Genomic DNA, 72,089 nt, shown 5'->3' with positions numbered 1-72,089 from the left:
CCTTTTTTCTTCCCTAGCTTTTGGGGTCGGAGTCCTTATATAGTGGTGCCCTCGCGGGTTAGGTGGGTGAAAAAGCCTTCAAATGGTAAGACGTCATATCCCGTTAGAACCGGGGTATGGTGATGAACTCCTCGAGGCTGTCAGGCTGGCGCTTGTGCCAGGCGGCCAGGTTGGCGCCTGGGCCAGGTTGTCAGGTCGGCTCCTGTCAGTCGGCGGGTCGGTGTCCGGGCCAGGTTGCTAGGCCGGCGCCTGTGTCTGTCGACGGGTCGGTGTTCGGGCCAGGTTGCCAGGTCAGCGCATGCGTCTGTTGGCGGGTCGGTGTCCGGGCCAGGTTGTCAGGCCGGCGCCTGTGTCCGGGTTAGGTTGTCAGGTCGGCGCTTGTGTCCGGGTCAGGTTGTCAGGTCGGTGCTTGTGTCCGGGCCAGATTGCCAGGTCGGCGCCTGTGTCCGGGCCAGGTTGCCAGGTCGGCGCCTGTGGCAGGCTGATCCGGCCAGGTCGCGCAGGCCGCGCGCAGGTCGCGCCAGGTCGCGTGCAGGCTGCGCTAGGCCGCGCCAGGCCGCGTGCAGGCCGCCCGTGGGCCGCGTGCAGGTCGCGCCAGGCCAGCCAGACCGGTGCCCGGGGGGAAGACCAACTTGGTAAGTTGTTGCCTGGGTGCTTGCCTAGTTGTCACGAGGTGCCATGTGTCGCAATTTCACTGGAGGGCCAAATCTGCCCTCATCAATTGCCCCCCACTCCCCAGTTGAGAGTAACTCAGCGAAGGGAGTAGATTTCTTTTGGCCCGTAAGTCGACGAGCTAGTAAGTTTTGATCCAATTCCTTAGGCTTTGGGAGCTGCCTGTATGTGGCGAGCTGCCAGGTCGCGCAGGCAGGTCGCGCAGGTGGCAGGCTGATCCGGCCAGGTCGCGCAGGTGGCAGGCTGATTTGGCCAGGTCGCGCAGGCCGCATGCAGGTCGCGCGCAGGCCGCGCCAGGTCGTGCGCAGGCCGCATGCAGGTCGCGCGCAGGCCGCGCCAGGTCGTGCGCAGGCCGCGTGCAGGCCGCCCGTGGGCCGTGTGCAGGTCGCGCCAGGCCAGCCAGACTGGTGCCCGGGGGGGAGACCAACTTGGTAAGTTGTTGCCTGGGTGCTTGCCTAGTTGTCACGAGGTGCCACATGTCGCAATTTCACTGGAGGGCCAAATCTGCCCTCATCAATTGCCCCCCACTCCCGAGCTGAGAGTAACTCAGCGAAGGGAGTAGATTTCTTTTGGCCCGTAAGTTGACGAGCTAGTAAGTTTTGATCCAATTCCTTAGGCTTTGGGAGCTGCCTGTATGTGGCGAGCTGCCAGTAAGACGAGGGGGTCTCCGCCAGTTCAGTAGTGTAGCCCTTAGGCTCTGGGGCAACTTATAGTTCACTTTTGCTGATTTTGTTCTTGCTGAGACAGCGATTGGATATTTAGCAATAGTGTGGCCCGCAGGCTTTGGGAGTGACTCATAGTCTACTCTTTTTTGACTTTTGCTCGTGCCGGAGAGGCGACCGGGCCTTAAGCAGTAATGTGGCCCGTAGGCTTTGGGAGTGACTCGTAGTCTACTCTTTTTCGACTTTTGCCCGTGCCGGAGAGGCGACCGGGTCTTAAGCAGTAATGTGGCCCGTAGGCTTTTGGGAGTGACTCGTAGTCTACTCTTTTTTTATTTTTTGCCCATGCCGGAGAGGCGACCGGGCCTTAAGCAGTAATATGGCCCGTAGGCTTTTGGGAGTGACTCGTAGTCTACTCTTTTTTTATTTTTGCCCGTGCCAGAGAGGCGACCGGGTCTTAAGCAGTAATGTGGCCCGTAGGCTTTTGGGAGTGACTCGTAGTCTACTCTTTTTTTATTTTTGCCCGTGCCGGAGAGGCGACCAGGTCTTAAGCAGTAATGTGGCCCATAGGCTTTTGGGAGTGACTCGTAGTCTACTCTTTTTTGACTTTGCCCGTGCCGGAGAGGCGACCGGGTCTTAAGCAGTAATGTGGCCCATAGGCTTTGCCTGTGAGGTGTCGAGCTATGATTGTGCTGCATCAGCTTCGTAATGCCGGTCACCCACTCCTACAAGAAGCTACTAGGAGCTCGACCTTCGGGGGCAGCACTACTAACTTTAGGTTGCCAGCTCACACGGGAGCCTTGGAAGGCTCGACCGGTAAGGGCGCTTATGTAGTCTGTTAGCCGTCAACTCCCGCGGAAGCCACGAAGAGCTCATCTTTGTAGGGGGACCTTGTGGAGAGGACTGATGGGGCATTATCTGAATCGAAAGTAAGGCTGGTAGAGCTACTTAGTCTGTTAGCCCCCTGCATAGTTTTTGAGTTCATAAAAAATGTAAACTATAAAGTGTTATCTTCAAAAAAGTGAGGACTTAGCTTTGGTAGGATGAGAACTTAGCTTTTGTAGGATGAGAACTTAGCTTTTCGTAGCGTTTCCCACAAACGGCGCCAATTGATGTAACCGTTTTTGGTCACGTACCATTTTTTGTGATGTATAAATTTTTGGCTAAGTACCTCGTGTTTGACCTGGTGGTGACGTGCCTTGGTAATGAGCTACTTGGTGGCGAACTCCCTGGGGGAGAACTACTTGGTGACGAACTGCCTGGTGATGCTCCCTGGTGGTGAACTGCCTGGTGGCAAACTGCCTGGTAGTGCTCCCTGGTGGCGAACTGCCTAGGGGCGAATTGCCTGGTGGCGAACTGCTCGGCAGTGCTCCCTGGTGGCGAACTGCCTGGTGGCAAACTGCCTGGTAGTGCTCCCTGGTGGTGAACTGCCTGGTGGCGAGCTACCTGGTGGCGAACTGCCTGGGGGCGAACTCGTCACTTGACTTTCTCCTAGGCGGTCTGCAACTCAGAGGATGGTGGAGCTCCCTGGTGCAGCGCAACCCGACTACCCTCCGCGTGAGGTGATTTTCTCTCCTTTGTAGACGGCGGGAGCTGAGGGACCTGCGGGAACTGAATCAGAGGACCCGGGGGTATTTTCCCGGCGGGGACTCTCCGATGCCTAAGTTAGCATTCTGATTACAGAGAGCTTGGAGAGAAATGAGAGAGCTAGAGAGCGGGGGTTACTATCCTTTTTTCTCCCCTGGCTTTTGGGGTCGGAGTCCTTATATAGTGGTGCCCTCGCGGGTTAGGTGGGTGAAAAAGCCTTCAAATGGTAAGACGTCATATCCCGTCAGAACCGGGGTACGGTGATGAACTCCTCGAGGCTGTTAGGCTGGCGCTTGTGCCAGGCGGCCAGGTCGGCGCCTGGGCCAGGTTGTCAGGTCAGCGCTTGTCAGTCGGCGGGTCGGTGTCCGGGCCAGGTTGCCAGGCCGGCGCCTGTGTCCGGGTCAAGTTGTCAGGTCGGCGCCTGTGTCCGGGTCAGGTTGTCAGGTCGGCGCCTGTGTCCGGGCCAGATTGCCAGGTCGGCGCCTGTGTCCGGGCCAGGTTGCCAGGTCGGCGCCTGTGTCCGAGCCAGGTTGCCAAGTCGGCGCCTGTGGCAGGCTGATCCGGCCAGGCCGCGTGCAGGTCGCGCCAGGCCAGCCAGACCGGTGCCCGGGGGGGAGACCAACTTGGTAAGTTGTTGCCTGGGTGCTTGCCTAGTTGTCACGAGGTGCCACGTGTCGCAATTTCACTGGAGGGCCAAATCTGCCCTCATCATTATTGAATCTATGATATTTTTTGTTTTTTCATATATATTTTAAAGTTATTACATAATTTTATTATAATATTTAAATAATTCTTAATTTTTTTATTTCAAACTTTCTTTAGATAGATATAGTTGAAAAATGGGGGAGAGGATAAATAGGAAATAGAGATAATTTAGGAGATAAATAGAAATTAGAGATAATTTATGAGAAAGTGGGGGATAGTGATGCCACTTGGTTAGATTAAATTAGATTTTGGTAGAGAGAGATTTTAGGAAGGGATATCCAAAGGGATAAACATAGAGGAAAAATGGGTGGGCCAGGCATGATGAGGTGTCATTATGAGAGAGGGAGAAGGGAGTGATGAGGTGGTTTCATGAGGGAGCAAGGAACGCTAAAATGAGAGGGGCTGAGAGTTGTTCGTTGTGGTAACGGAGAAAGCTCAAGCCATGAAGTGGCATCATTCTACTTTAGTATATATATAGATTTGAGAGATAAATAGGAGTTAGAGATAATTTAGGAGATAAATAGGAATTAGAGAGAATTTAGGAGAAAGTGGGGGAAAGTGGTGCCACTTGGATAAACATTAGAAAAGCAAATCCCTCATTCTTTATGGTTGTTAAAATAGTGAAGCCTATGTTATTTCCTTATTGGTTTAATGGATAATTATGTGGAATTAAAAAAATAAAAAATAAAAAAATAGAAAATTAGGACGGGGGATTTGGAGCAAGGAGAGGCATGGTGACGTAGACTATTTTGCTATATAGTCTAGTAAGTGAATATGCACGTGCTTTTCACGTAGCAATTCTAGATGATAATAATGATGCATACCAAAATTTTCTATAAAATTCATGTATTTTTTTTTTGTTTTTCACCATTAATCATATGAAGATTGTAAAATCTAAATCTAATTATGTAAGCACCTCATATTAGGCTACAAAGTTTTGGGTATCATTGACAGGCCTACCTATTTGGCTAGACTCTTCTTTTTGTAATGTTTTATTTTCTTAGTGTATACTTTTTTGTTTATTTGTAAAAAAAAAAATGTATGATTTAAGGAGGGGAATTGAATGAGTTGAAAATTGTAGTTCAAACTACATTTTAAACCTCACAGTTAAATATAAATTAAATTAAAAAAATGGGTATTTTAGTAAAAGAAAGTTCTAAAATTTTATTCATATTTTTAATAGTAGTGCAAATATGGAGCTATAGATGTGTTTAATTTTTTTTTTGTTTCTATGTGTGTAAAAATAATATCGTTATTTACACTTATTGTTTGATTAGTATGTTGAATATATGATATTATACATGTGCCCAAATATTTTTTGTAAAATTTATGTATTTTTTATATTTTATTAATTTTTATTATTTAATTATGATATTAAAGGTTGACATATTTGACCCAAAAGTTGAACTATTGATCTCCTCTAAATAGGAAAATAATTTCATTTTTGGTTAGTTTTAGATTATGTATTTCATTTTCATCATCAATAAAAGTAATTCTTGTTTATTACACTTATTTTTTTAATTCGATTAATAAAAAAATATCATAAATGTGTCTATTTTTTCTACATTTTTGTTATTTTCTATATTTACTTCTATTTAAACATTTTATTATCTAACTATGACTTCATGGGTTGGCCATTTAAAATATATGGTTTATATTCTTAAAAGTATTGGACATAGATCTAATTAGTAGCATTTATTAGTGAAAAGTTAACTTAAATATGTGGTTCAATAAGAGAGAATGGGAGTTAATTCCTTAAATACAAGAATTAATGAGAGGGGCCTAAATAAGGTGAAAAGCATTAATTGAAATTACATTTTCTACTTTAATAATTAGAGATGGACTAAATAACAAATGTGGGCATTTTAGTCAAGAAAAATTTCACACCCTCATTCGTGCTTTTTATAATAGTATAGATATAGATAAATAGATTTTATACTCCCATTTTATTAATTATTTTATTTATTTGAATTTTTCTATCAAAAAAATATAAAATACAATTAATCTACTATATGTTATTAAGTGCCCCTTTGGTAGGGTTTTCCTGCAGCAGCTTCCGTTGTTGCAAGATAGGCCTCACATAGAAAGCCAATAAGTTGTGTTTTAGTGAAAATCTCATAAAACTGAAAAATACTACCATTGAACTGAGAATTTGACTTTCCCATAAAGCTAGTTTTGGTAGTTTCTCGAAAGCCGCTCAGTCATCACATAAGCCCTCCCAAACTGGCTCTAACTACTTTTATGTTAATTTCACTCTTCTTTTTTATTCCTAGTTGAATTTAAATAGTATAGATTCTTTATCGGTAAGGCTCTACTTTGGCTACTTTTTTCCTCTATACTACACTTAAATATCCCCTAAATTTTATAAACTCATAACCCCCAATATCTTTGCCTGATTCATTCTTCTAGTCACTAATTTTGTATTACTAAAATTATTCCTCTAATTAACATTTAACAGTACTCTGCTCCTATTATCTTTAAGCCTGCTACTATTATTCTTGGTTTTCCATATATTTTTTTTCCCTATCGGACTCTATCGAAGTCTTCAAGGTCTTTGAATGCATTATTTTATGGATTTTGAGTAACTATCTAACAAGTAATAATCTCTACTTAGAATTAACAAAATCATGCCTTTTATCCCCAACTAAAGCTCTCAACATGCCTGATGAGGGGTGATTTGGCCCGACCTAATATTTAAGGGATACATGGACTCAGCTTGCCAACCAAATGTTAAATCAGCATATAGTGCCATGTCAGCTGATCGGGGGACCTCGAGTGCTCAGCCACTTTGGACTCGGAGCACCTCAGTACCCACTTGCACAGAGGTGCCATGTAACCAAACCTTGAACCTAGGAGCTCGACAGTCATCTCTGAATTTCTCGGTATCACACCACATAACTGTAGGCCTCATCCTTACCCTGCCCGAATCGGAGGGAAACAGTAAGCCTCATTAATTGATGCGTTACCCCCCTTCCAAAGCGGAACGGATTCCTACGTCACGGGCTGAGGATTCTTGGAGTGTTTTGTAAGACCTACGGCAGCCCAGCTATATAAGGGCATTAACCCCCAAGACTTAGGTATGCACGATTACTTGCTCACTAGCATTCTAGCATTCAAGCTTTCAGCTTGCAACTAGAATACAATACTGACTTAAGCATCGGAGCGACCTCGCTAGGTTAGCCACCCTGGGTTCTTTGATCCTTTGTCTTGCAGCTTGGTCCAGCTCGCTATGCGACCAGTGTCCAGGTAATCTTCCAACTAGGAGCTTCCAAATCGCGCACCATCAATTGGCATCGTCTGTGGGAACAATCAAAAGGTCAACCTCACACCTCACTTTACTCTCTCTCAATGGCATCCTCAAGCAACACCGGCAAGGGTATCCACATGAGCATCACTAGGGGGCAGGACCACCCAGCATCACTGTCTTAAGGCCCTTTAGTGACTATCAGAGTAGGGGTCGTACGAGGCGATCAGCTCAAGCCTCGCAAGTGCTACATGGCTGCACTAAAAGGTAGGGCGAAGTTAGCAGAAGATGTCGAGATAGAGCAACTAGCAGAATGTACCAAAGAGCGAGCTGCCCTGATGGAGGAGACAATCTATATACCGGTTTCCAAAACCGAGCCGACCAAGACACTCCAGATCGGTGCTTTGATAAATGAACCACTCCGAACACAACTACTAAGTTTTTTACTTAATAATTTAGATGCTTTTGCTTGGTTCATGGCAAAATTGCCCGGCATCGACCCTAGTGTGACTACTCACAAGTTAGATGTGGATCCTTTAGTTAGGCTAGTTAGACAAAGAAAACGCAACCTCGCCCCAGAACGGTGGAGGATAGTCGATGAGGAAGTTGGGAAACTCCTCACCGCAAACTTCATCAGGGAGGTCCATTACCTAAGATGGGTGGCCAACCCTGTGTTGGTGAAGAGGGCCAACGGAAAGTGGCGCATGTGCATCGACTACACCGACCTAAACAGAGTTTGCCAGAATGACTGCTTCCCCCTCCCCATAATAGATTGCTTGGTAGACGTGTCCTCGGGGCACGAGTTGCTGAGCTTTATGGATGCCTAGTCTAGCTACAATTAGATCAAGATGGACATATCCGACTAGGACAAGACCGCTTTTGTAACGAAACTTGGGTTGTATTGTTACAAAGTCATGCCCTTTGTCTTAAAAAACGCTGGAGCAATTTTCCAACGACTTGTAAACAAAATTTTTGAACCATTGATCGGTAATAAAATTGAATGTTATGTTGACGACATGGTCATGAAGACCAATAATCAAATTCTTTAATTGATGATTTAAATTCTGTTTTTCAAATTCTGAAAAAATTAAACATGAAGCTCTACCCGAACAAATGTGTCTTCGGGGTCACGTCGGGCAAATTCCTTGGTTACATAGTGAATCAACGTGGCATTGAAGCCAACCCTGATAAAATTAAGGCCATATTAGATATGAGATCACCCCAGAAGATAAAGGAGGTCTAAAGACTGACTGGCCGGGTAGCTACCCTAAACCGGTTTATGTCTAAATCGGTGGGTAGGTGCTTACATTTCTTTAAAGCAATAAAAAAGAACGAAGACTTTGTATGGACCGAAGAATGCCAGTTCGTGTTTGATGAGCAGAAAAAGTACCTAAGCACCATACTAGTTTTTATTCGACTTGAGGAAGGTGACGAATTGAAGTTGTACCTCTCCGCGAGTGACGAGGTGGTCAGCTCGGTATTAATCAAAGAAGTAGACTAGGTCCAATGGCATGTCTACTACATAAGCAAACTTTTGTAGGATGTGAAGACCAGGTATCCCGACATTGAAAAGTTAGCATACGCCCTAGTGGTAGCAGCTCGGAAACTACATCCGTACTTCCAAGCCTATACAATCATTGCCCTCACCAACAAACCTCTAAGGCACATCTTGATTAAGCCTGAGGTATCGGGTAGGTTGACAAAGTGTTCCATCGAGCTGAGTGAATACAACATCCGGTTCGAGCCACGACCAGCGATCGAAGCCCAAGTTTTGGCGGACTTCGTAGCGGAATGTACATTCAGCATGTCAGCCCCTGGGCTGGCTGAGCCCGCTAACATGTCGGATGCATCAAACAGCATGGCACCAGTTCTAGTCGAGGCAGGACCGACTTGGGACGAGGAACCCTGGATCCTCCACGTAAATAGTTCGTCAAACCAACGAGGAAGTGGTGCTGGACTGATACTGTACGGCCCGAGCGGGGTGAAATTGGAATATGCTCTCCGATTCGGATTCGAGGCGTCGAACAATGAAGTGGAGTATGAGGCACTAATTGTCAGGCTGAGTCTAGCGAAGGAAATGGGTGTAAAACACCTCATCGTGTGCAACGACTCTCAACTAGTAGTAAATCAGGTCAACGGCAACTACAAAGCTCGTGATTCAACCATGGTAGCTTACCTCACCAAGGTCAGGGAAATCCTACTATGCTTCCATTCATCGTTCATCAGGAAGATACCGAGATCCGAGAATGCTGAGGCGATGCCCTATCACAATTAGCAAGCACTAGCGACAACACAATGCGAACTGTATACATAGAAGACCTACCTCAGCCCAGCATTCTCGGGGGGAGGGGCAGAAGAGGTCGGTCCCGTGTTGCAAGCAGATCTGAGCTGGGTTGACCCGCTTGTTGATTATCTGCTCCACGGGACCTTACCAGCATAACGCAATGCAGCTCGAAGGGTAGAGCACCAGTCAGCTCGGTACATCCTTATTGATGAACGATTGTATAGGAGGTCCTTTACGCTCCCCTACCTACGTTGCTTGCGACCTTCAGAAACCGAATTAGTACTTCACGACATCCATGAAGGACTATGCGGAGGACACTTGGGGGGTAGAGCACTTGCCCAAAAATCACTTAGACAGGGCTATTATTGGCCCACCATGAAGGCAGACGCACTCGATCTCATCAAGAAATGCGATAAATGTCAGAGGCATGCCAACATCCTCCATCAACCTATCGCTGATCTAAAGTACATAACTAGCTCGTGGCCCCTCGCACAATGGGGGATTGACATCCTCGGACCATTTCCGTTGGCAATCGGGCAGAGGAAATTCTTGGTCGTTGTGGTGGATTACTTCACAAAGTGGGTGGAGGCTGAGCCATTGGTGAATATTATAGCTCGGAACGTGCAAAACTTCTTCTAGAAGAATATTGTGTGTCGTTTCGGACTACCTAAGGTGCTGATCTTGGACAATGGGAAGCAATTCGAAGACATCAAGTTCTAGAGCTAGTGCGCTGAGATGGGGATTCAGCAAAACTTCACTTCAGTGGCACACTCGCAGGCGAATGGACATGCCGAAGTGACGAATAGGGCCATCCTCCGTGGACTGAAAGCTCGCTTAGCGTGATCTAAAGGGTTGTGGGTGGACGAGCTGCCCAGTGTCCTTTGGGCCTATAGGACTACCATCAAGACTGTAACCGGTGAAACTCCCTTCAACCTGACATATGGAATGGAGGCTGTGATTCCGACAGAGATCAAAGTACCAATGTTGTGGCTTAAAGCATATGACGAAGAGGTGAACAACGATGAGCTTCGAACCAACTTGGACCTGATCGAAGAGGTATGCAACCTGGCCTATATCCGGATTGCGGCCTACCAGTAGTGGGTAGCTTGGTACTATAATGCCCGAGTCATAAGACAATAGTTTCGAGTTGGTGAATTGGTGCTTTGCAAGGTAATGGTACCTGAGCCCGGTGTAGGTAAGCTTAGACCGAACTGAGAGGGTCCGTACCAGGTGAGACGAGTGTTCGGAGAAGGCACATATGAGCTCGAGAATATGGAAGGGAAACAAGTACCTTGGGCTTGGAACGTTGACAACTTGAGGAGATGCTATCTATGAGCTCGCGACTCCAATACAACTAAAAAATTTACTATGTCCACAAGACCACTGAGCTGGTCAAAAGGACACCAAGATGGATAGAGGACTATAAGTCACTCCCAGAACCTAAGGGCTATGGTGCCGAGTTGGCAAAAGACCTCGACACAATATAAGTCTCAATCGCCTCTTCGACATGGGCAAGCTAAGACCCAGTCGCCTCTCTGGCATGGGCAACCTAAGACCTAGCCGCTTTGGCATAGGCAACCAAGAATCCAGTCGCTTCGGCATGGGAAAATAAGTAGCTTGTGCTTTGACAAGTCGGGCATATACCCTATAGTGTCTGTTCACTTTGACGTACATTAAGATTGGGTTATTTCTACTTGGGAGTTCGGGAGTAATCCATACTTAGAAAAATTTTGCACAACAAGAATTTTCGAAACTACTACATTGTATTAATGAAAGGAAGTTCAAAGTACAAGCAAAAAAAAAAAGAGTTACATTTACTCAACCGAGCTCGGAGGCTTGGGACATCACATATGTACGGGGGGTCCAATAAAAGAGGCAAATAAAACACCAGTCCGCGTGGGGCTCCTCATCCCCATCAGTAACTACAGTAGGCTAGTCGGTCTCCATATGGTCTTCGGCGGCAGCGTCTTCGTTTCCCTCCTCCGTTGTCTCTTCATCAAGGAGGTCATCGTCACTCTCCTCCTCAGAGTCTGGGTCATTAGTAGCCTCACCGGCCATCTCCTCGGTGACCCTGGATGTGGTGATAGCACTGAGGTTGAGCTTGGGGAACTCACGCCGTGTCAGCTACCTGTTAAGTTTGAAGCCCTTGCGATAGGTCGTTGTGCCGGTCTCAATCAGTAATTTACGTTGCTCCCCCGAAGACTTGTACTCCTCGACGGCCTGAACCTTAGCGTCCTTGATCTTATCGTCGAAGATCTCCGTGCACTCCTTCATAAGCTCCTCGAGATTCTCCTTTTCCCTTTGGAGGGCCTCCCTTTCCTCCTTGAGCTTCTTCTTCTCCTCCCTCAGCAACACGATCAACTCCTTTTGAGCTTGCGCATCCTTCTCCAGTTTATGAATCTCGCCACAAGCTAAGTCCAATTCGCGCTGAATGCTTCGGGAGGTTTCTTCAGCCTAGAGGGCCCACTTCAATTGCACCTCAGATTGGCAAGCAAGGGCATGAATTGCGGAGTTCACCTGCCAAGAAAGAAATAAGATCTAAGTACCAAGAAAGAGCAATAGAGAGTATAGTCCAAAGATCAGGTACGTACCACCATATAGTGAGTCACCGCTCTGGCCCCGAGCTGAGCCACCGGCAGATCGGCCCATTGCACAACCTCCTCGGTAAAGACCACATCCTTACTCTTGAGGAGACCGAACTCCGGGGTCAAAATGCTCCGAGCTTCCTGGGAGGAGTCATCCCTTGAAGGGGTGGCCGTCTGAGTGGACTGGGGCTCAGACACTTAAGTCTCCTCGGGTAGGTGAGGTGGAGAAGCCCTACCTTGGTTTTCCTCGACCAAGTCAATGACGGGAGGATGTTCGGGGACAGCAGTGTCGACGTTGGATGTGGTGGCAGCCTCATGGGAACGGGCCTTCTTGGAGGCCTTCCTTTTCTTCCCCCTCTTCATGCTTCTGAAGAGCTCGGTAGCAGGGATATCAGCCATGGCTCCTACAAAAGGTAATGAACAAATCAATTACAAAATCAAGACAAGCTGCAAAAAATAAAACAAGTGCATGCACCAAGATGGCGACCTACTAGGAGGACTTAACCTGGCTTGTATGAGCTTCTCTTCAAACACGAAGCTTTCGAACTTCAACCCAAGTTTTGCCCAAGATCGGACTTCCTCTTGTGTCTCTTTGTCCAACCTGATGCTGGGGTCCTGAATGGCAGGCCTCCAGTGGGTTGGAAATGGCCACCCCATAGTATTACGAACTACAAAGTAGCGCCTCTTCTAGGCCGGGACTTTGTTGGGGAGGTCATGCAAAATTTTGTAGCCAGGACGGGGAGACATGTAATAACTTTGCCTATGCTCTAGGAGGACACAAGCGAAGTTCTTTTTGATGGAGCAGATCGAAGAAAAAATGTTGAGCGTCAAAGGCCGGTTATAATCGTGAAAAAGGGAAATGGCACCTACAATGTTGCGGATTGAGTTGGGATGGAGCTGGTTTATGGCGATGTCAAAAAATTTGATGACCTCGATGATAAAAGGGTGAAGTGGGAAACGCAACCCAACTACGAGTTGCTCCTTGAACACCATGATCTTGTCATGACTGTGGTCCCAAGGAAACTGTCCCAAAGGGATACTATACATAAGGTTGTCGGGTAGGTTGTACCAAGCTACAAGAGACAGAAGTTTGTTGGTCATCATTATGGAAGGACCGAAGCTGTCTGGTACCCAAGCCCAACGCGAAGTGGAGACCCCTTGCTAGAAGCCTCGTGCTCCTATCGAGGTGAGTCCTCCTCAGACGGGTTGGAGTTCGAACCTTGCACTGAGGCATTCACCTCGGTAGGGTGAGACTCTACAACCTACACCGAGGTGCCCACCTCGGCCTTGGCAGACTCTTCACTCTCGTCAAAAAGACTACCTAAGCTAATGCTAGACATTCTGAACTAAGAGGAAATGGATAATAGGAAATGGAAACAAAGAGGGACGAACTCACCAAGAAGGCCGAAGGAAGCGAAAAGACCTCGGATGCAAGGGCAACTAACATCGACTTGGAAGACTAAAGCGCGACCTCAACAAACTCGAGCACGTAGTATGTGGCGAGAAAAATGGGCCCCTTTGGCCCTTATTTATAGCCATTGCGATCGGGACTCAATGATCGAGATCTACACGATCCAATGGCTCCCATGAAAACCGGATGCACACCTCACGAGATTGAAATTGGTTGAGTGTGCGTCTTAACATCCACAGAGTTTATAAGTGGTGTGGCATCCGTGCGTACCCGGTACGCGATCTGGGTATTCCCTGGTTGAGCCAAATGGGTCATGAAGGTCCGAACAAAGAGTCGTCCTCTGAACCGTCTGGAAGTCGTGCCAAATCCACCTGGGCTCACCATGAACTCCTTGCACTAGATCAGGACCCCTGGCACGGGGAGTGGGGGGCAATTGTTGAGGGGTGATTTGGCTCGACCTAATATGTAAGGGACACGTGGACTCGGCTTGCCAACCAAATGTCAAATCGGCATATAGTGCCATGTCAGCAGACCGAGGGACCTCGGGTGCTCGGCCACTTCGGACCCGGAGCACCTCGGTACCCACTTGCGCCGAGGTGCCATGTAACCGAACCTAGGAGCTCGACAGTCGCCTCCGAACTTCTCGAGATCACGCTGCATAATTGTAGGCCTCGTCCTTACCCCACCCGAATCGCAGGAAACAGTAAGCCTCATTAATTGATATGTTACCCCCCCTTCCAAAGCAGAACGGATACCTACGTCATGGGTCGAGGATTCTGGGAGCGTTTCGCGAGACCTACGACAACCCATCTATATAAGGCCATCAACCCCCAAGACTCAGGTACGTGCGATTACTTACTCACTAGCATTCTAGAATTCAAGCTTTCAGCTTGCAACCAGAATACAATACTGACTTAAGCATCAGAGCGACCTCGTCGTGTTAGCCACCCCGAGTTCTCTGATCCTTTGTCTTGCAGCTTGGCCCAGCTCACTATGCGACCAGTGTCCAGGTAATCTTCTAGCTAGGACAATGGGATTTTGCTTCTCATTGACCAAGAATCCCATGTTCTTTGTTCAGATTTATGTGGGGATCAGGGAAAGTTTATTTTCCTGTGTATCACTAACCTGACCTATCTCCTAGGGCCCCGTTCGCATTTTGATAAGTTACTTACTCGGGTAAATGCAGTTACCTGGGTAAGTTTTTCCTAGGAAACACTTACTTGGGTAAGTGCATTTACCCACATTCTTTTATTTCTCATGTAAATAAGGCAATGACCATTTTAGCCATAAAAATCCATTATTAAAAAGGACATTTTTATCCCATTCAAGTGTTGGCAAATTTCTCTCTAGGTGGGAAAGTTATTTACCCACCTAGGAGATGGGTACCACTTACCCGGGTAAGTGATACCCAAGAAAATAAACTTTCTCTGGTCCCCACATAAATCTGAAAAAAAAAACATGGGATTCTTGGTCAATGGGAACCAAAATCCCATTGACCAACTTTCCCCCCTCTCAAAATATGAAAAAGGAATGCCCCCTAGGTGGGTAAATAACTTTTCCACCTAAGGGGAAGGTTGCCAACACTTGAATGGGACAAAAATGCCCCTTTTAATAATAGATTTTTATGGATAAAATGGTCATTGCCTTATTTACCTAAAAAATAAAAGAACATGGGTAAAGGCAGTTACCCGAGTAAGTATTTCCCAAGAAAAATTTACCTAAAAGTGAACAGAGCCTATGTGTTTAAGTAGGATTGCAAACAGTATCCATTTGTCTAAATTCGAATTCAAATAATATCTATTGTATGAATTCGAATATGGATTCACCCTTATCTAATCTCTGATTGGTTTCAATTTGAATATATATGCTTTATATCTATGTTTTTACTAAATTGTTGTAAGTTTAAGTTTCATGCATGTTTTTTTATTCATTTTATTCATAAAATTAATATCAAAGCCATTTTTGTTCATTTATCAATAATATATGACATTTGATCAGGATTATAAGGTATTCCTATGTGCATAGACTGATGCCTTTCTTCTTTATCTATTTCTTATTCTCTATAATGAGTTTCTTTGTATTGGACAGTTTTGAGAAACGATGTTGAGAATTGTAATATTCGGATTTGAGGCAAGTTAATAAAATCTTAAGGTGACCACCCATGTGGATTAAAATTTGGGGTTAAAAAATAATAATATTTTGATCATTTTATTGTTTAATTTATTGCACTATTCAATATCCAATTGCAACCCAAATTCAATTTGAATCCAATGGATATGATTCAATTTATTGGCTATTTGATTTATTTGAATTTGACTATAAATAAATCAAATTTGGATCTACCTATACTCGATTTGATCATTTACACCTTACGTCTCAGCCACTCTAATAGCCTTGGGCATTAAAGATGAATAGTAGGTGTATTACGCCATTAGGATTTATTCCGATGCATATAAAGAAGCAACACAATTCACTGATTGTGAATCCTTAGGCTGCGTTTGGAAATGATGCAAATGAAGTATAAATCTCGGTTCAGGGTAAATTTATACTTTGGTTCATTTTTGTGTAATACATTGATAAATGATAAAAAATATATTTTTCAATGCATATTTACATTGATAATGAGATGGAAAAGTACATCAATAAAAAGAAGTAAATTTGCATTCAAGTGAGCTTTTGATAAAATAAAGTCATGCTTTATTGGAATTCATGTTTGCATCCATTACAGCTAAAAGCCTATTTGGTAAGAAGGTAAATTTGTCGATGCAAAACTAACCCAACTTTACAATTTATATGAACCATTTTACACTCTACATATTTGCTCTTTCTTCTTCATCTGCCACAGTCATTTGGCACAGGCAATATGTATCTGCCAGAACCAACCTTCTTCCTCTCAACTTAGCTCTTTCTTCAAAACCTCCCTCCTCAAATCCTCTCTTCTTCGAGTCAACATTATTTATCACGGAGCAATAACAAAGCTCATCTTCTTCAAATACCCCCTGCACCATCCATTCAGATTCAGTTGAGCTCTTCTCTTATCAGTCGTGGAATAAAGCCCATCTCATCTCAATCCATCATATCTTCTTCACCTCAATCATGGCCATAGACATCTCTCTATTTTTATCCTAGTTGGTCGTTTTCAAGTGTTCCCCATCCGCTCACTCCTCCTTGCAACTACCTTTCCATGCCCAATCTTCTCAATCCTTCCCCTAGATCTATTACCATCTTACAGCCACTGTCCTATGGAACCTACTTTCTATGATCAACAATGTTGTTATGGTAATTGATGAGGGGCATTTTGGTCAATCTAACTGATGGTGGACATGTGGACGTTGTCAACAACACAGCGTCCCACTCAACAAGACAGCTTGCCAACTCGACACGTGGCAGTCATCATTTGGTACACGGCCGAACTAGGGCGAGCTCAATCCATAGCGTCTGGCATAGCAGAGCAGCTCGCCAAAGTAACACGTGGTAGTCAGTATCTGGTACATGGCCGAGCTAGGGCGATCTCAATCCTTCGATAGCACCAACTCACCTAAAACAGTCCCAAAGGCAACGCTTGTGTAAGCGCTGTAGCCGCAACACAGGGAGTGGTCCACCGAGTTGACTGTCTCAAGACCAGCAAGCGACCTATAACCGCCGCACAAATCTAGCAATCAACTGACCAGTATACCCCAGAATTCGGGAAACTGCTCTGTACAAGGCTTAGAGACGTTACCCAACAACACCTAAACCTCAGGTAACTATAAAAAGACCACATGACCACTCCAAAAGGTAGGCATACATAAGCTCTCACTCTCTCCTAATTTCTTTGATAGAACCACTCATTGACTTAAGCATCGAAGTGTCATCCTAGATAAAATTTACCCAGGAACTCTAACCTCTCTTTCGTTTCTACAGATCTCAGCTCGAACCTTTAACTCGGCTTCACAGCTCGGCTCACCACAGATTGAACCTGGTCCGAGCCACATCATCAGACACAAGGGAGTGAACAAATTATGTGCTTCATCTATTGGTGGGCATATTTTGTGCCTCATCAGTAATCATAGGAACACTAGTGGATACATGGCTACAGGCCAAATGATGGGTCAGTCAAATTACACCAATTAGAGCAATGGTTGGGCACCTCTTCATCTTCCTCCATTTTCTTAATTTTGCAAAGACGAGTACTATTTCTTCATCGGTAGTAGAACTCCAGAAAGTGACCACAATCAAGAACAATTTGAACGTGCATAAGGAGACAATTCAACTTGAAGAAGATGAAGACAACCCAAATCTTAATTTGTTGAGTTTCACCTAGGTTGTCTCCTTATATATCTTAAGGGAAAATTCCATTACCTGTACTTTGGGCTAGTGCCATTTTGGTCCCCGAACTTTAAAACGCGATAATTTAGTACCCGCATTTTCAAATATGCCAATCTAGTACTTGCCATTAACCAGCCCCGTTAACAAGCCGTTAAGTGCCATTTGAAAAGACACAAATACCCTTTGAGTATCATCTAATTCTCTTTGTCAGCTAGCCAAACATTGACAAAAATGAACAGTCCCAAATCCTTGCCTCTTCTGTTCAATAAAGTTGGGGTCACCGGAATGTCCACTGAAACGTAACCCCAACTTTCTTGAATAAAAGCGACAAGGATTTGAGACTGTTCATTTTTATCAATATGTAGATGATTTAGATGATATTCAAAGGATATAATGTCTTTTCAAGATTGATTATCGAAAGAGGATTGACACATTTTAAAAGTTCGGATGGTGAATTTTCACATTTTAAAGTTTGAAGACCAAAGTGGCACTAGGCCCAAATTAAAAGTTACTAATCGCAAATTTTCCCCATATTAAAAAGGTATTAATCGAAAAATTTCCCTATATCTTATTCTGAACCGTATCGTGTCAACATTCAAAGACATCAAGTTTTGACTTGGCTGAGTAAATGTCCACTAATACTGGACCACCAGGCCAAGCCCAGACCGAGGATGATTTGTTCAAATCAATCCACCGTGGCGTCTGACGTGTCTATATGCATGCTTGAAGCGATCAATCGTATCACTTCTGTCTGAGTCAGGAACCTTCTGCAGCTGCCAGCTACAGTGAAATTACGCAAACGTGTTATTGGATTCGGATGCCATCCTGATCCTATCCAGCTATCCCTTGCGTTGTTGGTTGGTTTATTCTAACATACAACTTACAGATTTTTCGGTAGAAAAAGAAAAGAAAATGCTTTTTTAAGAAAAAGAAGGTTCGATTCTTCTTACAATGGTACAATGTCTACCTTGCACCGTTGAATTGAAAACTTCTTTTCAGTCTATTCTCTTCATCTTCACGCCGACGCACGGAATCTTATTCTTCCTTTCCTTCTTACTTATTAATTTATGACTTTAATAAATTTTCCTAGATGGGACGTACGACTGTACAGGCGGGGCCCACCGGCCCAGCTGTTATAAAGATTCCAATCCAACCTTAGACCAGAAATATGTGGGTCCCTTTGTGATTAAAACCTCCATCCATGTTCCATGAGCATTTTATTTTGATTTTTAACTTCACCTGCAACTAGAAAACAAGTAGTTGGAATTAGAATTTTAGAAATGGATTCAGTCTTCATCCCAGATTGGCCAGTACAAATGTCAATAGTCAAAACTTGGTCTTGGCAAGGACTGCCGACTCTAATTGCAGACCATCTAATCCGATACTGGTGATCTTGATGATGCTAATCATGCATTGTCAGATTTGCGAGATCTCTTAAGAGATAGTTAGGTGGGTCCAAGAAAAAAATGATGGCACATGTATCAATCAAATCATGTATGATAAAAGAGAGATGGGGAGTTTGGGTCTGGAGTGTGGGTGGTGATGGTCAGCTTTACTGCACAACGATTGTGAAAAAAAAAAGTTTTTTTGATTCTTCGGTTCATACTTCAGACTCGTATTTTCGTCTACTCCCCTCGTATATTTATTTTTCATCTTCATTACCTCTTCTCTTCTCTTCCCCTCTTTTCTCTCTCTTTACAGACTCCAGACCCCAAAACATGGGGCTGTCATGGAGCGCTAGAAGAAGGTACAACTATCAACCTCCTTCACAACTCATCTCTTCTTCTTCTTCTACTTCTGTTGCTGCTGCTGCTTCAGAACCTAATACTTCTTCAAACCCTCCTATACTTTCTCCTCCTCCTCCTCCTACTCCTCCACCACCACCGCCGCCGCCACCACCTAACTATGTTTTCGCTGCGAACGCCCCTTATCCTGCACACTCATATCCACCCCAGAATCCTTATCATACACTCCCACCACCACCACCACCACCACCTCCTCATTTGTCATTCTATCATTATTGTGGATATAACCCCGGCGGATACAGTGGGCCGTCTAATTATACCCCTTATTACGATAACCATGTTAATGGGTGGCATGGAATTCGGCCCCCCGGAGCTCCAATGCCGCCCCCGCCTCCTCCTCCTTATGTTGACCATCAGAGTGCCAAAAAGATTAGGAACGATGTAAATGTACACAAGGATACGATAAAAGTTGAGGTCGATCAGATGAACCCAGATTGCCATTTGGTTTCTTTTACTTTTGACTCTTTGGTCGACGGAAGGTAAGAGTCCTTTTCGAAACCTTAGTTCATGAGCTATTTTGTTTCTAAATTATTCAGTTTTGTTTTCCTTTCCTGTAATGGGCGTAATTGGAATCTGGGTGTTGATTGTTTAATTTGTTTATGTGATTTGATTTGTGTTGGCTATGGAGGGGAAACCTACTATGGGTTTTAAGTTTATTCAACTTTTCATTGTGGTTAGGGTTTTGAAGAGTCCATTTCAAGAAAACTTGCATATTCACATTTGAAATCAATTAGACTGGTGAAAAAAAATAACTAACACAGATCAAAATAAAACAAACTGTCAGTGCAAAATATACTCTTTTGCTTACCCATCAGCACACACACACACACACACACACATTTTGCTGAACAAAGAAAAATTTATAAGGAGAAAGGTGGTGCTTGGTGGTGGACATTTCGTTTATGTTTCTGAATGTGGTTGATATCTGGATTTTATATCGGTTAGTTATTGGTTGAGTTGCAATCTTCTTATAGTTTTGAAATGTTACATTGATATAATTGACCATTTCAGTAATCACCGTTAAGTGCACATGGAATGGATGCATCATGTACAAAGCAGCTGAATAGTTGATCACCCATTGTTTCATTTTTATTTTGTTTGATTTAGAAGCAGTTTGTTTATTCCATGAAAGATGGAACTGATCAGGTTCTTCATGTTGGGGATACAAGCGGTGTATTTTGTTGCATTATTCTTATCACCATTTACTGGGGCCTTGGGAAAGGAAGACAATAAACAATCTTTGATGATTAACCACAGTTGGTATAGATCATTCCCCATATGCTGCTTGTGAAGCAGGCATGGTTATTGATTCTTTCATTTTAAAGTGTGAACATTGTAGGGGGGCACTATTTAAAGTAGTTGAAGTAACTAAAGTAGCTTATGTACTGGTGATGGATTAAGTTGAATTTTGATAAAAGCTTCTTGGGAATCCCTGTCCTGAGTTAGGTATTTTGAAAATTTAATGATGATATACAAAAAATTAATATTACAAGAATAATTTTTATCAATAATTAATATATGGGAATATGCAAATCTAAATTCTGAAAGAAATTTATCATTTTAAAAAGCCAATTAGCTAGATTGATCAGAGTATTATGTTTATTTTAGATAAGCATTTAGAGTATTACATTTTTGACATTAAGGTTGTAGTCTTCTATGTTTAGGTCCTGCATGGGCTAAACTGTTTGAACTCTAAGCGTCATGGGTACAGCCTACAATATGGTAAAAGATGTATTCAACATTAAATTAAAGTTAATTCATAAAAAATATTAATAAGCCAGGTGAGGTGCACCTGGATTTGGGTGTGGCAACCACACAAAAATGAGCCTTGACCATGAGACTAGGTGTGTATTAGGCACATCTTTTAAAACACTGGTTAAGTGGAACCTTTTATGGAAAAATAAACTGAGATTTTGAAGATAGTGACATCTTACAAAAAAAAAAAAAAAAAAGAGGTGGAGTGGATAGATAGAAGTTTCAATTATCACTGTATAATCTTATGGCTTACAAATTAGTTTGCTCTCTGTTGTAAGGCAGTTATTTAGATTACTAAAATGTGTAACCTTCAATCAGCTTCTGAAGGCTAAGTTCCTCATCCTTCTTCAATCAGCTTAGAGCCTCAGAACAGTCTTTGATCCTTCCCACTGAATGAAAACGGAAATGTGAACAGTAAACCCCATATAGTTATGACCTTTTTTTTTATAAGTAAAAAGAAAAAACAATTGCAACCTAGGACGGTGTTGAGAGAACACCACCATAAGAGCAAATAAACAACAGACATCCAAATCCCAAACAAAAAGGCCCCCAAACGACTAACATCCCAGCCAGCACAAAAGAAAACCACAAAAACCAGCAACCAATACAAAAAACAACCTCTAGAACAAACCAGCTGAGTCCGGGAACCAAAACAGAGCAGCCACGAACCTCCAAGCCTCAAACTCTCACCTATAACTTACAAGGGTGTTGCGGTTGTACATGGAAGGTCTATAAAAAGTTTGTAGATCCTTACAAAACAAACCACACAAATCAAATCTTAATTAACACTAAAGAAACTATAATTCATGAAGGTCTAGAAAAATTTTCTAGATCCTCACCAGAAACCACTTAAGTGGAATCATTAGTTAATTAGAAAAGGCCCATTTCATTGCATGAAGTTCTATGAAAATTTTTAGACCTAATAAATATGACATTCATTAAATATAACTGAATGACGAAACAGGATTCATGTAGCTGATCCCATATAGTTGGGATAAGGGCCATTTAAATGTAATATTTAAGATAAAAAACAAGAAAAATTAAACAAGATATATAATTTTATGTATTTATATTAGTAACAAATAAGTTACTAAAATATTCATAATGATCTCTAGTTTAAATTTCACATTCAAAATGTGAATAAACAATAAGAAATATTTAATAAATAAAATTAGAAAAATGTAATATGAGAAATCAGAATTAAAATTAGAAAAATCTATATGTTGAACCAGAAAGGATTAGCTGAACGCAATGGCTGTTCTGCAGGCTGTGGAACCAATGATAACTCTCCACACCAGTTTATACGGGCCCCACTACTCTCACAGTGGGAACTATGAATTTACTACTGGTTGTGGAGTGTTATCTTTGGTTCCACTCCTACTGAGCATCCATCATGTTCAGCTAATCTGAATTAATATTAAACATGTTTATAAATATTATATTATTAACAAATAAATTATAAAATGGTCACCCCTTAAGGAGTTCAGTGGGTCCTCTTATCAGCATTTTTGTAATCAGTGGGGGTCAAATTATTGGCCATGACCCTGTCTGACTTTTTCTGGTTGATCATTTTTTGTATATGCTATGTATAGCTTATACTGGAAACCCTTTCTCTTTGATGGGGCCATCTCCGTAATCTCCAGGGGTTCTCCCCTTTCTTCAGTTTACTTTCCTTTCAGAAAAAAACAAATAAATTACAAAAATAGCTATTAGTTAATTTACATTCAATATTTAATATAAATTAGACAAATATATAAGAGTAAACTAACTACAAATTAGAATAAAAAAATATGCATGCATAGAATATTCTTTCATAGTAATCATCATCATCAATGCCCTGTCCTAACTATATGGGGTCCACAACATGAGTCCTGTTTTGCCATTCCTTTCCGTTCAGTTCCATATCCTGATACCCATTTTCAAATTACTACTTCCACCCAAATCCCTTTTGGTCTGCCCCTGGCTCTTCTAGCCACTTTAACTTGTAACAGATCACTTCTTCTAATGGGTGCTGTAGATGGTCTTCTATGCATGTGGACAAACCACCTCAGTTTACTTTCTCTTGTTTTATTTAAATATAATATTTCAGATACAAATAAACAACAAGAATAATTAAGCAACATATATAATATAATATAATATAATATGATATGTACTTATTATTAGTAACAAATAAGTATTAAAATAATCATAGCTACATTAATTTAAGTTTCATGTTGAAACTATCAATAAACAATAAGAAATATTAAGAAGGAAAATTGCTTGTACTTGCTCTATTATGCAGTTTTAACTTGAATTTTAAAGTCTACACTTGACAGGATAATTTCACTGCATATTACTGTCTATTAACTTTAGTTGGTTTAAGACAAGATAATAATCTAAAGGGATGTATTTATGCTTCTTTATCAATTTATAAAATACCATTGCATATTTCCACATATCTCACAATGTTTCCCCCATGTCTATGATTTTTACAATATTTCCATCTAACATTTCCAACATATTTCCTTGGCTTTAGTTGAGTGTTTTTTTTTTTTTTTTCCTTAGAGGGAAGGCTGTATTGTTCCTTGTTGTCTTAATCCATATAATCCGAATTCTAGGTTTGATCCATTGGTTGAGAAGTGTAACTTTTTATTTTATTTTTTTTGAATTATTTATCCTATCAAGCCCAAGATTTTACTTGAAAGCTATCATTCTGTTTATACTTAATAGTGAATCCGTCAACCTACTTTCTTGTGTATTTTTGCCTTTTGTGGTTACTTAAAATTTACAATGGTAGAAAACACAGATTTTATTTGTTAAATATACATAAATGCATCATAAAGAATATGAAAAAAAGTCTGGCATCTATTCATATCTCAAGTCAAGTGCTTTTTCTAATTGGTAGTTTTCATGGTAGCATTTTTTTCTCCCCTCCTATAGTATAATCATCTCACTTCACAACTGAAATTGCATTCATTGCTTGCATCTGGAACAATATAATATGAGAACACAAATGGATTTATTGACTAACAATATCCATAAGAAAATAGGAAATAGAAAATATTTTGTATGGTGCAGCATAGATGGTCCCTTTGCTTTGAACTGGGAAACTTTTCTGTAATCCCAATTGGTGACAATTTTATGCATTCTCTGACCTTGAACAAAGATACTCTGAACTCTGAATAAGAGGATGCTGACTTTCTCAGTTGATAAAGCCTGGGGGGAAGTGAATCCCAGACAAATCAAATTCCATGCCCACTGTTATTAACTGCTAATCAATAATCAAACCCCCTATCCTATCTTGAAAAAAGGTACTATAAAAAAAAGGATGACAGAAACTAGTGTAGTATAAATAGCAATAAGGACCATTTGGTTATGGTAATTTACAGCATTGATTGATGCAACTAACAAGAGTCTTGGTAAAAGATGAAGATGAAGATCAAAGAATCTTGGTAAAAGATATGAAATCAAACAAAGATGGAAAAGCTATTTTCAAAAATTATTAAATGAAAAACAAGGAGAAGGTGCTAATGGAGGAGAATCTAGCAATACTAGTAGTGTTAAAAATAATATGTACCTTTGTAGAGTTAGATCTACTGAAGTAAAAGAGGCACTAAATAAGATGTAGGGAAAGACGCTAGGACCTAATGGGATTCTAATAGAAGTATGGAAAGGTATGGGAGAGGTAGGCTTGTTATGACTAACCAAGCTATTCAATAAGATAGTGAAAGAAAAGAAGGTGCTTGATGATTGGAGAAACAACGGTATGGTGCCTACATTTAAGAACAAAGGTGATATACAAAGTTGTAATAACTATCGGGGGATTAAACTTATGAACTACGCTATAACACATTAGGAGAGAATAATTGAAAAAAGATTACAACTTGAAACAAGTATATTAGAGAATCAATTTGGCTTTGTTCCAGGGAGACCAACCATGGAAGCTATATTTCTTTGGAGACCATTGATAGAAAAGTTTAGAGAGAAGAAAGATGTTCATATGGTGTGCATTGATCCAAAAAAGGCATATGATGAAGTTCCTAGAGAGATGGAAGGGATATAGATTTTATAAGAAGCTACAAAAGCTAAAAGCCAGGATCGAAGCTTGGAACAAAGAAGAGTTTGGTAGAATTGAAGACAGAAAGGAAGCTTTTAGTAAAAAGATTCAAAAACTTGATGTTGCTAAGGAAGAGAGAGGATTGAGGCGTGAAGAAAGGGAAAAGAGATGGAAGTTGAAACAAGATTTGGAGGAAATTCTTAGAAAAGAAGAGATAAGCTGGAGACAAAAATCAAGATGCAAGTGGTTGAAGGAAGGAGATGGTAATACAAGATTTTTCCATAGCTTGGCAAGTGGAAAAAAGAGGAAGAACAAAGTGGAAAGTTTGGAATGGAATGGGGCAATGTTGACAAGAGAGGAAGAGATTGCAAAAGCTTTTGTAGAGCATTTTAAATCCATTTATGATAGCCCCGGTAGAGTAAGAGAGCTTCTAACCGACTTTGAGTGGCATGTTGGAGAAAGGGAATTGTTGGAACCCCTGGAAAGACCGTTTGAGGTTCAAGAAATAAAAGAGGCAATTTTCTCTATGGAAAGATCAAAAGCCCTGGGCTCGGATGGATTCACTATGGATTTTTATCAAGACTGTTGGGACATCTTAGGTGATGACCTTGTGGAGGTTTTCTTGGAATTCTTTGAAAGAGGAAAAATAAATGCTGGTGCAAATGCTACTTTCATAGCTTTGATCCCTAAGAAGGTGCCTGCAGTTCAACCCAAGGACTTTAGACTGATCAGTCTGATTGGGAGTCTTATAAGATCATTTCTAAAGTTCTTGCACTAAGACTCAAGAAAGTCATTCCTTCCTTAATCTCACCGAACCAAGGGGCCTTTGTGAAAGGGAGACAAATTATTGATCAAATTTTAATAGCTAATGGATGTGTGGATTACAAAAAAAAGGAAAGGAGAAAAGGGTCTGATCTGTAAACTTGACTTAGAAAAGGCTTATGATCTGATGGATTGGGACTTCTTGCTAGAAGTGATGAAGAATAGAGGCTTTGAGGAGAGGTGATGTAAGTGGATGAAGGGTTGTATTACCTATTGTCACTTCTCAATCTTAGTGAATGGAGTCACTAGGTACTTCTTTCCTGCAAAGAGGGGCCTCAGACAAGGAGACCCTTTGTCACCTTTCCTCTTTACCTTAGTAGTGGATGTCCTAAGTGTCTTCATTTCTAGGGCTGATTCAAGAAATCTACTAAAAGGATGGAGAGTTGGGATTCAACAAGTGATTGTTACTCACCTACAATTTGCGGATGATATCATTCTCTTTTGTGAAGGGGAAATTGAGGTGATGGATAATTTGAGATTGGTAGTGATGCATTTTGAGAGAGTCTCCAATCTGAAAGTCAATTGGAACAAGAGTTGTGTAGCGGGGGTGAATTTACGGGATGATGAAGTGCAATCGGTGGCTAGGGCTTTAGGTTGTGAGGTAAGGGGTTGGCCTCTAGTATATTTAGGTTTGCCCCTGGGGGGAAATCCTAGAACAGAAAACTTTTGGTACCCAGTTTTAGAAAGATTCACTAAGAAGCTAGGAGGGTGAAAGAGAAATTATATCTCACTAGGGGGTAGAATCACTTTAATAAAGTCTACTCTGGCCAACCTTCCGGTGTATTTTCTGTCGACCTTTAAGCTTCCTGTCAAGGTTGCCAATAAGTTAGAAAAGCTCATGAGAGATTTTCTATGGGAATCGGGTGACTCAAAAAAGGACCATTTAGTGAAGTGGGAAGTAGTTTCTAGGAAAAAGGAAGTGGGGGGTCTAGGCATTGGCAATATCAAATTAAGAAATGTAGCTTTGTTAGGAAAATGGTTGTGGAGATTTCCTTTGGAGCAGGACAGTTTGTGGCACTTGGTGGTGGAAAGTATTCATGGGATGGCAACTAATGGATGGGATGCTGGCGTCGACTCTAGGGCTTCTCATTTCTCCCCTTGAAAAGCAATTGCTGGAGTCTTGTCTTCCTTTCAGCCTTTCATCAGATTTGATGTGTGCTTAGGTAATAAAATTCTGTTTTGGGGAGGACCTTTGGCTTGGGAACACCCCCCTTAAGGATAGATTCCCGATAATGTATTCTCTTTCCCTAAATAAATTCAAAACCATCTCCTCACTTCATGTGTCTGAGGGGACTTAGGATTTGGGTTTGAGAAGAGGGTTGAGGGATTCAGAATTGGCTTCTGCAGATGAGTTATTCACTGTGTTGAATTTAGTTTTCCTAGATCTTTCCTGCCTAGATAGTAGAATTTGGAAAGAGTCCTCTTTAGGGACTTTCTCTTATTCATCTTTTTTCAACGCTTTAGTTCAGTCTTCTTTTGTGTCTCTCTTTTCTTGCTAAAGAAATTTGGTATTCTCTTGTGCCGCCAAAGGTTAGGGCTTTTTGCTGGGAAGTGGCTCTTGAAAAAATCAATACTATGGATGTACTTCAAAGAAAAAGGCCAGACTGGAGCCTTTCCCCACATGTCTGTTACCTTTGCTTAAGAAATGGTGAGACAGTGACTCATCTTTTGATTTCTTGTCCTTTTGCTTATTATTTGTGGAATTGGTTCTCTTCTTTGTTTGGTTACAGATGGAACCCCCCCTTGGGTGTGCTGAACCTTTTTGACTCTAGCTTTTTTTGACAACCAAGGAAAAGGGGCAAGGTAATGTGGAGAATAACAAGAGAAACCATCCTATGGTCAATTTGGGAAGAGAGAAACAATAGGATCTTCCTAGGGTAAGAAAAATCCAAGGAAGCACTTGTGGAAGTTGCCACCATCAAGGTTATGCACTGGCTGAAAGTACATCATCTCTTCAAGGACTTCTCCTCATCTAACTTAATTAGAAATTGGAGTGCTATAGCTATATCCTCGCCTTCCTCCCCTGTGATACAAGATTGTTGGGTACCACCGCCTCAGTTCAGGGTGAAGCTAAACTTTGATGGAAGCTCCTTGGGTAATCCAGGTCAGTCGGGAGTTGGGGGTGTGTACAGAAACGAGTAAGGAAAAGTCTTGGCCCTTTACTCGAGTCCAATTGGGGTGGGAGATTCATTAAGGGCAGAAGTAATGGCCTTACTTCAAGGTTTGAAACTGGCAAAACAATGGGAAATGCAACAATTAGAAGTGGAAGGAGACTCCAAGTTGGTAATAGGGTGGATGCAAGCTGGAAACCTGGGAGTGTGGTCTCCTAGACAGCCTCTAAGAGAGATTATTAGCTTAGCAAGGGAGATTGGGGTGCATCTTAAATGGGTAAGAAGGTCAGAAAATGGAATCATTGACACTTTAGCTTAGCAAGGTGTTATTAGGGAGGCTTTGTTTTGGGCCTGTTTGTAAGTTTTTGATTTTCTTTTTCCATCCATTTTGTGGGTGGTAAGCCTGTAATCTTTTCAATTCTCTAATGAAAGTTACTGTTTCCTATAAAACAAAAATAATATGGTGGCTCTTGGAAAAGAAAGGGGCTCAAAATGGATGTATAGACTTAAATAAGGATATGTATGAGGGGCAACAACCAATGTTAGAACATCAATGGGAATACTTTTAATTTTGTGGAGAAATTAAAAGTAAATGGAGAAACTTTAGTTGATTAAGAAGAGATTGCTAATTGTTTGTGGCTCATTTCAAATCAGTTTTTAAAAGACAAGAGGATGTGGGTGCTACTTTGGAAGGACAGGATTGGTCAAGATTGAGTCTGATTGTGGCAAGAATGTTGGAAAGGGATTTCGATTTGGAGGAGATAAGGGGGGTTGTGTTTTCAATGGATAGATCTAAAGCTTCAGAATCGTATGGTTTTACTAGGGCCTTTTATTAGGATTGTTAGGAGATAATTAAAGCAGACCTTTGGGCAATCTCTGAGGAGTTTGCTAAGGAATACTTTATTAGTCCGGGAATAAATTCAACTTTCCTAGCCTTAATCCCTAAGAAGGGAGGTGCCAATCAATTGAGAGATTTCAAAACAATTAGCTTGGTAACAAGCATCTATAAAATCTTGGCCAAAGTGATGTCTTTAAGATTAAAGCAAGTCCTTCTTGGTTTGATAAGCCACTCCCAAGGGGCGTTCATTCAAGGTAGATAGATCACAAATCAAATTTTGATAGCTAATGAATGCATAGAGGATTTAAAAAAAAAAGGAAAAGAAAGGGTTTGTGTGTAAATTGGACTTGGAGAAAGCTTTGATATGGTTGATTGGTCATTCCTCTTGGACACTTTGAAAAAACTTGGGTTTGGGGAGAGATGGTGTGGATGGATTGAAGGATGTTTGAAGACATGCCATTATTCGGTCCTAGTTAATGGAGTGGTCAGAGACTTTTTCCCAACAACTAGAGATTTGAGGTAGGGGTGAGCATTTGGTTAAAAATCGAAATAAATCAAAATTTTAAAAACCGAACTGAAAAAAAATAAAAACCAAAACCAAAACTGAATTTTAGAAAAATCGAAACAACCGAAACCGAAATTTTCGGTTTGTTTTTTTGTTATTTTGGTTAAAACCGAATTTTAATAATATATTCTATATTATATATTATAACATACAATATATATTATATATTATAAAACATATATAATATATTAATATATTAAAATATAAATATATAATATATTATATATTATATGTTGCATATTATATATTATATCTTACATATTATATATTATATATTACATATTATATACTAAAGTTCGGTTTATTCAGTTAACTGAATTTGTAATTCTAAAAACCAAAACCGAAACCGAAATTCAGTTTGGTTTTTCGGTTTTAACCGAATAATGCTCACCTCTAATTTGAGGCAAGGGGATCCCCTTTCTCCTTTCCTATTTACCTTGGTAGCAGAGGTGTTCAGTAGTCATATCGTAAGAGCTGACAGGTTGGGATTATTTAAAGGTTGGAGGGTTGGGAGAGAGAGCACAGTTGTTACACATTTGCAGTTCGTTGATGATACAATTATCTTTTGTGAAAGTGTTGATGCTCAAAAAGCAAGCAATTTGAAGCAGGTGACCAAATTGTTTGAATTTGTCTCTAAGTTGAAGATCAACTTTGGAAAGAGTTGCATAGTGGGATTGCAAGTAGAGAAGATCATGAGGGACTTCTTGTGGGAGACTGGTGAAGGAAGGAAAGATCACTTGGTGAGATGGGATCTAGTTTGTAGAAGTAAGGAGCAAGGGGGTTTAGGGTTAGGCAATATAGGGAAGAAGAATGAAGCTTTGTTGGGTAAATGGCTTTGGAGATGGCCATTAGATAGAGAGGGAGGGAGGAAGAGAGTCTTTGGCATAAGGTGGTGGGAAGTATTCATGGTTATGCAGAAAATGGTTGGGATGCTGGAGTGTTTCGGCGGGCTACTCTAAACTCTCCGTGAAGGTCGTTCATTGTATCCTTCCCCAATTCCTCAACCTTATTAGGTATGATGTGTGTACTGGTGATAGGATTCTCTTTTGGGAAGACACCTGGATTGGTAATTCCACCCTTAAGGACCTTTATCCATATTTTTATGACCTCTTCCTTTATAAAAGTGAACTCATTCAACGATTTGTTTTTCTCCCAGTCCTATGGATTTAGTTGGAATTTGGGTTTTAGAAAAGATCGAAGAGACTCTGAACTTGATCAAGCTGCTTTGTTAACCAAATCCCTAGACACTGTTTGTTTGGACTTTTCTAAACCTGATGCTAGAATCTGGACTCCCAACTCTCTGGGTCTTTTTTCTCACAGTTGTGTTGTGCTCAGTCCCTAACCCTCAGCCTTTCTTTTGGAAGGAAGTCTGGTCTAAGCCAACTCCCCCTAAAGTTGGAGCCCTTTGTTGGGAAGCCTCTCTTGGGAAATTAAACAGATTGGATACCCTACAAAAGAAAAGACCTAACCTCTGCATCTCCCCAAGCTGGTGTTTCCTTTGCAAAGCAAATGGAGAGAGCTATTACCATCTTCTAATTTCTTGCCCTTTTGTTGTGTATCTTTGGGAGAAATTTTTGGTATTTTTGGGGGTAGGTGGATGATGCCTCAGCAAATCAGGGGCTTTTCGACCCTACAACTTTTAGGGGGCCTAAGGGAAGAGGTAGAATTTTATGGAGATGTGTTAGGGCTTTAGTATGGACAGTTAGGGAGGAAAGAAATAACAGAATTTTTAATGATTAAGAAAGGGATGTAGATACTGTTTGGGAATGTCTGCTAATAAGGGCTATTAGCTGGGCCAAACTTTGAATTTATTCTCACTTTTCTCCTTTGATGACATACGGAGAAACTGGGAATCTGTTGCAAATTCTTCTTCCGTTAAGGACAAACCTGTTGTAGACTGGAAGCCCCCAGAATAAGGCTTCATAAAGCTCTACTTTAATGGCAGCAGCTTTGGCAATCCTGGACCTTCTGGTATTGGGGGTGTATTTAGGAATGAAGAGGGAGAGATTGTTGCCTTATTCTCGGGCCCATGTTTATGCATATAATATTGTACTTTAAATAATATAAAATATTATAAATCTTTAAATTTTATAATTTAATTTAATTAATGGAGTAGGCCCATAGCCTGCCTGGCCCAGCCCATGATCACCCCTAGATAGGATTTGTGCAGCCAACCCAGGATGTTTGGGTCAACAGTTAGTCTGTTTAATTAGTATAGGATGAAGAACACCATGGAGATTATGGTAAATGAGCAGTATCTTGGTACATGATAAAACTTTTGTTGAAAATTGAAAGACCATTAGGCCTATAATCTAGGCAAGTCAAAGACACTGGTTGCTAGTTATTTCCACTTATGGTAAGCACTTGAAAAAAATATGGTTCCAAGAGTATGATGGTTTGGTTTATTGCTTGAAGTCACAATCCTTGCACCATGATTTGTTTTCCTGAGTTTGATTTTGCTCCAATATGCATGCAATCTGGTAAATTTTGAAACTGGTGTTTCCTCTTTCTAGTTTTTAGCCATCATCTTTTTGAAGCCCCAAACAAAATTTACTTGTTTGTATGTTACTTGGAATCTGGATCTCGAAGATGAAAATTGAAAGCACAATAAGCACTAGGTGTATGAAACAAACTCCGGTTTTTTCCTGTTAATTTGGGTGGTCATTGTATGTACATCTTTTGTAATTAGTTTTTTTTTTTTTTTGATAAATATCTTTTGTAATTAGTTCTTTACACACTTAATACAAATTTATTGAATTCATATCTGATCTGATGGCTCTCTTTGTTTTATATTTTCAATGACAGTATCACCATATTTTACTTTGCCAAGGAAGGGGCAAACTGCAGTTTTAGTGCATTATATCCTGAGGCTCATATGCATGTAAGAGTGCCGTTTCAGAAGGGACTGGGACAGAAATTCCGTCAACCTCCAGGAACTGGCATAGACCTTGGCTTTTTTGAGTTAGATGATCTTGCAAAACCATCACCAAATGAAGACACATTCCCACTTGTTATCTCTGCTGAAGCATGCTTGCCACATCAGGATACAGATGAACATCTTACTCAACCTTTGCCATTGATAACATCACCTCATGCACAGATTACTCAAGCTGTCCTAGAGAAAAACAATAGGGGCTGTTTCCAAGTGAGAGTGATTAGGCAGATATTGTGGGTTGATGGGGTTCGCTATGAGTTGCGTGAGCTTTATGGAATTGGCAACTCAGCACAAGCGGGCTTTGATGACAATGATCCAGGAAAAGAGTGCGTTATTTGCATGACTGAGCCAAAGGATACAGCCATTTTACCTTGTCGACATATGGTGAGAAATCATCCTTCTCACTTCTAAGAATCTAATCCATTTATCTACTGGTGCATTTGCCATATGTGGGGAGGGATGTAATCCCCATTTTAAGAGTCACCTAGGACTTTTCCATGACCTAAAGGTGATCTAACTGCATTGTCTGAACCATTTTCTGGCTCATATTTGGGGGAAAAGGTTCATAAACCACTAAACCAGTGGTAATTGCTGAATTCTTGAGAACCCTCTTATGGAGTACACATTCAGAACCATACTAGGAATCTAATCCATTTATGTATTGATGAATTTTCCATGTGGGGAGGTATGTAATCCCCATTTTAAGAGTCGCCCAGAAATTTTCAATGACCTAAAAGTGATCTAACTGCATTATCTGAACCATTTTCTGTTTGATGTTTGGGAAAAAAGGTTCATAGGTCAGTGGTAATGCTGAATTCTTGAGAACCCTCTTATTGAGTACATTTTCAGAATCCTACCATATCCAAGTTTTGGACAATAAAAGAAACAAAGAATTGTAAACTTTTCTTCTTCAAGTCAATGAATGAATGATAAACATGGTAGTGTTCTCATCTCTAACTCAATGGGAGTGTTCTCATCTTATCTTCACTCATTGGCTGGTTTGGTGACTTGAGTGGTACTTCTTATATGCTTCTATTTTTTATTATCCTTTATTTTTTGTTTTGAACTGATTAAAAGTTTGTAGTGCAAATTTGAGTTCTTTAAAAATCAATCCAGGGAACACTAGTAAGTAAAGGCAAGGAAGGAAATGGGAATGCCTTTAAATTCAGAGAAATATGTTACTCCCAAATTAAAACACTTGCAGTTTTGATCAATAGGTTTGATTATTATCAGTTAAAACATTCAGTTTGTTTTGAAGAAAAAAAGTTCCTTCACAGCCTTGTTGATAAATTTATTTTTTCCCATCATGGTTCCATTTGTTCATCATAGAAGGTGAAGAAAAGTTTTCACTCTGAAATATGTCAGCTATATTTTTGCCCCTTTTACAGGCAAACTTTGCTTTGTACCCATTTTGCACAGAAATAAATGCCTAAAGGGAAACTTGTTAATGAGATATTGTAACTTTTTGTCTAACAGATTATCAGACCTAGAGGTTAGGAGGCTATTATTCTTGGGATTTATTTTATTTTTTTCCTACTGTTATTTTCCAAATTTAAAATTACCAAATTTGTAATGTATTGGAGACATTGTTAATGGAACATATGGAAGCCACTAGCACAGCATAAAACTGTCCTCTACCACTGGTTCTGCTTTCTCTTTCTCCTTTTACTGTTCATAATGTCTTCTGCATTTGTGCTGAGCAATGGTGTTTGCATTTCCAGTGTATGTGCAGTGAATGTGCAAAAGCATTGAGGCTCCAATCCAACAAGTGTCCAATATGTCGCCAGCCTATTGAGGAACTCATAGAGATCAAGGTTAATAAAGACGAACAGTGACAGGCTCTTCTCATTAAAAATTTCTGCTTGTATGGTATTCCTGTTTATTATTTATTTTTTTTGACTGTTTTTTTTGTCTTGTTCCTAAGCAATCATCTTCCAGTTTTTTTGGGAGGTGGGGGGTCTCTCCCACTGTAAGAATAACTACATCTCATTTTTGAATTTCTTCTGAACTGTAACTCTGTATATATTCCAAAGTGAGGGAATTTCCTACCAAGTATGACTATTTCCTTGTCTTGAAAATAGATAGTTGCTTCTCTAGCTTGTTTATTGGACTTTCTTTACACTGTATGGCTATCACTAAAAGGATGAAATGTACAACTCTGGAAATATAACCCATGCCTTTGTCCTTGTCTCCTTGAGATGGCAACTGCTGCTTCTTGGTGTGGTTTTGAAAGTTCAGGGAGGCAGATTTGATGTTAATATATCCGAGTCTTTCAAAATTCCAGCCTCTGTGTGTGTGTGTGTGTGAGAGAGAGAGAGAGAGGGGGGGGGGGGGTGGGAGTAAGCTAGAAGAAACATGGGCACATGAATAAATTTCATTAAGCTCTTCCTATTCAAGGTTTTTGGCAGTATTAAATACTTTGGGCTTTAGTTCATTGAAGAAGACAGCAGTAGTTAACTGCCCCATCTTAGTCCTTTCAGCAAACCATGAAACCATGTTTTAATGCTCGATATTGGTGAGCTGTATGATATTGTGGAACAGGGGCTTAATAATCGGCCAAGTTCTGGCGTTGTTGAAATAAAATACCTTTTTATTTATTTAATAAGTTTTGGCTAGCCTTGGTAAAGTGTAAAGCAGCAATGTGTTGTAAAAGGCCCTGAGGGACATAAAGTTGCAGGCAGACCTAATTTGTAGTTATTAGAGAGTGATATGGTTAATTGGGTAGGGCCAAGAATAGTGGACTCACTCACATGGGCCGAAAAGACAACTATTGGAAGAACAGCCATGTATTCTGTAGCCTTTCACAGGTTAACACGTGTGCTAGGCCACACGGACCACATCGGAATATATAAAGTCAGTGCTTTAAAAACTGACCCGGAGGTTGGAACTGTTTTTGCCTCCGGATCACAAGTCACCGGTTCGATTGTCTAGGTTGAACAGGTCAGACCATGCCACATCAGCATCTATATATTTAAATATATATATATATATATATATATATATATATATATATAGATGTATATACACATATATTTTATCAATAAATAATGTATAATTATGTTTTAGATATGATATATATTTTCTATTTAATTTATGTTTTTAATTTTTTTTTTGTTTATAAAAATATTAATAATTTTGATTTGAGGTAAAAAAAAGGAGTTTTTAATGAAAATAGGGGGGTAAGGCTTGGAATGCATAGATCTTGAAAAGTAATCCAAAAAAAAGATCACTCCAATCAAACATTGAAGTGCAAAGTTATGACCTCCAAAAGTTTGTATGCATTGAGTGTGCAACCTGTGACCCGATGACTGGGTTGAACGGATCAACAGTTGAACCGCCTGGGTTGAGCGGTTTTCTACCAAGTCAATAATTTTGACTGAATAACGAGTTTTAATAGAATCAGATCCAGAATCTTGATCAGGTGATGGTTTGAACGGTTCAATTAACCGGATCAATAACGGGTTAAAACACTGTATAAAGGCCTAGGAAGATCCCTCCTCCACCTCATACAGCATATGAAGAGAGCCCAGCAGAATTGGATCTGAATTAATTGTCCCCTCAACTAAAAGATCCTTTACAAGTAAGCCCTAGTGCTAGTCCTTCACAGCCCTATATATATTGTATTATTAGATTTCATAACTACATTACATGTAGTCCTATCTTCTCTTGTCACAAGTCACAATGATAAAAGAAGATTCGATATTATTGACACCATTTCAAACCCCTACCCTACTTGCTTTCTTTCACGCTACCAAAGCACACATCTTTTCCTTTTCATAACTTTATTACTTCTTCTTGCTCATCGAGGACTTTCACATTTTGTACCAAACATAGCAATCCGATCTTCTAATCAAAAGGGAGAGCTTGTTTTTAACTAAGGTTTACTTTCTGAAATTTCATCTTTCTAAAGATACCCATTAGCCCGTTTTAAGCGGGGAATAAAAAGAAGGAAAAAGCAAAAGGGAGATTGAGATTTTTTTCATACAACCTAGCTAGCAGAAACCAAACATTGGAGAGTAAGAAGAGGAAAATTTTAACATTGTAAACAAATATTACTTGTAGAGAGAAGGGACATGTTCAATGAATGCCGATTTTCATCAATTAGTGTAAAGCCAAGGGGTTGTTAACGCCGTTTCATCGGTCATGGTTGGCATCGTCCTCTTGGCCATTTACGAAAGAGACAGGCATACTAGGCTAGGCAGCCATTAATACGTAGGAGAAAGGAGACAAACACAGTGCTGGTCATTGGTCATTGGTCATGGGTCATGGTCATGGTGACCTCTTCCTTTGGAGCCCTTGCTACATTGTCGCCATGTATGTGAGGTTGTACCCATTTAATTATTACTTTGTTTTCTTCTCAAACTGGACCCTACACTCTAGAGTCTGGAGGGGGGTGGGGGTGGGGGTGTGGAGATTTCAGTTAATTTGCAACTAACCTCCCTCTTCATCACTCCTCCTTGGGCTTAGTTTTGACATAAGATGAAGGGTGAGCAATTGTCGGCAAAAACTTGGGCCCGGGCCAATAACCCAAAAAAAATCAGTCGGAGGCCTCCATAATGTGTCGTGAAATCAAAGGATCATGGGCCCTGAAGATGCTCTTGAAAAAAATAGGGAATGTGATTTTACTGCATAGATGTGGATTACAGGGGAAGAATAGAAAGGTGAGATCAGTATGAAAAGGGGAATGGGGTATTTGGGCTGGGCCCGGCCTCTCCATCCATTGGGCGACGGCTGTAAATTGGAATACTAATTGTGGGCCCTGGCCTTTTGGTGTTCGCTTTAGACCCAAGACAGTAGTACTTTGTTAGTGTGTAGCGGAATTTGAGTGTGATCTATGGATGTGGTATATTTTGTCCCATTTGACATCTAAGGTGGGACCCCCTCGGCCTCGATCATATGCATACGTATGGGGGAGTAACCGAGTAAGGGGGTTGGTGTTTATTTAAGCGTGTACACATGAGGTTGCACACATGCTACTGCATTATTCATAATACTATCATCATTTTTAGTTTGGAATTCACTAATGCTATTTAATATTAAACTCGAGAATCCAATATAAATCTGATAGACAGAATTCAATTACTGTGAGCGGTTAAGCATGTTATGTACTTAAGCTAGCTCTATGGTCCATGCCATTTACGTCTGTTTGAGAGTGTATTACCATTTCTGTAAAAAGATGAAATCTATCTCTATTTTGTATTAACCTGGAATTGCAACGAAAGGGATATGTCTTCATTCAAAACATGTATAATTAATTGATAGAGCATCAGTTCTCATAACTCCAAGTTACAGTTAGTCATCTGGCATCTGGCCAAAGGCGCTAGCTGTTTTTCTATTTATGCCTCCTGTTAGTTGTAGTGCATGAATTTGAATTCTTCCCTACTTACCAGCATTGAAGGGTTCTGGGGATTTGTGAAAGGGCTATACCCTATTCGCTTTAGCCAAAAAAAAAAAAAAAAGTTAAGCTATATATCTGACCAATAAATGGAATGACAAAACAAAGATAAGGAATAGCAAAAATGTACATTAATTTGTTAAATCCGTGGTACTTTTTTAATAAAGGGTGACTGAAATTAGCAATGATAGGATTAGACATGAAATGGTACAATGAACATAATAATAATAGCTCTAATAGGAGATAAAATGAGAGAAAGTAAATTAAGGGGTGCATTTGGTTCATAGTCAGAATTAGAATCAATATCCATCAAAACTAGAACTGAAATGGTCTATTTCATTTACCCGTTCGGTTCAGATTGGAATCAGAATTTAACTAAAATGGAATTCCCATTCCCAAGAGAGGGTGAGGAAATGGCCATGGAAATTGGATTCCGATTCAGTCCAATCAAATGGTTGCAGTCTGATTTTAATTTCAGACTCCTATTCTTGCGAATCAAATGGACCTCAAGATGGTTTGATCACATTCATGGAAGACCATCTATAACACCCGTTACTTGTGAGAAAAAAAAAAGATCTACTATTAAGTTCAAACTTCAAATGACTAAAAGAGTTGGGGGTAAAATGAAAAGGTCTCCGGTGAAAGTAACGAGAAATGACTTAAGCACCCATGCAGTGAACAGATTAGGAGGGCAAAACAGGATTCATGTAGGCGATGCTATAGTTGAGAAATGTTAGATGATAATGAGTCATTGTCAACGATATATAAGACAAAAATACTAAGAACCAGGGGTGTTTCTGTGACCCAATATTTGTGCTATTTGCCATACATTGTACTACGGGATAGAATTCAATGGCTATATCAATTTAGACCCAAAATTGTAACATCCACAAAGCACTTTGATCAATAGAGGTATATGCTATGTCTCTGAAGAAGGCATTCCCTTACAGTGACTGTTGAAGAAAAATATGTATAAGACAAAAATACCCTTCCATAATGATTTTAATTAGGGGTATTATTGTTTGTCTTCAGTACAATACAATCAAACAAAATGTACTAACATTGTGGTCGTGGAATCAGCAAACACCCAAAAATCAAGCTGGGAGAGATTAACTGGTTATCGATCAATATTTGAAGTTTGGAACCACCTAGGGCCAGTCAACTCTGTTTTTTTTTTCATCAAAAAGATTCCATTAAGATAAAAGCAGAAGCATTACATGTAGTTGGGAATTGTTCATTCTTCTGATAATACTAATGCTGGCCATCACTCATCAAGTCATCAGGTATTTACACTTTATACAATAGTTGGGCTGGGCCGTATTTGTTTTGTGACCAAATTTACCTTATTGGTAACAATATGTAGAGGTGCCAATTGGACTAAATTTGTTCCAATCCGATCTGATCCAATGAATTCATCACATATGGACCAGGTCTAATGCTATCCAATCAATAGTGTGGATCATTTTGGATCATTGATTTTAACCCATTAATACCTATAGTATTATCTTATACCAATGGATTGGATATTAGTTCAATCCGATCAAATCCAATATATAAATTCATTACGGTTGATTCTAATCCAGTAAATACTTTGAACCAATTAAGTCTGTATTATTCCAATTCAATATGTCTTATTAATCCATCCAAATTAAATTTGATTTGGATGGGATCCAATCCAAAACTGGTCCATTAACACCCTTAGCAATATTGATGTAGTTTAGGTTGATAGATGAAGTGGGAGCTGCTCTAATTTCAGGTGGACGTCGATGTATGTGTCTATCTATGATCGAAATCATGACATTGATGCAATATAGCTGCCATGTGACAAATGAGACATAAATGGCAAAACGCAGTGGCACAAGGCATTCCATTGGATGAAGGAGCACATGGAACCACCCCCATACAAAATATCAACGCATGCCATATTTGGGGCTCTTGATCGAATCTGGTGTATGATGTTTGATATCCACTTTGATACAATTTCATCAACACATCTAATATGTTTGTGTGTTGAATGTGAAAAAGCATGAAAACAAGCTCTATATGGAGTTGCCAAGAGGTTTTTATTTTCTTGGGTGGGGCGTGGGGTACTTTGTCAGTTTCAACTCACCACCACTTAGCATGTCTCTTTACATAGGCAATGTGATATCTCTTCAAAGGGAAAGAGAAGAAAAGATGATGAAAAGGACGATATTTCCTTCACGTGTTAGGCCAGGCCTGTAAGTGCCAGAACAATAATTTTGGTTACAAAAGAAAGTGCCCTAACTTAAGAAAAAAAAAAAAAAGATAATTATAATAACCTCGGCCTACAATTTTTTAATATATTTAACCGAAACTTTCTTATATACTGTCTACTTTTTTTAGAGAAATTGTAATAAAAATTACATTATTAACCGTACAACCGATTTCGTGCGATAATGGACTTAAGTTCCTATCAATCTAACATTTTTCATCCAAAGAAAAGTTCATCATCATGTTAAATGGTGCCCTCCAGATGGAAAACAACTAAAGAAAAACGACTTTTGACGCATCAACCCATCGGGACGGGATGACCACAACAGTATGGGTAGCAATTAGCAGCCAAATATGTTATTAGAATGGATTTGGACTTCGAACACAATGATATCATCGTGGGAAGTGATTCTAAAATAATTGTTGAAGCCTTGAGCTACAGACGACATACCACATGGAGTATTGAGATGATTATCCAAGACGCAAGGGACTAATTGGAAGAGGTGGCAACACCATTAGAATTAATCATGTTCTTCGCCAAGTTAATTGTTTGGCTGATTTCATTACAAGTGGTGGATCGTAGATCCACTAGTAGCAATGGTATCAAGCAGCGAGAGAGAGAATCAAGCTTTTGGATCTGTGGAGCAACTCTACCCCTCGCCTCTCCACCCGATTAACTAGGTATTTGAAATTGGTATTAGGAATATTGCACTGGTTTTTTATGAAAAACGGTGTTGGGTATGTGGAATTGTAAGAATTGTTTTTTGAGAAAATTGTGTTTATTTTTTGTTTGGAACCAGTGCTGCTATATAAGTTATTTTTTGAGAAAACAGTATTGGTTTTATTTGGTATCAGTGTTAATAGTAACATTTTTAATATGGTCTATATTATTCAACCTTTAAGATGATGCCACATCATTGCACCGCTGGCAGCAATACACCATTTTTCCCAAAATACATTAAATTTAGCATACTCCAAACTATACTTTCTCGATTTATAAGACATGGTCTGGGGTAATATTTTTTCTAAAAAAATGATACCAAACAAGAAAACCTTATTTGAGGCACCACTTTCTCTGATCTATACTACATAGCACCATTTTATCAAAAAATAGTATTGATGCCAAACACCCACTAAAAAATTAAAATAAAACCACAAAATCAAAATAAACATAGTCGATTCCATCGAATTAGTTCTATTGGATGGACCCAATCCATAACGATTTCTTACCAAAAATTCCAATCAGAGAGCTTAAACATAGACCCGCAAATGGGTAGTGATAGTGCACAATCTGGCCGGTCTTAGCTGTCAATGATCTTGCCTCTGAACTGAGTAACAGGGACCTGAAACGGAAGGAGAAGAGAAGCTCCGGGGAGAACCCGGCGTAAGGGCTCCGAAGCTCAAGTTAGAATCCTTCAAAGGCAAGATAAACCAGATAGCGCGAAAGTTAGCATACCTCGTTCCTGGGGGGTAGGAGCCTTTTATAACCACCTCGCGCACTCGCTTCCAGGCTTCCATCAGATCGGGCATGATTACTTCTGAACTCCTGCCAGTTCGGATGTCATTTCCTCTGGCCAGACAGAACCGCCACTGTTCCTTTTGTCGGAGCCGTCTCTGCAGCTAGTGACGACGGTTGCAGGTGGCGGTAGCAGGAAGCCGTTTGAAATGCGGCTGTCAGGCGTCAGATCCCAAATCAGTCAGGTGCGTCGCCCTTGGATACGGACGTCCTTGGTGTCGGGTACGTTTGGTCAGCCTGGTGTTTCGGAAGCGAAGTGTTGGAGTGGCGAGCGAGGTGTCTTGAGTTCGGTTTGGAGAGTTCCGAGCTGCCATGGGTCAGCTCGGGTCAGCTTTGTGAGGCTTGGGGCCCAGTATAGTTCGTGCTCCTTGCAGGGAGCTCGGGTTCTCAGTAAGGAGCTTGCTCTTAATAGGGAGCTCGGACTTTAGGGAGCTCGGGTTCTTAGGGAGCTCGGACCGTTAACAGGGAGCTCGCTCTTAACAGGGAGCTCGGGCTCCTAGTAGGGAGCTCGGACTTAGGGAGCTCGGACCGTTAACAGGGAGCTCGCTCTTAACAGGGAGCTTGGGCTCCTAGTAGCGAGCTTGGACATTGCTCTCGGTACTTGCTTTGGGCGCTCTACGTCCCGAGTTGCTTGTTTCTGCCACGTGTCGGGTAACTGCAAGGTCGGGCCAAATTCCCCTTCATCAATTGCCCCCCACTCCCTGCGACAAGGGTCCCGTCTTGGCGCGGGGAGTCTGCAAGGTAGCAGGAGGGTTTTGGTTCGTGCTGAGCGCGCTTCCTCTAATTTGATTTTCAAAAAAGGGCGCGCGTCTGGGAGTCGTGACGGCAGTTGTTCGGGAGTTGCGCTGCAGATGCTTTTATTGCGAGGAGACGTGCGCCGACACCCCGTCGGTTTCGGGAAGACGCGTGCCGACACCTGTCCTCTGACAAGACGTGCGCGACGCCTCGTTGGTTTCGGAGAGACGTGCGTTGATTGGTTTTGGAAGATGTGCGGTTTACCGCGGCTATGGGCCGTTGGATTGGCTTCGATCTGGGCCGTCGCTTTCTGGCCGCTGTGGATATAAATAGCGCGCGGGGGGGGGGGGGGGGGGGCCCGTCCTTGCTACTGTTGTACATCTTGAGCTCGCGCCTAAGTTTCAGCTCGCGTCCCAGGTTCCTTGCTTGTTCGAGCTTTCGTGGTCTGCTTGTCTTCTTCCCGGGTGAGTGCTTTTGGAATCCCATTCCGTTTCCCAATGTCTAGTTTGGAGGGTTCAGACTGTTCAAGCGGGTCTGATGTAGGTTCTACGAACCAGTATGCGTCCCCCAGTAGTTCGAGTGAGCCCAGTGTAGGTCCTGAGGAAGGGGTCGGGCCTACAGCCCGAGGTGCTTCGGGTAGGTCGGCGTCCACCTCCCGTCGTGGCCGGGTTGTAGATCAGTTCGGCCCTTCGACTATGACGCCTGAGGAACTTCAATCCCTCGTAGACTACTACGACTTGCCCGGGGAGCACGGTTACTTCATCCCTACGGGCAGTTTCCCTTGGGAACACGGTCCTAATGAGATCGTGATTTTCCAGGAACAGCTCGCCGCGGGGCTGCGACTGCCCTTTCACCCTCTTCTTGTCGAGGTCCTAAACCACTTCGGTGTGACGGTCGGCCAGCTTCACCCGAACTCTATTAGGAACTTAGTGGGGACGATCTCCTTATTTTGTGATGAGAACTTTCCTTTGGATCTGGAGATTTTCTCCTCTATTTTAATGCTGAAAAAACTAGCGGGTCCCCTTCCTGGGCGTAGGCGGGCATACTACCTGTCTCCTCGCCCGGGCTTCAAGCTCTTACACGGACTCCCCAATAAGGTCCCGGCGTGGAAGCGAGACTATTTCGGGGTGCGAAGTGCGCTGGGGTGGCCGTTTCAGACCGGCTGGGGGATGGCCGCTCTCGATTCCGGCATCACACTTGATAAGGAAACGGCGAAGGGCCTCCGGCAATGGGCGCGGCTTGGGCTGGATTGTCAATGGTATCTGACGGAGGCCAAGCTTATTGCTGCGGGCCTGAGTTCGGGTAGGTTCTTTCCCTAGTGATCCTGTCTTGCTCTTCTTTTACGTGTCTCACTGATGCCGAACTCCTTTTCGCAGGTACGATGGACTTTCGAGGGACCCGAGGTGGGCACCTGTTCTAGGGCATGAAGAGGAGAAAGCAGGTGGCTAAGCGAGCTCGCGCCGAGCCATCCCAGGGTGCGGAGCCCGAGGTGCCGGATTATCCGGCAGAGGAGCCCGAGATGGTTCCTCCTATGTAGGAGCCGACGGGGGCTCCTTATGCCGAAACCACACACACGGGGGCTCCCGCCTATTCCGAGTCTGCCCATATGCGAGCTGGGCCATTGGGCTCGGAGGCCCCGGGGGACTTCAGGAGCGTGCTGTCACCTGTTCATGCTCTTCAACGGAGTAAGGAGGCAATGTTTCCCGAGGAAGTTGCGGCGTGGACCGAGCTCCCTCTGCACCAAGTGGCCTGCTGTGTTGTTACTCATGCCATGGTGGTAAGTGTTTCCTTCTTTAGAGTTCGGCTTTTATTCTTTTATTCGTTTCTTTGAACCCGTTTTCCTTTGATAGGTGAACTCTTCCATTCACGCCTTGGCGAACCAGGTGGAGAGATGCTCGAGGCAGGCGCGAGCTGCCGAGGAGAATGCTCGTGCTGCTGAGGCTGTTGCTCGCCTTGCGCGGTCTAGGCAAGCGAGGTCTCAGAGGGATGCCGAGGCCATGGGAGTGGTGGTGAAGCATATGGCGGAAATAAAGCTGGACCTGGAGCACCAGGTCGAGTATCTTCAGGAGGATATCAGGGAGAGGACTCAGATCTTCTCTCAAGGCATCGAAGATGCGAAGAAGAAGGTTGTCAGCGATTACATTGCTTCACCGGATTTCGATGATCTGATGGTAGACTCCTACAGGAGCGGTTTCAAGCTAAGCCGGTGGATGATCCGGAATACGTACCCCGAGCTCGACACTAGCGCCATATCCACTTCGCGCATTACACAAGAAATGGCTAATGCTGCGGATGCCGAGCCGGACTCCGAGGGGGAGGCAGGTCCTTCGGGTGTTGTTGAAGTGGCTTCTGATAACGATGAAGTAGCCCCTGGCTTGTGAAATGAAATGTACACATTTTTTTTTTCGAATGTACACATCTATTCTGAAATGAAATGGCTTTTTGTTCATGTACTAGTTGTCCTATCATCGAGCTATATTTTTTGCCGAACTGACCATTTTGGCCCTTCAGTTCGTTTTCTGACATAAAATGGCTTTGGGGTACTTGGTGGCCTATAGGTAGTACCTTCTTAAGTTGACAACGTTCCATGCTCGGGGTACTTGTTTTCCTTCTAGGGTTCCGAGCTCGTATGCTCCCCCACTGAGTGCTTTCTTTACTCTGTAGGGACCTTCCCAGTTCGGTCCAAGTTTCCCTACGCCGGGTTCAGGCACCATGACCTTACGGAGAACCAGGTCGCCGACGCGGAAGTTCCTCTTTTTTACTCGCGCGTTATAATACCGAGCTACCTTTTGTTGGTAGGCCGCAGTTCGGATGTGTGCGAGGTCTCTCACTTCGTCCAGTAGGTCGAGGTTGGTGCGTAACTCGCCCTCGTTTGTTTGTTCGTCGTACGCTTCTAGTCGCAACGTAGGTACTTCGATTTCCGCCGGCATTACTGCCTCGGTGCCGTATGTGAGGTTAAAGGGGGTCTCACCTGTGGCGGTTTTTTCCGTGGTTCGGTGTTCCCACAGACGGCGCCAATTGATAGTGCACAATCTGGCCGGTCTTAGCTGTCAATGATCTTGCCTCTGAACCGAGTAACAGGGACCTGAAACGGAAGGAGAAGAGAAGCTCCAGGGAGAACTCGGCGTAAGGGCTCCGAAGCTCAAGTTAGAATCCTTCAAAGGCAAGATAAACCAGATAGCGCAAAAGTTAGCATACCTCGTTCCTGGGGGGTAGGAGCCTTTTATAACCACCTCGCGCACTCGCTTCCAGGCTTTCGTCAGATCGGGCATGATTACTTCTGAACTCCTGCCAGTTCGGATGTCATTTCCTCTGGCCAAACAGAACCGCCACTGTTCCTTTTGTCGGAGCCGTCTCTGCGGCTAGTGACGATGGTTGTAGGTGGCGGTTGCAGGTGGCGGTAGCAGGAAGCCGTTTGAAATGCGGCTGTCAGGCGTCAGATCCCAAATCAATCAGGTGCGTCGCCCTTGGATACGGACGTCCTTGGTGTTGGGTACGTTTGGTCAGCCTGGTGTTTCGGAAGCGAAGTGTTGGAGTGGCGAGCGAGGTGTCTTGAGTTCGGTTTGGAGAGTTCCGAGCTGCCATGGGTCAGCTCGGGTCAGCTTTGTGAGGCTTGGGGCCCAGTATAGTTCGTGCTCCTTGCAGGGAGCTCGGGTTCTCAGTAGGGAGCTTGCTCTTAATAGGGAGCTCGGACTTTAGAGAGCTCGGGTTCTTAGGGAGCTCAGACCGTTAACAGGGAGCTCGCTCTTAACAGGGAGCTCGGGCTCCTAGTAGGGAGCTCGGACTTAGGGAGCTCGGACCGTTAACAGGAAGCTCGCTCTTAACAGGGAGCTCGGGCTCCTAATAGCGAGCTTGGACTTTGCTCTCGGTACTTGCTTTGGGCGCTCTACTGTTCCGAGTTGCTTGTTTCTACCACGTGTCAAGTAACTGTAAGGTCGGGCCAAATTCCCCTAGTATAAACTGAAGCTGAGGCTGTTTTCGAACACCCTTTACAGTCTTTATTGAAAATATTTCTTCAATACTTATATACTTTATTTCATGTGGAGATATTTTCAATGCAAAATTGGAAGAGGCTGTTTTCGGACGGTGTAATTTGCAATCGTTGAAGCCGACGTCTGTAAACTGAATATTTAAAAAGAAAATTACTTTTGATTTAGTTAAGAGGTAAGACAGGGTGAATGTAAAATGATTTCTTCGTCTAAAAATATTAAAAAAGAGTATAGGTCGCGTGGATTCATTAATCGCTATTTATTGAATGACACGTGCAAGAGAAGAGAGAGATTAATTGGGTGCAGAGAGATAAAAAAGTGAAATAAATGGAGTGAAATTTGTGGGAGGATGCCTAGACGTGAAGCCATAAAAAATGGCATCGGCGTTTCTTATTTAAATGGTAAAGATATTTATTGTACAGTGCAATTAGAGTGAGGAACTGAGGATGCCTGACAGGTTCATCGAACTTCAACACCTTCAATTATTAATAAACTAAGCCAATCCACGGCCCACGCCATTTTGTGATGCCGACTTAAGCCGAACCAAAATCAACCTGGCTCATTTAAGACGGAGAATAATAAATGATTATTATATATATATAGGTAAAAGATAAAATTGAAGAAAAAGTTAAAAATTAAACAATCAATAAATACAAGGCAAAAGAGAGTGGGAAAGCTTGAGCTCACTCTTCCGAGTCTTCTCTTCTCTTCTCTCAGAGCCCAAACCTAGCCCTGAAATAGAGGAAGGCAGCAGGGGCGAAAAGCAGTTTAATGTTTACCCACCTCCTCTGAACTCTCTCTCTCTCTCTCTAGCCCCATCAATGACTTAACTTTTGTTGATTTTCTTCTCCTGTTTTCAAAAACCATTTGTTTTCTCTTGTTCTCTCTGTTTTGTTTGAAAACCACACCACAAAGGGTAGCAGAGAAACCCATTATGGGCTTTCTGTAATTCATCTTCTCTGTTGCAGTTGCTTTGTTACTCAGATCTATCAGCTTTCCTTCTCTTCCGATTGTCTAGAATTCTCTGGTTATTCTTCTTGAGTGGAAGGGATGAGTAAAGAAGAGTTCTTGAAGATCCAGGTACGCTATTTTATTTTTCCTTTTTTCTTTTTGATGGGCAGTGCTTGTTCTGAACTCAAGCTCTTTGTGTTCTTTCTTTCTGTTGCTTTATCTCTTGGCATAATCTTCTTCTATTTGCAAGTGAAAATTAAAACTGCTCCTGTTCACCAGCTTTATTTTCCCTTGATTTTCTTTTTGTTTACTCCATTCTTCTTTTCTGTCACTTGTCCTTGCAGACTTGTGTTCTTAAGGTAAACATTCACTGTGATGGATGTAAGCGGAAGGTGAAGAAACTGATGCAGAAAATTGATGGTATATTTTCCTTTCAATAACTCTCTTTAGCTAAAAATTAAACACGTAATGCTTATAGGTTGGAAGTATATAGAGGAAAAAAAATCGTTTTCCCGCTGATTTCTCTAGTCGGTTGTTCGGATTTTGTTTGCTATCTTTAAAGTATTTTTTGTTGATTTCTTTTTTTTTTTTTTTCTAATCTTGTTCTTTCGTCTTCATCTTCAGGGGTGTATACTACCACAATAGACGCAGAACAGGGGAAGGTAACAGTCTCAGGAAATGTTGACCCAGCAACACTCATAAAAAAGCTTGCGAAATCAGGGAAACATGCAGAGCTCTGGGGTGCGCCAAAGGCTTCAAATAATAACCAGAACCAGCTCAACAATCAATTCAAGAACATGCAAATTGAGAATGGCAAAGGCGGCAAGGACAACAAGAATCAAAAGGGTGGAAAGGACCAGCAAAAGGGTGGTCAGCAACCACAGCAACAGCAGCAGCAGCTTCTACAACAACTGCAACAGATGAAAGGACTGAAGGATCTGAAGCTCCCCCAACAATTCAAAGACCTGAAGATACCTTTCAAGGACCCGAAATCTGTGAAGTTCGATCTGCCTGAGGATGACGATTTCAGTGATGACGATGGTTTTGATGATTTTGATGACGATGATTTTGATGATGACGAGTTCGATGATTATTTTGATGATCCAAATATTCCTCTGAACAAGTTGAAACCCATGATGGGTAATGGCCTCGGGCCACATGGACTTAATGGGATGATGAATGGCAATCTACAATTCATGAATGCCCAGGCCATGAATGGTAAGAAGGGTGTTGGTGGCGGCGGCGGCGGCGTCGGCGTCGGCGTCGGCGGTAATGGCAACAAAGGCAGTGGTGGAGACGTTAATGTGCAAGTGAAGGGAGTGGGTGGAAACAATGACGGCAAGAATGGCAATGGAGGGAAGAAGGGAGGAGGCGGTGGAAATAACAGTAACGGAGGCAATCAAAATCAAGGTGGTGGATCTGTTAAAAATGGAGGTAAAAGTGGTGGTGGGCCGCCACAAGATGCTAAAAATGGTAATAGTGGTGGTGGGGGAAATAACAAGGCCGGCCATAACGGCAATGGTGGTGGTGGTGGGAATAATGCCAACGGAGGCAAGAAAGGAGGGGGGAAGAACGAGGGGGTTCAAGTAATGAATAACATGCATCATGGGTTTCATAACATCAATTTCAATCGTGTTGGTGGGAATATGGGTCAGATGGGTCAGATGCCCATGGCTCAGATGGGCAATATTCCGGCAGTTCAAGGGCTACCGGCGGCAGCAATGAATGCCGGTGGTGGAGGATACTTCCAAGGGGCAGGGCCCGAGATGCTAGCCGGAAACCCATACCAACAACAGTACTTAGCGGCCATGATGATGAATCAGCAACATGCGAATGGGAACGAGAGATTTCATCCCATGATGTATGCAAGACCTCCACCGGCGGTTACTTACTGGCCGCAGCCACCGATGGCTGACCCCTACACTCACTTCTTCAGTGATGAGAACACGAGCAGTTGCAATATCATGTGAATTGTAGTTCTGTTTTGTTTTGTTTTGTCTGTTGAGGCTGCTGGGGCGGTGGAGGTGGTGGGTGGTTGCTTCTCATCTTCATCAGCTACCTACCTATACATGGACAAGAGAAGAGAAGAGAAGAGAAGATGATCTGGTGCATGATACACATCCAAAAAAAAGTGTCAATTTCAGTTTCATTTTTCTTTTTCAATCTTCATCTTCCATCTTAGGTTGAAATTAGGTTTTCTATTGTCATCATAATATATAAGTCTATATATAATTATATATGTTAAAGATGAGGGAGAGTTGAAGCTATTTGAAGATGGGGGAGTTGTTAATTGACTCTATAAAAAATGATGGGAGAAGAACGAGGGCTGTAGCTTTCTTGTGAGATGTGTTTATATATGTTTATAGGTTGGAAAAGAATAAGAAAAATGATAATGGGCAGAAAAGCCTATTCCCATTCCAATGCTATTCCTCAATATTTCCAGTTTACTTGTTTTTTTTTTTGTACAATAATTAATAAATTGGCAATTTTGGTTGAATTTTCATTGAAGAGTTGATTGATCCTTGATGTTATTTGTCAAAACTTATAAGCGCGTGTCTTGTGTTCTCCATGATGTAATGGTGGTGGCGGTGGTGGAAAACTGCTGTTGATCATGGTGGTGGGGGTTCGGCTCGGCTCAGCTCAGCTCAGCTCATCTCAGCTCAGGTCCATCCATCAAAGAGCAAGAGCAGAGCACCACCAATACTATTTGCCTAATTGGTGGTTCCATCATTTTCATTCCGTAATGTGTGATAGGTTAGGCCCTCCACCGATCCCAAGTCCCAACTCTCTCCAGTGTCCATTTAAAGTGTATTATTTTTTGGTAATGGGTGATTGGCCCACAAGTAGTTAAATAAGTCAATCTTAAATTGATGGGCTCGTGGGGACAATAGATGGAGTTTTGTGGTGACTGGTGACCCCCTGTATGTAAGCTGTAATATTATTATTATATCATTAAGCGTAATAAAAGTGGGTTGTTTGCTAAATCGAGACATTTCAATTTTCAATTCAATTGCGGAGGAGGAGCCCGCCACTGCCCCCACTGGGATTCTCTTTCGCTATCAAAATTCAAAGCGGAAACAAAGAGGGAGATGGGACTTTGGAGGGGAATCCCAGGATTTGTCGACGAGGACAACCTAACTACTACATCAAGAAAATCTAACGGCTTGACATTTGACACGAAATTGGCGGGTTCTGGTCTAAAGAATTTAAACGATTATTATTATTATTATTATTATTATTATTTTGTGTAAACTTATTACAAAGACCCCATATAATATTGGGTGAGTTACAAATACCCTGTAAACTTCTTCATTGTAATTGTGACAGACCTTAACTTATTAGTGTTCCATAATTAACAAAGGTTTTTATTTGACTGTGTAAAGCTTTTTAAATTCTTGAAATTATCCTTTTATTATTTGCTTTGATGGTTTTACCTTTTTCACTTTAATATATAATTTAATAATTTTTTTAAATATTTATTTTCATATTATTAAAATACTTGGCATGACATACGTGTACATAGGATATTATTCTTTGGCGACGGTGTATAATATGTAAATGATTTTTTTTTTTTTATATTGTCAAATATTTTTAATAGCAAAACATACACAACTCTTCGCCCATGAGATAGTGATAATGACAACTTACAGCAAAGAGCAATATAAGGTCCTCGTCAAATGGTTTCGATGACTGACGACGACATAAGGGTTTAGGAAATGAGAAAAGAATAGACAAAAAGGAGAAATGGATTTGCACATTTTTATCATTTTGAAAATTTCGTTTCATCTCGCTTGAATTAGGGTATTTGACTATTTGCCAATGACTAGGGGTATTTGACTATTTTCATACGCAATTCGCACACAGCCAGTAATAAGCGATTCGGATATTCTTTAAATTTCCCACACGATCGATGTGAACGTGATATGGTCATCAAAATTCAAAACCATGTATCTAATGAATGGGACTCGCCGGGACCCAGTAGTTTTCAAAATGCAAAAGCGCCTGAGGCCTAACTATAACATGTTAGGCTGCCAAAGTCACGTGCGTCGAAAGGTTCTGATTAGATTATTATATCTATCATTAGAGAAGGAGTAATATTTAATAATGGCGGATAACTAATAACTTCGATGTGTAGCTGAGCTTTTTACTTTTTTTTTTTTTTTGTTTGATAGATGTATGTAGTAGACTACTACTAATAGTAGTGACTAGTTGAGCTTGAGCGAGCATCTGAAGGAGCATACACGGTGCGTCATACGTGTACACATTAATCCCTATTTGGAATTGGAAAGTGGTGGTCCGTCCACACTCCACACATGCGAGATGCGACACTAGGGCGGACCAGATATTATCCCAGAGGACAGTTTTACCCTTGAATGAACATGAAAGTTATTGAGTATTGATGGACCTCTCTGCCTCTGGGGAGTGGGGACACCAACGCGGATGAGGATCTGCCGATCTGGATTCTGGACAGAAACAGGGGACAAGGGACAGGCGACAGCCCAACTAAGCTTTTTTTAAATTAGCTAAAATGCAGTTGGAAATAATGCTGCCCTGCTGGAACCAGTGTGAATGTGAATGTGAATGCATGGCTCCGGCGGGAGGAGAGAGGGATGCCGTCTGGCAACATCTGCTGCAACTGAATGCAATGCACAATCAGACAAAATGCAGCAAAAGTGCAAAAGCAAAATAATTCCGGTTGAGCAGCCGGCCAGGGTTACCGCTGGTCGTCGCCTGCCTCTCTACCAAAAATTTAAAATTGTTCATACACTTACGACTTACCCAATAAATTGCCATTGCCGACACATTTACTTAATACTACTACTAATCGGGTGCAATAACATAACAAGCAACAAGTTGAAATGAAGAGTGATGGGAGCCCTTGGTTTTTTGCTAAGGTGTAATTAATAAGTGATAAATGCACCCCAGCTTTCTGTATTATCAACTGGTCCCACATCTTATTTAACACTTTACAGGTTCAGTAATGACTAATGAGAAACGTTACCCTTTTCCGGCATTTCTCACTTTCTCAGGATTAGGGAACCTCGTCTTACACTGCAAGCAAAAGGTTTTGGAATCAAACATCTGACGGCTGGGATCATGTAATCATCATTTTGTCTATTAACAGGCAGCAGAGAGCAGAAGCCCCCATGATCTGGTTTGCATAAAGGATCCGCACAAAGATCCAAACGTGTGCAGAGGCCGAGAGAACGTAGGTCCCACCAGTTTCTTTGTTTGGTCTTCTCCCCTGACTGTTGCATCACGCATGTGACGCGGCCCCACCACTTCAAGTCGCAACGTAAAAGCGCAAGGCGGCACCACCGGAACCGGAACGGAGGGGACAATTGACAAACATCTATCTCTTATCTGTAACGCTGTAACAACCAAATAGAAAACACAGAGAGAGAGAGAGAGAGAGAGAGAGTTTGGGTCGAGGATACCATAGTCCATAGCATATCGGATATGATATTAGCAACGTGGGAAGTGGGAAGTGGACTGGATTGTAAGTTGAAAGTTGAAACCCAACAAATTTAAAACAAATCACCCACCATCTCTAGAAGCGCGCGAAAGCTAAAAATCTCTCTCAAACCCCTCCCGTAGACCCCGTACTCGTCTGGTATTTCCTACTAACCATTAACCCACCCCAGTCCCCCGTGTATTTCACCGGTAAGCGGTAATCCTCCTAAATGACCATATTACCCTTTTTTGTCAATGGATGATGGGTGTTCCACACTTCCACCTCGACCTCACTATCTGTGCCAGTGGACAGTGGTGTCTCTTCCTCTCTTTTTCTCTCGCTCGTCCCAACTGTTTGTGCCCGTTGAAATGTTTGACTATAGGCACAGTAGCTGTCACTAGAGAGAAAAACGGGGGTGATGAAATTAATGGGGAATGTGACTTGAGTCCTAACCTCTAAGTCTATAAGTCGTGCAAATATTTCTCTTCTTGGGTATGGGCCTTGGGATTCGATCATCAAGTCCGCTAGATCTCTCTATCTCTCACGGTCAATAAATGCACCACAGTATCACCCAATACAATACAACCGTAGTACTTGTGTGTCGAATATCATGGTGGTGCTGCACCTGCACTTGATAACCATTTGATCTTGAAGCACACCACAGTGGAAGTGTGGAGTCTGGACAATCATTGCATCATTTGAGGTTTAAAAGGATAACATGGGGTTGGGGAATTGGGGCCCACATTTTATTAAAAAGAAATGGGGTATGGATGGATGCAATAAGAGAAGGGGGGCCCCACTTTAATCACTCTGGACATGCAGTAGTGCTGTACAAGCGAACCCGATATCAGGAACAGGATCTTCTTCAACCTTGAATCTGTTAGCTGGATTTGACAGAACCAGAATCCAGAATAGGACTATTTTCCTTTTCTTTAGTCGAGTGACTTGACATTTGGTGCACGTCTCTGGCTCTTCATCAGGCCGTAGCTTACCACTTACCAGTTACCAGCTTTGATATTTTTGATATTTTCAGTAGTACTGATAAAATGATCCAAGGTGGGGGAAAGGTCGAGAGGGGAATATGACATAACAGCCTGTTCATCCGTGAAGCAATTATATATTCTATATTGAATTCATCATTCCTGTGTGAGTTGTGACCCATTTATTAAATTGTCAAACGCTTGAATGCTTCTCATGATCTCATCTTCCCCACGGGAGCAGCATCTATATATGTAATTATATTTTAAGAGAAAAGGCCTGAAGGGTGTTTACATAACTAAGCACAAGTAGCAGATGGTGAGAGCAGATCTCCAAATTCATTCCATTCCTTGTTTGAACCTAAAAAAAGTATTTAGCTCTTTGAGAGGTCAAACAAATTAAATGAGTGGGCGCATTGGGCCACTGGTTTGGTGTCAAGTGCACTTCAATTGACCATGTGACAGAAATTTGTAATAAAAATCCCTAAGCTAGCTAAGGGATACTTACATTGGCCATGTGACAGAAAATTGTAAGTTAGCATATACTGTGTCTGTATTATTTATGTACTAGTATAATTAAACAGTAACAGATTTGCTAGTTTGGTCAGTAACAAATAGACCCAGACAGCCCAAATCTCTTGGTTGTGAGTTTGTGACAGATGGCTTCATAATTCCTCCAAATCACCTACTATTCATGAGGCAAGCACATTCAGATATTTCAGCCCATTGCATGATGATGAAACAAAATCCCCCATTGTACTATATGTAAGGGCTATAAATTACTGTAAATAAAGGGGGACATGGGTTTGGGTCCAATAATACATAATAATATGAACAGAGCAAATGGTTTGGAGAACTAGATAAAATTACTTTGATACCGACTACAAAAAATGTTTTACTTGAGATCCGAACCCTGTTGTATTTTAATAGAAAACGTATTAAGTACTTGATCAATCTTTAATTGTTTGACCGTAAATTTTCATTTTTTTGGGATAATCCTAGATGCGATGTATATGAATATGCTGACATTTATATGGAATTTGAGTCAAATTATTAGCCATGCAAATGCAATGCATCAATTTCAACCTCCTTTACTGGTTTTTAAAGCAATTCAGTAGTGCAATTGGTGGTGACTGATGGGGGGGATTGGGTCCCGATTCAAGCTGGTCTGCCTTTGACGATTTAATTTTCAAAAGATAGATAGATGCGTAGAAACTATAGAAAGAAAGTTGATCTCTACTCACTAGCTTAGGAGGGCCTGGTGCTAATTACTAAATAGTTAATATAGCTAGACTGAGTTCAAAGCAGGGTTGGCGAAAAGCATCATCAATAATTGCTCACACCACCACCAAATCCATGGCCATTTGCTAATCGATTTGATCAGAGTGCCAACGCAGAGCGAGACAAAAGCTTGGGTGGGTTTGGCAGGTTTCCCTGTTTCTTTTATTATAAAAAAGAAATGGGGGCAACTCTAGCTAGCTAGTTGCTACCTGCAGGTTTACAAATATTTTCTGTGAAGTCTGTAGACTGTTACTTTTTGTCGTTCAAAACCTTTACCATGTAGTTTTGTTTTTACGCTGTTTCAGAGCATCGGAAGGGTTAAAGGTTGAAAGAAAAAGAAGGACGAATAGAGCAGGTTTCAGCCGTTGTAAGACAGAGATGATAGGGAGGAGCGAATGACCCACCCACCCAGAAACAGCACAATGGAAACGGATAGAATTGTACAAATCGATAAAAACTATCTTCAACTTTTGAGAGGTGTTTAGAAGTTGTCTCGAAGATATTATTGGGCATGTAAACAAAAGCTGTTTATAAGCTGCTGTTCACTTTTTTTTTTTCTTTTCTCCTTCTTGGCTTGCGTTGTTTCTTCTGGTATATGTCTTAGGCTGTTAACTAGCACCTAGCTGCTAGCAGTGTTCTTTCACGTGTCAGTGGATTAATATTTTCATTTTTGTGCTCTCTCTCTCTCTCTATTGGATTCCAAGAACCCATTATTTATTACTGTACTGTGGAAATTAAAGGAAAAAAAATGTTGAAAGAGAGTACACATTCACTTGAGCAAGCACGGAATCATCATTAGTCAGCAATTACAACTGTTTCTTCTTCATTTTATTCACTTTTATTTATATAAAGAAATTAACTTTAGCATTAATCTAAATAATCATTACTAATTACTAATGCAACTCATGATCTTTACACACAGAGATCGGGTGGTTCTTCATGGATCGGGTTAGTGCACCTATAACCATATCCGGGCAATGTACCTGCTCTTTGTCAATAATCCTACCAACATTGTATATGTTTTTGAACATATAGAGAGGATATCTGGATATGCAATTATTATATTTTTTCTTTAGTTTTTCTTGTATGCCCCTGCGAAATATATACAGTTCCAATTTTCAAAATTTACAAATTAATTAATCTTCTACTTTTAATGGTCAATTCTCTTTTGATTTGTTTTGACGATGGTCCTTAACTTTCATGTATCCAAATGGTCCCATTTACCTGATTGATCTGTTCGAAAAAAAAACCCTTTGGCAGTTGCAACTTCTGGGCCAGATTCAGCTGACCCGTGCAAGTTATTTATATGGGCCCGATTCGTTGACAAGCAAGAGATAGGTCCATTTTCATTAGTAAATTGACATAAATACCTTTTTTTTTTCCAAGAGGGATTCTAGTAGACAACCATCAAAACCCACCGTATGGAATGGATGAAATGAGAAAGTTGAGGGGTTCCTCAAAGATTCGCTGAACAAAAGGAAAAAAAAAGAACTAAAGTTCATATCAAATCAATTTATTAATTATTTGTCTATATTAATTATGATATATTAAGATAAGAATCAAGATGGTTCAAAATAACAATGATGATTAAGAATAATGTTGAACCATGTATGAATGAACCTTTTTTAGATTATCCTAACATACATTGCACTTATGGTGGGGTCCATAGAGACAGAGTTTAGTCTGGAAGGGTAGAGGCCGACATGATGGAGGCCCAATATAAAATGGAAGAGAGTGAAGAGTCCAAGACAACTGCCCTCTTTTTCGGTACAATAGTGAGTTGAGGAGGAGATAAAGAAGTAGTGGTTCTAGTGGCCAACCCATATCCTTTCCAAGTCTAACATATGGCCCATGTGATGTGAAGCATGAACATATAACAAGGAAGAGATAATATAAATGTGAGAATATAAACATGGATGGTCCTGCAAACGACAAAGACAGCAAGTTGAAGTGTGGACGTTTGAGTTTAAACCCGTGATCAACTTCAACTTATTGTCGTCACATCCTCACATGATTAAAAAACATGACCACAATGTGAAGAAGATCAGGGAAATGGAGTTAAAGTTTAAATAATAAAAATCGAACTCCATCGATGTTGTGCTCTTTATATATATATATAAAGAGAGAGAGAACAATTTTGAAATACCAGAGGAGGGTAGAACAGAAGGGATGCATGGAGTATATATCGGAGAATAATTGCAGTAGTAGTTCAGTAAACGAAAATAAATAAATAAAAGAAGGAAGTACATGGGGTGGAATCTTGATATTCAAAGCACTGCAGGAGTGCAGGATCCATGATGTGAGATGTTTCATTCGTTGTTCATTTCAGACGAATTTGAAATTGACCTCGATCGGGGGTGCTCTCTATGTTGGATTTGACTATAGCTCTTTCCTTTTCACTTTTTTTTTTTTTTTTGCTTTTATCCTTGGATTTTGAGTTGCTTTCACATGATTTCACTTTGCGTCGCTTATACTTTGCTTACATTTCGAAATGATTGGCCTTGATTAATAATTAAACTTGATTATGTTGCAGTCTTTTTTTCAACTTTAGAGTTCAGCTTATGAACCAGGGCCAGGGGGGACCTTAATCCTTCAGGGATACTCCAATTCCTCCAGCTCAAATCAGCGACTACACACTCTCTCTTTCTCTCTCTGTGTATAGCTCTGTGGGTCATAGATCCTATATTTGGCAGACAAGATCCATATAGTATGTTAGAACTGAAGATTCGTAGGCAGAAGGTCAGAAGAAGCAGCAGGGTAGCAGATCCTGTTTCACACAGCATTGCAAGCATTGGCCATGTGGACTGACATTCTTACAGAATCTGATGGTCTGATCCCACGTAAACCTAAGCATTTCCTTGGGATTGAGACGGGGTTAGTGAAATTAATTAACAAGTTAAGAATTAATCAAGATTATTATGTCTAAATTTCAGAAATTTCAAAAACCAAGTAAATCCAAAGTGCATGCTGCTGATGGCTGTTGGCTGTTGCTGGTGCGTAATCCTCAAGACTCTCAACATGTTTGTTTTGTTTGAGCTACGTACGTACAACACCCAATATATATAGACATATATAATTAATCTATTGTTGGCCCGTGATAGAATCTACAAGTTGTGTTTGATACCTTCCAAATTTCCAATTCCATTTATGATTTACCCGTCTAGCTGCTCACTTTAATTACGAAGTTATACTTGATGATGTATCTAATTAATTGTGGATTAGCAGATACATACACAACATACATGGTTTGTTGTTACTAGTAACATACGATAAAATCCATAATGTTTCAGGAATCCCAACATAGTTGATCCCAAGTTCGGACTGATTTGAGGTATCTACCCTGTGCATGCTTGACAAACTAACACAAAGACAAGATGGAAATAATTAATAAAAGAAACTAGGGTGCTTTTCCCTTGAAAATGTAAGAATAAAATACAAAGTTTATCTAACTAAGAATTATAGAGCGATTGATCAATTAATATAATATATATAAATAGGAAGTGTCAACAAAGAAAGAATATTAATTTTGACCTACCCATATTCTCTGTCGTTATCGGATTACAACATAAGTTTGTTGACAAGCCTCGACTCGATTGATTATTACTTACTAAGAATTAATGACTTGAACGCATGGATTGTGTTTCGGTAATATAAAATTTTAGTTATTGCTACTATTATAGTTAATAACCGAATGCATATGGATGGATAAATATTATAATATTGGAAAATAAATTTATTAATTCGTGTAATTTTGTTAGTGAATTACTTAATAAAAATAAATATTTAATAACAATTTAAAATAATTTTCAATAAATCTCCATAATTATACAAATGCAATAATTTTTTTTTAAATTTTTCATAAAACTACATTTTTATAAAATAACATTTTGGAAATTAAATAATTATTGGAATATTTTGGAAATTTTAGGAAATTTTATTACATTTGATAGATTTTGGAAAACTATTGAAAAATTATATAATTTTCATTGTAAATTATTAAAATTTATTACAGATAAATGAGTATGGGAAAAACGAAAAACTATAAATTGAACCAATATTACACAAATTATTATAATATTGAAAAAGAAAATTACTGGTTGGCTTATATTAGAAAATATAAGATAAATTAGTGTAATAAGTAAACCATTTAAAAATAAAATAAATTATTTAATAACAATTTAAAAATAAATTTTCAAAATTACACAAATGTAATAAATTTTCCAAAATTTTCATAAAATTACATTTTTGATAATTAAAGACAATTTGTGTATTTTTAGGAATTTACCATGTGTTTGATCAGTGTATCCATTTGATCATTTTTGTCATCAAATTGAATATTGGGTTGATGAAGAGTGGGTGCCTTGCCTTGAACTCGCCCGACATTGGGGACAAGGTGGAGAAAAATGTTGGATTCCCCATCCTTGATGAGGAGTGAGTGTCTTGCCCTAAACTTGCCCGACATTGAGGACGAGGTGGGGAAATTCAAGGATTCCCCATCATTAACAAGGAGTGGGTGCCTTGCCTTGAACCCACCTAACACTAGGGAAGGGACGGGGATGGGGTAGAGTGTCTTGACTCTAGGGCAAAGGTGCGGTGCCCTTACTCGAACCCGCCACATCGTCGTTCCTATATAATTGTTAATTATTAGTGAAATTAATAAAAATGTTACCTTCTTTAATTAGTTTTATTTATTTAAAGTCAATCAAAATTTCATTTAAAAATAACGAAAATAATAACAGTTATTAAAATTACTACAAATGATTAATAAAATTAAACTTATTAAAAAACATTTTTTCATATTAAATTAACAATAATTATTTTCCTTAAATCAACATTAAATGAAAAATACAATTATTAAAATTTTAAATATTAACAATAACTTTGAATACTTTTAGTTAATTAATAGCAAATTTTGATTACTAATTTATCAATTAATTAATAATACATAAAATTATTCAATCTTTCAGATTTTCCTGTGCATTGCACGGGTCCCAACTAATATATATATATATATATATATATATATATATATTTTATATATGTATGCCTCTCCTTGCTCCATAACCCCACCTTGCATTCTCCTTAACTCTCTCTCCTATCCCCTTCCCATCACTCCAATTAAGCTATGCCACCATTCCCAACCCAACTACTTGAAAAAATTCCTACACCATTCCCAACCCCATTCCCCAATCAATTCCAAAAATCTCTCTCCCACAATCTATATCCACTCTCTCTCATTTAAAATATACATATTAATTAATAAATAGTTAAATAAGATTAATATTTAATCTAACCCATATTCAATGAGTATTAAATAGTGTTATTACCAAAAGTTAATAAATACCGTTAGTAAATTACTAAAATTTAAAAAATATTTTTATTAATTAACTTATCATGACTTTTTAAAGTATTTTGGGTAAATACTACTATATTCATGTTAACTAACAACATTTTATAGAAATTGACAACACTTTAACTAATTACTACAAAATTGATAATTATATTTAAAAATTATCAAAAAGTATAAAATTTTAGTTATTGCTATTATTATAGTTAATAACTGAATGCAGATGGGGAATACAATATTATAATGTTGGAAAATGAAATTATTAATTAATTTATATGGGAAAATAAAATATAAATTTGTGTAGTTTTGTTAGTAGACTGCCTAATAAAAATAAATATTTAATAACACTTTTAAGTAATTCTTAATAATCTCAATAATTACATAAATGTAATAATTTTTTCAAAAATTTTCATAAACTACATTTTTTTTTTGTAAAATAACATTTTAGAAATTAAAAGATAAAAATTTTTTGAAAGTTTATTTAAAATGTATTAAATAATTATTGAAAATTATTAGAATATTTTGGAAATTTTAGGAAAATTAATTACATATGATAAATTTTGGAAAACTATTGAAAAATTATGTAATTTTCATTTTAAATTATTGAAAATTATTAAAGATAAATGAGTATGGTAAGGGGAAAACTGTAATTTGAATTAATAATTATACAAAGTATTGGAAAAAGGAAATTACTGATGAGTTTATTTTAGAAAATAAAAGATAAGTTAGTGTAATTCTATAAGTAAATCATTTAAAAAGAAAATAAATTATTTAATAAAAAATTAAAAAAAATTGAATAAACATTCAAAATTACACATTGCAATAAATTTTCCAAAATTTTCATAAAATTACATTTTTGAAAATTAAAGACAATTTAGTGTACTTTTAGAAATTTACCATGTGGTGTGGCTGATACTCTGTATATCCTTTCGATCATCTTTGTCATCAAAATTGAATATTGGGTTGATAGGGGAGTGGGTGCCTTGCCTTGAACCCGCCCGACATTGGGGACAGGGTAGGGAAAATTCGAGGATTCCCCATCCTTTATGAGGAGTTGTGCCTTGCCTTGAACTCGCCCGACACTAAGGACAAGGTGGAGAAATTCGAGGATTGCCCGTCCTTAATGGGGAGTGGAGACCTTGCCTTGAACCCCCCTAACACTGGGGATGGGGTAGAGTGTCTTGACTACAGGGTGGGAATAGGGATGGGGTGCCCCGCCCCATTAACATTCCTATATAATTGTTAATTATTAATGAAATCGATAAAAATGTTAGCTTTTGTAATTATTTTTATTTAGTTAAAGTCAACCAAAATTTCACTTAAAAAATGAAAATAATAACAATTATTAAAATTATAACAAATGGTTAATAAAATTAAATTTATTAAAAAAAATTAATCATATTAAATTAAGAAAAATTATTTTCTTTAAATCAACATTAAATAAAAATACAATTATTAAGATTTTAAATATTAAAAATAACTTTGAATACTTTTGGTTAATTAACAACTTTTGATTATATATATATTTTAAAACAAGGAAGTATAGAAATTTTCTCCTTTTTCAGAATTTTTTATTTTTATAATTCCATGTCATTTTTGAAACAACCAATGAGATGCACTTTCCCAATAACCTAAATAATCTCTTCTCCTAAAAGTTCTCCTAAACTACCTCCACCACTATATATCCCCCACTTCCTCCTAAATTATCTATAATTCCTATTTATCCCCTCCCCAACTTTATATATATATATATATATATATCCAAAGAAAGTTTGGATTAAAAAATTTAAGAATTATGTAAATATTCTAACAAAATTATTTAATATCTTTAAAATATTTATTAAAAACACAAAAAATTAATTTCATATTTTTACAAAATAGATCACGAAATTATGTACTAAAAATTTAAATTGTGATTTTTTGGATTATCAACTTAAATGTTGATGGTGCGCGACCTAGTCACTCCTAGCTGGCAGCGGCTACGCTCGTGCCGAGCTACCTTGTACCGAGCTACCCTGTGTCGAGCTACCTTGTGCCGAGCTACTTCTACCCAAGGTGGCCTACTTGAGTTTGGTCGGGCGAGTTTATCCTTAGGAGGCTGCCGAGCTCAACCCGAAGTGCCTTGAGCTCGGGAGATTCCTGTCTTGGGAGAATCTTAGTTCGGGGCGCTTCCTTGGAAGAATCTTAGCTCGGGGTAATCGGAGTGTCATCTGGTACCGAGCTGCCACGCTGGATCTTGGCGGACTGGTCGCGCTGAATTGTCACTTATGTTGAGTCACGTCCATGTGTCCCCTTATGATGGAGTCGGGCCAAATCACCCTCCATCAATTGCCCCCCACTCCCCGAGCCAGGGGTCTTGTCCTGGTGTGGGGAGTTCACGACGTGACGAGTGGATTTGGCTCGAAGTCTAGGCCGCCTTGTCAGATAGTTCGTCGGTCGGACCAGTTCGCTGCTCGGCTCAATCAAGGATAACCCGGGTTGCGTACAATTCACGCGCGGACGTCACGCGATCTATACTCTGTGGATGTCAAAAAATGCGCTAAACTGATTTCACCTCGGGGGTCGCACAACCGATTTTCTTGAGAGCCGTTAGATCGTCTTGATCTCAACCATTGAATCTCGGACATATCGGCTATAAATAGGGGGGACCTCAGCCATTCTCTCCGCCATAAGTTCACCATCGTTCGTCTTGAGGTCACGGCTAAGTTCCTCAGCTTGGGTTTTCCAGTTCGTCAGTTTTCCTAGTTCGGTCGTTTTCCTTGGTGAGTCCCCTTATTCTCTCCTTTCCAGTTCGTAGTTCGCTTCTCCTTTTTATTCATTTTCAGCTCGTAGCTATGTCAAACCATAGCTTCGACAGTCTCTTAGATGAGCCTGAGGTGGGTGCCCCGGCTCAAGTAGGTGCCTCCGAGGCATAGTCAGTCTACAAGGTGCGAGAGACCTCAGATAACCCGGCGTCCTCCTCTCATCGAGGTCGGATACCGGACAAGTTCGGCCCTTCTACTATGACCGTAGACAGACTTAGGGCCCTAATAGTTCAGTATAACCTTCTTGGGGAGTATACCTACCACCTTCTTGCGGGCGACTTCCCTTGGGAACACGGTCGCGACGAGATCGTGATTTTCGGGGAACAACTCGCGGCCGGACTCCGCCTTCCACTGCACCCCCTAATTATTGAAGCGTTAAATAACTTTGACGTCACCATAGATCAACTCCACCCGAACTCTATCCGGAACGTGGTCAGTACCATTTCCCTCTGTTTTGACTACGCTCTTCCTCTTGACCTCGATATTTTCTCCTCCATCCTCTCCATAAAGAAGAATGCCTCTAGCGTTCTCCCCGAGCACAGGCTGACCTACTACCTGTCCCCTTGCCCGGGCTTCAAGTTGTTACACGAGCTTCCCAACAAAATCCCGGCCTGGAAACGGGATTACTTTGTAGTTCGCAAACCTGCGGGGTGACCTTTCCCTACTCACTAGAGGGTGGCCATTCAGGACTCCGACATTGTGTTGGAGTCCGCAGAGAATGGCTTTGTTTGTGACCTCCACTTGGCCATTCACTTGAGGGTGCGCCACCGAGGTAAAATTTTGTTGTATTCCCATATCTTTGCACCAGTTCTGGAATTTAATGTCTTCGAACTGCTTGCCATTATCAGAGATTAGTATTCGGGGTAGTCCGAAATGAAAAACTATACTCTTCCAAAAGAAGTTCTGCACATTTCACGTTGTGATTGTTGCGAGAGGTTCGACCTCCACCCACTTAGTGAAATAATCAACTGCTACCACTAAGAACCTCCTATGTCCTGTTGCTGGTGGAAATGGTCCGAGTATATCGATCCCCCATTGTGCAAAAGGCCATGGGCTGGTGAGTTACTTTAGATCGGCAGCGGGCTGGTGGTGGATGTTGGCGTGCTTCTGACATTTGTCACACTTTCTAACGAACTCAATCGTGTCTGCCTTCAACGTTGGCCAGTAATATCCCTGTCGTAGCGCTTTCTGGGCTGGTGAGGTACTTTAGGTCGGTAGCGGGTTGGTGGTGGATGTTGGCGTACTTCTGACATTTGTCACACTTTCTGACGAACTCAATCGTGTCTACCTTCAGCGTTGGCCAGTAATATCCCTGTCGTAGCGCTTTCTGGGCGAGGGCCCTGCCCCCCAAGTGTCTGCCGCACAAGCCCTCATGAGTGTCGCGGAGCACGAGCTCGGCTTCAGAGGGTCGTAAGCAGCGCAGATAAGGGAGCATGTAAGATCTTCGGTATAGCCATCCGTCTATTACGACGTATTTGGCTGCTTGGCGCTTTACCCTTCTGGCAACATTACGATCTATAGGGAGGGTCCCGTGTAGTAGGTAGCTCGCGAGTGGGTCAATCCAGCTCGGCTCTGCTTGTACGATAGGAGCAACCTCCTTTGCCCCCCTGAGCATGCTAGGCCGAGGCAAGTTCTCTATGTATACGGTTCTCATGGTGTTGTCGCTTGTACTAGCTAATCGGGATAGGACATCGGCCTCAGCGTTCTCAGATCTCGGGATCTGCTTGATGAAGTAGGACTAGAAGTTGAGCAGGGCTTCTCTGACTTTGGCTAAGTAGGCGACCATGGTTGGCTCGCGAGCTTCGTATTCACCAGTGACCTGGTTGATCACGAGTTGGGAGTCACTGTAGATAACGATATGCTTAGCTTTCACTTCGCTTGCTAAGTCCAGTCCGACTATCAACGCCTCGTACTCCACTTCATTGTTGGACGTAGCGAACTCGAAGCATAGCACATACTCCAATTTCACACTGCTTGGCCCATACAGAACGATTCCAGCCCCACTACCCTGCTGATTTGACGAGCCATCCACATGGAGGATCTAGGGCTAATCATCCTAGGTCGGTTTCGGTCTAACTAGAAGAGAAGCCGCGCTGGTTGGAGCTTCCTCACTGTGCTCGGGCTTGACCAACTCAGGGACCTCGGTGCTGAAAGTGCATTCTGTGAAAAAGTCAGCTAGGGCTTGGGCCTTAATGGCAGTTCATGGCTTGTATTGGATGTCGTACTCGCTGAGTTCGATGGCCCACTTCGTCAATCTGCCGGAGACCTCGAGCTTGAGCAAGACTTGCCTCAGGGGCTTATTGGTGAGGACGACGATTGTATGAGCTTGGAAGTACGGTCGCAGTTTCCGAGCTGCAATAACTAGCGCGTACACCAACTTTTCGATCTCATGATACCTCGTCTCTGCTTCCTACAACACTTTGCTAACATAGTAGATGGGTCGTTGGACCCGGTCTACTACTTTTGTTAGTACGAGCTGATTACTTCGTCACTCGCAGAGAGGTACATCTCCAAAATGTCTCCCTCCTCAAGTCGGATTAACACTGGGATACTAGCGAGGTACCTTTAGAGCTCGTCAAAAGCGAGTTGGCACTCTTCGGTCCATTCGAAGTCTTTGCTTCTCTTAATTGCCTTAAAGAAAGGCAGGCAACGATCTGCCAATTTAGACATGAAGCAGCCTAGAGCGGCTATTTGGCCATTCAACCTCTGAACCTCTTTCAATTTCCGAGGTGGTCTCATATCTAAGATGGCCTTAATTTTATCAGGGTTGGCCTCAATACCATGTCGGTTAACGATGTAACCTAGGAATTTACCCGAGGTGACACCGAAAACGCACTTGTTCGGGTTTAATTTCATATTAAACTTGCACAAAATTTCAAAGACAATGTGCAAATCTTTTATTAAATCGCTTGAAAATTGGGTTTTGACGACCATGTCATCTACATAACACTCTACTTTGTTGCCGATCAACGGCTCAAACAGTCGGTTTACAAGTCTCTAAAATGTTGCCCCGGCATTTTTCAGTTCGAAGGGCATGACCTTGTAGCAGTACAAGCCGAGCTCGGTTATGAAGGCCGTGTTTCTTCGTCAACAGGGTCCATTCTAATATGGTTGTAGCCCTAATAGTTATCCAAGAAGCTCAACAACTCATGCCCTGAGGTCGCATCCACCAAACGGTCGATCTTGGGGAGCGGGAAGCAGTCCTTCGGGCAAGCTCGGTTCAGGTCGGTATAATCGACGCACATGCGCCATTTACCGTTAGCTTTTTTTACCAGAACGGGGTTGGCTACCCAGCTCGGGTAATGGACTTCCCTGATGAAATTGGCTGCGAGGAGCTTCCCGACCACCTCGTCAACTGCTCTCCAACGCTCCGGGACTAGGTTGCGTTTCTTCTGTCTAACGGGCCTAACTACAGGATCAATGTTTAGTTTGTGAGTGATGATTTTAAGGTCTATGAAGGGCATCTCGACCACGGACCATGCAAAAACATCTAAATTTTTAAGTAGAAAGCTTACCAATTGAGATCGTAGAGGCTCCTCGATTGAAGCACCGATTTGGAGGGTCCAAGCTGGGTCCTCTGTTGAAGCAGGCACAGAAGCTGTCTCTTCTATAGGTGTAGCTCGCTCTTCATAGTGCTCCGCAGGTCGCTCAAGCTCGAGGTCATCTGCCACCTTGGCTTTTCCTTTGAGGGCGGCAACATAGCACTTGCGAGACTTGAGCTGATCGCCTCGCGCTACCCCAACTCCGAGGTTCGTGGGGAACTTCATGGCCAAATAATAGGTGGAGGCCACCGCTCGTAGAGCATGGGTGATGGGCCGACCTATTATGGCATTGTAAGGGGAGGAAGTTGCGAAAACCAAAAAGTTGTGCTCGAGCCTCACTATGCTAGGCCAGGTGCCGACCTCCACTAATACGAGGACTCTCCCCAAGGGCCTGACTTCCTCTCCGCTGAAGCCCACCAAGGGAGTGTTCGTGGGCTTGAGATTGCTCTCCTGAAGCTGAAGCTTGTCGAAAGCGGGCTTGAAGAGTATGTCTGCCGAACTGCCGGAGTCAACGAGGACACGCTTCACCTCGAAGTCATTGATTCTTACCTTTACAACGAGCGCGTCATCATGGGGGTACTGGACTCCGTGCGCGTCATCCATGGTGAAGAAGATTGGTTCCTCTATCTTTGGTCGCTTTGGGGGATTCTGCTCTTCTCTTTCGATCTCTCGAGTCGAGGTCCTTGCCGCGGCTGAGGTGCAGCCAACGACAATTGATCAGCCAGTGATCATTTGGATTGTTCCCCGAACTGGCCTTTCTTCAGGTGGCTGCCTTTTGTAGTTGGTCACCTTGCCTATTGCTGGAATCGGGAGCATCTCTACCTTGCTTCACCTGCCGCCCTGTTTTTTCATCATTTTGTACAAAATTTCTTAAATATCTGCGACGAATGAGTTCTTTTATCTCATCGCGGAGGTTTTTACAACTTTCGGTACTATGACCGTGATCTTTATGAAAATGACAATACAAGTTTTTATTTCTAACATTTGGATCTCCTCTCAGCCGGGGTGTCCACTTCACATACGGCGTGCCCTTGATCGCCATAAGGATCTCAGCTCGCTTTGCGTTCAATGGCGTGTAGTTCGGTCTTTCGGCTGGAGGAGCTCGGAAAGACTGATCTGGCCTTCCTCCCCGAGCTGGCTCTTTCTTCTTCTTACTGTCCCTGTGGGTCGAGGACTCACCTTCTCTTTTCCTCTTCTCTGGCGGATTCTCATTATTCTGGTTCATCTCCTCCTCCGTTCCGATGAACTGGTCTACGAGCTTGAGGAATTCAGTTACGTCCTTAGGTCTGTTGACAACCACGTGCCACTTGAACTCTTTGTGCATTATGCCTCTCTTAGCGGCTGTGAGCCTCACCGCGGGGTCCAGGTTGGGTATCTGCAAGCATGCATCATTGAATCTCTTGATGTAGCTCCGGATGGACTCTCCTTCCCTCTGAACTATGCCGGGGAGGCTTTCTTGGGTCCTTGAGCATCTCTTGCTGGAGACAAAGTAGGAGGTGAAAACCTGCACGAACTGTGCCCAACTCTTGATCGTTCCAGGTGCAAGGTTCCTGTACCACGTGCGAGCTACTCCTTTGAATGTGGTGGAGAAGGCTACACACATGCAGGACTTACTTGCCCCGGCTAAGTGCATCTGCGATTGAAAGGCATCTACGTGATCATTCAGGTCAAATGATCCATCATACTTGTCTAGGGGAGGTACCTTGAAGTCTTTGGGCATTGGGACGACCAGGAGTTCGGGAGCTAGAGGAGATGGTACAGAGAGGAGCGGAGTGACTTTCACTGCTCCTGAGCTTGCCTCTTCTTTGGAGAGCTCGGGCAGGTGCTGGGCTGTAGCTCAGTGACGTCTTCGCTGCTTCTTTACTAGCTCTGCATTGGTGCTGCTAGCTTTTGTGTTGTCGGGCAGAGTAAGCCTAGGGAGGGGCTCGGACTGCTGTCGATGGCTGTAGACTGAAGGGCCTTGTCTATAATCCGTAGCCAGGACCTGAACTGGTTCTCGACGAGCGGGATCTTGAACTGTGAAGGCTGAGGTGATGCGGGCCTGGATGGCTGAGAGTCCCCCGACTTGATTACATGCTGCGAGGTGGGGGGAGTGGCTTGTCTTTCCCTCCCGCGGGGTGAGGCCTGACTCCCAAGAGGGTTCTGAGTTTGGGAGGTCTCTCCCCGGCGAGGTGGTTGCATGTTGCGACGACGGGGCTTGGCCTGTTGCGCAGTGGGGTATCGAGGAAGAACTTATTGCTAGTTCTGAGGCAGTGGTGGAAACTGCTGTTGGTACTGCTGCTGATAGACTTGGTGCAACACTTGCTGCTGATACAGCTAAAACTGTTGAAACTGCTGCATTTGAGCCTGCATAGCTCGCATGCAATGCACCAGGTCTTCAAGCTGGTTTTGGCCGGTCACCGGAGGAACAATGGAGGGTTCGGCGAAAGTTGCTCCTACCTTGGAGGGGAGTGGAGCGTTCACAAGTGCCATTGTCCGAGGCACGTTCAGAGTAAGAACTCCACCCGTAGAGAGGGGGATGGTGAACTATCCAATACATATTGCTGGGACCAGAAGTTGCTCCCCGGCGGCACTCATTTCTGCGCTGCGTCCGGCGTTGCTGGAGGAAGCCATGGAAATTGAAGTTGCAAAGTTTGGTGGAAGAAGGCTTTTCGAAGTGTTTCTCATAGACGACGCCAATACGCCAATTGATGGTGCACAACTTGGTCACTCCTAGCTGGCAGCGGCTGCGCTCCTAGCTGGCGACGGACGAGATACCTATGAGGATGAAGAAGGATTCCTGGGGAGCTCTCCCTGCGGGAATACTCCGATGCTTAAGTTAGTAGCAGGAAGAAAGTGTTGTAGAGCAAAAATGAAGAGGCTAGAGTGCAGATCACGCAAGTTACCTTTGCTCTTGGGGGTCAGAGCTCTTATATACTGATGTCCTGTCAAATCAGGTATAACCGCCTCTGATTCTCTGTTGTAGCAGTTACTTGCCAGGGCTGAGCTGGTGGGCGCAGGTAACCGTTGCAGAGTACGGCCCTGCCAGGCAAGGGACACCTCTTAGGGTTGGCAGGCACGACACCGCCTGGCAAGAGACGTGGGTGCAGTCTCCAGATGTGGTAGGTACGGTTGTCAGGTAGGAGATCTTCCTATGATACGCTAAGTTGCTCTATCCCGAGCTACCCCGTGCCGAGCTACCTTGTACCGAGCTACCATGTGTCGAGCTACTTCTACCCGAGGTGGCCTACTTGAGTTTGGTCGGGCAAATTAATCCTTAGGAGGCTGCCGAGCTCAACCCGAAGTGCCTTGAGCTCGGGAGATTCCTGTCTTGGGAGAATCTTAGCTTGGGGTAATCGGAGTGTCATCTGGTACTGAGCTGCTACGTTGGATATTGGCGGACTAGTCGTGCTGAGTTGTCACTTATGTTGAGTCACGTCCACGTGTCCCCTTATGATGGGGTCGGGCCAAATCACCCTCCATCAAATGTTATTCAAATAATAAAAATTTAACATTAAAAAATTATGGATTATTAAATTCAATAAATAATTAATATTGAAAATTTAAATATTTTCAAATTATTTAAGTATTTAAATAACTAAATATTTAACATAACAAGATTTTAAATAGTTAAGATAAAGAAATTATGTAATAAATTTTTAAAAAATATGAAAAGTAGAAAAATAATTATAACATAATATTGAAAATAATAATAATTTAATATTTTACAAAATTAATAATGAAATAACTTTAATAATAATTTAATAATTATACAAAATGTTGTAAATAACTAATTTCACTTATATCAACTAATAATTTGAGAATTTAACTTTCACAAAAATTAACATTTGTTAATAATAATTTTAAACTCTTAATCTATATTTATTGTATAATTATATATACTAAAATTAATATTTATTTTATTTTAGTAATCATTTATTGTTTTTTGTGATAAACATATTTTCAATAATTATGTATAAATTTATTTTTGTTTTGTTATTTAACAAAAATCTTTCAATAGTTATTGGAGATTAAACTACTATTATTGAAAATTTTAAATTTAATTTATTGTACTTATTGTATTTATTGTATTTTTTATAATTTGTTGATTAATATTTATTGGAGATTAAACTATTGTTTAGGATTATACTATTTATTTACTAATTTAATATATTTTTAGTACTTATTGTATTTTTTTTTAATTATTGTATTTTTTTCATTATCAATATATTTTTAATAATTGTGTATTTTTGCCGTAAATTTTCAATAATTATTGAAGATTAAACTATTGTTATTTATTAGAGATGAGACTATTAATTTAGCTGACATTATGAGTGTTCATGAGTTGGTTTGGTTCGGTCGTAGACTGTTTGGCCAACCAAATTGGCCTGGTCAGGTTGGGGAATTGATCAGCTGAAAACCGACTAACCATTTGTGAAAACCAACCCACTTAGGTTGTATCAATTTGGGTCAACTTTTTGGTTTGGTTAGTTACTTGAAAAGATTTAAACTTATAAATTAAATTTAAATTTAAAAAATTATAGTACAATTATTAAAAAATCAGTTTAAAAATTAAATTTATGATATAAAATATTTTAGACAAAGAAATATGAAAAATTTCCCATTTCTTCATATTAAAAATTATATTTAAAATATATATATATATACATGGTCAAGTTGTTCGATTTTGGTTGGTTTACAAATGGACAAAGCTAAACTAATCCAACTTGGTCGAGTTGGGAAATTTTGGAACCAAAGTCGACCTAAAATACTAGAAAACCAACCAACTCGGGTTGAGTTGATTCGGTTGGTCGATTCCATCAATTTGATGAATAAATCTAATTGAAATTAATTATTGTTATTTTTGTATTATAAAAAATTTATTAAAAGTAGTACATAAAATATGAATAATTATTAATTATTTAAAAAGTTGAAAATATAAAACAATTGTATACTCTTATGTGTTTATATTAGGGTCATTTACTGGAACACACCTTATAATTTTACTTATTTACTTAAACCTACCTTATATTTTTCATTTTACTAAAATATCTCATATATTTTACAACTTATTTACTTAATCAACCTTTCATTAAGGAGTGTTTGTTTTGCCATTAGGCCCATGATTTTTTATTCTAAAAATGCCTTGAACACTATTTTGTATAAAAAACAAAATTGACCAAATATAGCCAATAGAGTGGTTGCCTGTGTCTTATTAGGGGAAAAATGGCATTTTTATTTTTATTTTATTTTGATTAAATTTATTTAAGTGAACATTAGGGTCAAAATTGTCATTTTCCACTATCATCTAATGAAAATTTGTTTAAATCCATTGCAAATTATAAGTGGTGTTTTAGTAAAATACAAATTATAGGGTAGATTTTAGTAAATCCATAAAACTATAGAGGTGTTTTACTAAATGACCCTTTCTATTATTTAGCTTTCGCTTAACAAATCTCATGCATCACATAGGTCTCCGCTAGTAATTAATAGGAAAAATTCCAAATTAATACCCTGTACTTTGGGCCTAGTGCCACTTTGGTCCCTAAACTTTAAAATGC

The 72,089-nt window shown here is 41.1% G+C and overlaps 3 protein-coding genes across 3 annotated transcripts; all 3 read left to right on the top strand.

Moving 5' to 3' along the window:
- Positions 1 to 8,704: 8,704 nt before the first annotated feature.
- Positions 8,705 to 9,142, top strand: LOC148804167 (uncharacterized). Its single transcript, XM_088899782.1, has one exon. The coding sequence runs from the start codon at positions 8,705 to 8,707 to the stop codon at positions 9,140 to 9,142; it is 438 nt and encodes a 145-aa protein (XP_088755908.1).
- Positions 9,143 to 18,809: 9,667 nt separating this feature from the next.
- On the top strand, positions 18,810 to 34,430 carry LOC104596432 (putative E3 ubiquitin-protein ligase LUL4). Its single transcript, XM_010257587.3, has 3 exons — positions 18,810 to 19,739; positions 32,196 to 32,709; positions 34,047 to 34,430. Exons 1-3 carry the CDS (start codon positions 18,922 to 18,924, stop codon positions 34,158 to 34,160), a joined length of 1,446 nt encoding a protein of 481 aa, XP_010255889.3. The 5' UTR covers positions 18,810 to 18,921; the 3' UTR covers positions 34,161 to 34,430.
- A 12,387-nt stretch (positions 34,431 to 46,817) lies between these two features.
- Positions 46,818 to 49,564, top strand: LOC104596433 (Heavy metal transport/detoxification superfamily protein). The gene is made up of 3 exons (XM_010257589.3): positions 46,818 to 47,272; positions 47,488 to 47,563; positions 47,768 to 49,564. Exons 1-3 carry the CDS (start codon positions 47,243 to 47,245, stop codon positions 49,111 to 49,113), a joined length of 1,452 nt encoding a protein of 483 aa, XP_010255891.1. The 5' UTR covers positions 46,818 to 47,242; the 3' UTR covers positions 49,114 to 49,564.
- The last annotated feature ends 22,525 nt before the right edge of the window (positions 49,565 to 72,089 follow it).

This window comes from Nelumbo nucifera, chromosome 1, assembly GCF_055504915.1.
Source record: "Nelumbo nucifera cultivar China Antique chromosome 1, China Antique-T2T, whole genome shotgun sequence".
In the NCBI taxonomy this organism is placed as follows: Eukaryota; Viridiplantae; Streptophyta; class Magnoliopsida; order Proteales; family Nelumbonaceae; genus Nelumbo; species Nelumbo nucifera.
This window is presented reverse-complemented; position numbering and strand designations above follow the sequence as displayed.

Coding starts and splice junctions, on each gene's coding strand:
- LOC148804167 (XM_088899782.1), top strand. CDS start 8,705: ATGTCGGATGCATCAAACAGCATGGCACCAGTTCTAGTCGAGGCAGGA.
- LOC104596432 (XM_010257587.3), top strand. CDS start 18,922: ATGATGGCACATGTATCAATCAAATCATGTATGATAAAAGAGAGATGG. Junction 19,740..32,195: donor GACTCTTTGGTCGACGGAAG/GTAAGAGTCCTT, acceptor TTTCAATGACAG/TATCACCATATTTTACTTTG. Junction 32,710..34,046: donor TTTTACCTTGTCGACATATG/GTGAGAAATCAT, acceptor TTGCATTTCCAG/TGTATGTGCAGTGAATGTGC.
- LOC104596433 (XM_010257589.3), top strand. CDS start 47,243: ATGAGTAAAGAAGAGTTCTTGAAGATCCAG. Junction 47,273..47,487: donor AAGAGTTCTTGAAGATCCAG/GTACGCTATTTT, acceptor TTGTCCTTGCAG/ACTTGTGTTCTTAAGGTAAA. Junction 47,564..47,767: donor ACTGATGCAGAAAATTGATG/GTATATTTTCCT, acceptor CTTCATCTTCAG/GGGTGTATACTACCACAATA.